General features: G+C 42.7%; 2 protein-coding genes, 2 long non-coding RNA genes and 1 pseudogene across 4 annotated transcripts; 2 read left to right on the top strand and 3 right to left on the bottom strand.

Moving 5' to 3' along the window:
- Nucleotides 1-2795: 2795 nt before the first annotated feature.
- On the bottom strand, nt 2796-7771 carry LOC119769673 (annotated as a pseudogene).
- LOC6053547 (WD repeat-containing protein 20) lies at nt 7320-29474 on the bottom strand. Its single transcript, XM_038249673.1, is given in 7 exon segments — nt 7320-8739; nt 10814-11774; nt 24192-24574; nt 24642-24709; nt 24712-25099; nt 25159-25345; nt 28938-29474. Coding segments are annotated over 7 exon segments (2427 nt in total). The 5' UTR covers nt 29318-29474; the 3' UTR covers nt 7320-8679.
- A 187-nt stretch (nt 29475-29661) lies between these two features.
- LOC119765559 lies at nt 29662-30301 on the top strand. The gene is made up of 2 exons (XR_005276815.1): nt 29662-29954; nt 30044-30301. It is a non-coding gene; the product is annotated as an uncharacterized LOC119765559 (long non-coding RNA).
- A 1579-nt stretch (nt 30302-31880) lies between these two features.
- On the top strand, nt 31881-32575 carry LOC6053546. Its single transcript, XR_005276818.1, has 2 exons — nt 31881-32318; nt 32391-32575. It is a non-coding gene; the product is annotated as an uncharacterized LOC6053546 (long non-coding RNA).
- Nucleotides 32576-41615: 9040 nt separating this feature from the next.
- Nucleotides 41616-43091, bottom strand: LOC119765558 (hrp65 protein-like). The gene is made up of 2 exons (XM_038249674.1): nt 42916-43091; nt 41616-42855 (listed from the first exon to the last, which is right to left on the bottom strand). Exon 2 carries the CDS (start codon nt 42631-42633, stop codon nt 42328-42330), a length of 306 nt encoding a protein of 101 aa, XP_038105602.1. The 5' UTR covers nt 42634-42855; nt 42916-43091; the 3' UTR covers nt 41616-42327.
- Nucleotides 43092-60948: the final 17857 nt, after the last annotated feature.

The following is a 60948-nucleotide window of genomic DNA, read 5'->3' as shown; positions in this document are numbered from 1 at the left end:
ACGCAGAAAAATATTTTGTAGAATCAGCCTGTACGAGGTTTGATTCAACAAAATATTTTGTTGAATATAATCAACAAAAATATTGCATTGAATCAACTCTCGAATTTTGTTGTTTCAAATCGGGAGATTTTTTTACTTCAAAGCAGTTTTTTTGTTGAATCTACCCTAACTTTTGTTGATCGAGATTTGACAGATAGTGCGTTCAAATCAGAATTTTGTTGAAACAACGTCGGTTTTTTGTTGACTTAAATCTGGATTTTTTGTTGAAACAACTGAGCATTTTTTTTTTCTTATTTTCTGGTGATTATTTCTATTGAATCAATAAATAAAATCAGCAATTCATTTTTCATGTTTTATTGAAGATCTCAAATAATTCCAATCGACTCTTGAACAATCTTGAACACTGTCCTTGCACCGCACCTGGTGTTGCTTACAACATCGCTCGTTGAACCGCCAAGTTTGCTAAGTTGGGCGGCCATGTTATCACGCCAGTACTGGCTTCCAGGTAGATCGAGGTTTTCCACAGACATCTGAAAGTGTGGAAAAAGCGTTAAAAAGGGACTTTTGAGGTGAAATGATAAGATGCTTACGAAGCTGGTTTCGTCGAAGGCTATTTTTTTGGGATTTCCATTCGATCTGCAGAGCTGGGTTGGTTCTCCGCCTTGCAACATGTTGAGTCCTGGTTCTTGGTGGCTTTAAAATCACCTCGAATCTCGCGCACTTCCGTCCCGAATTTCACGAATCATTGTTCACGCTCATTCCCGCGGCAAGAGAACAGGCCACGGATAGAATCACACGTATGGCCTGGCCGCACGGAACGAAAAAAAACGAACTTCGAAAATGGATCATCCGCTTGCCGAGAAAAAACTTAACATTTTGACAGATAGCGGGCACGTGCAAACAACAATAGTTTTTATTTAAACCAAAAAATTAAGTTAAGTTGAATCAACGCTGCTTTAGGTAGAATCAAAGCGACAATTTTGTTGTTATTTCTTACAGAGTTTGACAAAATACAGTTAGTTAATTCAACTCAAAGTTTTGAGTTGTTTCAATTGGTTTTCAGTGTTACTTTAACAAAAAATCGTCAAATTGAAACAACAAAACATTTTTTTGATTCAAATAGGCTTGATTTTTCTGCGTGATAGAGCCTTTCTTACAAAAGGAAGATAACGGCAGTTGAATTTTTTTCAAAGAAATAGCAAAATAGAGAATGGTTCATTCCGAGGGGGGCGTCACTTCCGCGCTAACCGAGCGATAGAGCTTCCTTTTCAAACCTTTGCAGCGTTCACTTTCACCATTCCGCTTTATTTTGCTTTAACTCGCGTTAACCGCGATAACTCGCTTTTTGGTTTACCTTTTGTTGCGTTCACGCATCAAACTGCTCGATTTTTTTGACAGCGAGAACTGTCAAAAGCAAATGACAGTTCTCGTTGTCAAATGATTCGAGCAGTTTGTTTTGCTTTATTTTTAAGAAAAGTCTGAGGGGGACATCATCCGTCGGAACCGTTCTGTACGTTCCTGTGCCTGCTTGGGTCCTGTTCCTGTGGTTTGAGACTTGTTTGAGACGGTTCCACCACTGGTTCTTGAGCCTTTCGTCAGTCTCCCGGTGGAGAAAAGCTTTCTCAGGTTGAGAAAATTGCATGAATTGAAGGCGCGAACCGACCCCCGAAGGCTACGCTTCCAAAGTGCCGATTTCCTGACCTGAAGCCATCGGAACGCTAAGCAACACTACACAGAGGTTAACGAGCAGGATGATTCCGCGTAAAGGAGGTTCCCGTGAATCCAGATACTATTGCGGCTGCGACTGAACAACTATGCGCCATTGTGGAGGCGATGAAGAAAGCCGCGGACATTCCGCCAACAAGGGCAACACGCCGTCGTGTAAGAAGAAACATCGATTGTGGTCGATGCAATATCGCAAGATTCAACTCAAGAGTGACTCAAGCAAAACCCATGTCTACAACTTTACGCCGGGCGACCATCCTAACCAGTACGACGCAAGCGCTAGCAGCAACTACCAGAACCGCTTCCCGGACAGCATGAAGTGCCCCTCCTATCCCGCGAAGGTGAATGCAACCTAAGTCTGTACCAGGTTGGAACATCTTCATAAAGCATGCAGACGAACGAGTTCATCCGGAATATAGCGACAGGATCGTCTCGCAGGTTGGGCTTTCCTCCGCGACAAAGTGGTCATTAATTGAGCAGCTCAAGGTTGTCGGCAAAAAGTTGAGGTTCTCAAACAAACAATTTAGGTCTCATTTAGGTATTTAACAAATTTTGATAAATTGTAGTGTGATGCGTTTGCTTTTAGAAATAATTCTTCCGTTAAAGAAATCCAAACTGTTTAAAAAATCTTTTTCATAATTTTATTAAATTTTTGTACATCTGAGGAGACAGCGGTCCAGATTGTGGTCGAGGCGGTTCAGGTGCAGCTAGATCGGGAGAGCTCGTCCCCGCAAGTCGATATTCTGCGGCAGCTAGATTTTTTTCCGTGGAAGCTTCATTACACAAGCTGTACATGTCACGGGGTGAACCACCTTCTTGCGCATCAGGTTGATGGTCTCTTCGATGGGTCAAACGTGGTCTCGGGACTCGGGAACGTCCAGTCTGGAGTGTCCAACCTTGTTGAACACAGCCAGTACCACATTCAGCACTTGATCTTTAAAAAGAGACTGCCCAGCTGGTTGAAAGCGTCTAGCATCGCATGGACGTTCTGCGAGCTGGAGGATGGTTCAAAGTTGTCCTTGGTCGGGATGCAGCTTGACGCAGCCGCGTTTGAAGACCAGACTGCGGATCTACTTGAACAAGGGGTAGCCGTGAGTGATGTACGGGTCGGCAATGCGCAGTAGGTTGTTGGTATCCTTGTACAGGTTGGGGTTGTTAATTTGGTTCAGATGAAACAGCAACAGCACTTGATAAAGAAACCTTCCGAGCGACCTAAGAATACGCATGACGAATACCACCTTTGGCTCGTTCGGAATGTAGATGTTTTCGACCTTTTGGCCTCGCTCGCCTTTTCCATCACTCTACGCTCCATGTGGGCATATTTCTTAGTGTACTTCGTGGCACTTTAACAGACTTCCCGCACGGGCTTTCTTTAGCTTAGGTTCCGGAACCACTAGCAGTTTTTTTTCCTTTCGGACCCCCTTGTCATCCGGCGCTTTAGCGGCCTGAGCAGTCTGCTGAAGCGGGCATCTCTCTGGTGTTCTGTGTTGAGCAGTGTTCAACAACAACAAGTAACGTCCAAGTTTGCTGCCAATAAATAGTAAAAATACAAATAAAAATTAACGCATTCGACGGGAATGGCCAACTTCACCCAAGTCCACCTTGATGGTCGATCCAAACACCTTGATCTTGTCCATTTCCATCGGCGTGCTTGTGATCAAGATCTTTGCGCTCTCGATGCGCTTCGGCTAGTGCTTTTTGTCCAGCAGGAAACCCTCGTCCAGGAACGAATCCATCAATCGATCGCCGGTCTTCTTTATGCACTGAATCGCGGTCAATTCTCCAAATCACTTCAACCTCAACTGCATCACGGCATCGACGACCAGCTTGGCAAATCCTCCCGGAACTTTTCCGCATCCTTCAAGTTGTCCTGAGCCACGGCAATCAGCACCGAACGTGCCGCCTGCGTGGCCGCTTTTCATCCGGCGATGATTGTCTGCGGGTGCAACTTTTGCTCGGGCAGCTTTTCCGCCTTGCGCAGCAACTCTGACGCCTACACCGTCACGGAAGTCGTACCATCGCCAACCTCATCGTCCTGGACGCGACTCATGTCCACGAGGATTTTCGCCACCGGATTTTCTACGCCGACCGCCTTAAAATCGTCACCTCGTAGTTGGTTACCTCATCCTGGCCGGCGATGCGGCCTTGCGCTACCAGAATCTTGTCCATTCTCTTCGGACCGAGTGTGCTCCTGACCAGGTCGCCGATGCGATGGCCTCCACAAATGAGGACAGCCGGCCGATTTTGCCTTTTCCTTCTCGGCAATCGTTTCGGCGATTCGCTGGGGGCAGGGCAAAAGCTGGTGATAAATAGCAGTTATTTTCTTTCTGTCAAAACTGCTTGAAAAAAACCAAAACAAATACAGAGTTGCCAAACATGTCCAAAAACTGCTCGACGGCAAGGTTGCTAGATAGATTTCCCTGGTTCAAAAGTCGAGCAGACGCTGGTCGCTTTAACCCGCTTTAACGCGCGTTAACTTGCGATAACTTGCTTTAGGGTGGCGTTATGTGAAATCTCGGCACGATGAGTAGCGTTGAAGCTTTTCGAGCTCGTTTTTGTGCGTTTTAGTGTGTTATCGCGGAGTGACGTCCCCCTCGGTTCATTCATTAATCAATTCAAAACTCAACATGATTTTTTCATAAAACTGAAAAGCGCTGGTTTTTGCCTCATTTGCCATGGCCGGGTGTAAGCTGTGCGAACAAATTATTTATTATTTGTGAATCCGAACAAATTATTTGTGAGGCAGAAAATTAGCTCACAATTTGCGATGTTCGTAATGTTTTCTGCCTATCGCTAAATTGTTCGTAATCTCTGAGTGTTTTTTGCACTTTTCAAAATATCAAGAATTAACGAGATAATTCGTTTTTGGATTACACAAAAAATACTTCTACCGCACAAAAACTATTTAAATTTAAAAAAAACTTTTTACGAAGAATTTCAGATAGCTTACAGACATTTTCCAAAAATATGTTTAAATTTGATGAATCGTTTTAAAATTGAAACTGAAATAATGCTCAAATACTAAGAAATCATCATAACAAGTCACTCAGCAGTGTTACTTTTTCAAAGGAATCGACCCTTTTCAAAGGAGTTCAAAGGTTGAATTTTTGAAAAATCTTTGTTGGTGAAAAACGTACCCCAAACATATATAGCTGCTACAAACACAGGTTTTGTTCTTGGAATGTGAGATTTTCAGCAAACGTATTTAAGATGTCTCCTACTCAAACCTTTAACAGAATTAAGTTTCACTAAAAAGACTGAGGAACATTTTGACCCAATTTCACCCCTACTAAAGTTAAGGTTTTGAATGATTTGGCAAAAAAAATAGCCACTCCAGCCGCAATAAATTAAATCATCGCAGCGAACAAAAAAGATTATTTCCAACACAGGCCAGACCCAGATATACCATAACACCCGAGATAACACCGGTCATTGTATGCTAGCGATGCATAAAACGAACAGCGACCCAAGCAGCGTAGCAGCATCTAGAAAAAGGAAAGAATCATCAAAACGGAACAAGTTGAAGAGCACTGCTAGTTGATTCCAAACAAACGCGGCTCGACTAACCTACAGCTTAGCCCTGATCTCCCTTAGGTTCTTTTTTTTAATTTGCGAAAATGTCTTTTGGGCGCCCTGGGGCTTCTTGAGAGGGCGCTTTATCTTTTCAAGAGATGCAGCACAAATCGGCAACTTGGCAAATTTTCAAAATGCAAAGTTTCTCTTGGGCCCTACTAAGGGCGCCAAATGGTTTAAGGAGGGCGACATTTTTGTTAAAGAACTTGTTAGTCGACGACTAACCTCGACTAACCTACAGCTCAGCCCTGCCCGCGATGTGCGTTGTCACTGGCGCATGGGAAGCTTGGACGCTCACCAGAATTTTTTTTCACTCAGAGATCGATCAGAGAATGAGCAAAACAAAAAAGAAATGCAAAAGAATGAGCATGGGGCTTCAGAACGGATAGCTGCTTGCGTCTAGTTTGCGTTCACTGAAGCTTAGCATAGATAATCATGATAGGCGATGTGTGATGAACGAGCAATCGATAAAGCAACTTGCACTAAAAGGGAGTAATCTAGTATCAAAACTCTATACGCGCCAGCATCACGCGCCAGCATTGCTCGCGTCTGCATGTGACGCTCAACTTGACAACTCTTGACAAATCGATCGTCCATGATTTTTTGCAGATTTTTCAAATGAATATTTCTCGAGAAATGATTTGGGAACGAAGCTTGATTTGGCGTCGGAGCCAAAAGCAAACCCTATACCTTTCTTTAGTAAGAAAGGCAAAAATGCAAATTTTCTAAAATCTGAACGGTAAATCCGAATGAGGTCAAATTTGTTTCAGAACCTCGAGTATGGTCTAGATTATGATATGGAGAAAAAATTAGATAAAATGCCAAAGGAATAGTTTTGGCATTTGGTGAAAATTAGCTTTACCTTTTTAGGGTTTTTCCCCTCACAGTGAATTAGTCCTCAAGCTGTAAATCAAGAACCACATTACCGACATGGATGAAAATTTGGGAGGATGTAGGGCTCGAAAAATGCAATTTTTTGGACAAATAAACGGTGTCAATACTTTTTTTTAAATTTTCAACCGAATTTTCATTTGAAAACCGCCTGATCAGGCGAAAACACACTCCGAGGCCCCTTAAAAAATGGATAAATTCAAATTTGGTATGGAACTGGTTCAGATTCAGCACATCCCCTTTCAAATGCGCCCAAGAGAGCTTAAATCCATAATGTGGGCTCTTAGAAACCCACTACAACAAAATTGAGCACTTTTTTACCACACAGTGTGCACACACGGACGTCACGCGTGCTCTTCAGTAAATTAAGCGCCAAAATTCGGATATTGGAGATAGACCAATTCTGTCATTGTCAAACGATCGGGCGTCGAAAATCGATCGTCCACGATTTTTTGCAGATTTTTCGAATGAATATTTCTCGAGAAATGATTTGGGAACGAAGCTTGATTTGGCGTCGGAGCCAAAAGCAAACCCTATACCTTTCTTTAGTAAGAAAGGCAAAAACTTAAAAAATAGATATCTCAGGAATTTCCCGATGAAACATTTCGCTCTTAGAAGCATTGGAAAGCTGAGAAAATTTTCTTCAAGACACATTTAACAATAGCGATGACTATTTTTTCTCCAGGTTGCTCAGAAAACACGCCGTGGTCTTCAGGTTCTGGAAAGATGATCGCTTCACCGAGAGGGGGAATGATGCTGTATTTTTGCTGTGCGTTGACGACCTGCTGATTATCGCTGACCGGCAAACGACGAAGTTAATTTTGCTAAATACAGAATTTTGGAGAAGCTGCAGAAATTTTGCATTTCTCTGTGTACGGGAATAGACCTAATGCCCAATGACCTCGGAATTGGGCCGCCAGGATCTCTGCCATTCTGAAATGGGTCATTGGAAGCAGCGCGAGGGCTGTCACCACCTAATACCCGGTAATCCCGGGACTGAGATAAGCTGTAACAGCATAATCGAAGTCTGATACAAACTATAATTTGCCAGATTTGAAGAGAGGAATGTGAGCAAGGTAACAACTACCAACGTTTTTTTTTCTTTTTATGTTGATAAAAAAAACCTTTTGTTTAGTTTACGAACATGAGTTTTATTTCATCAATTTCAATTTTTCTGATCTGTAAACTTTTTATTTTTTCTATTTATTACTAGATATTTACGCTCAATCCATTATCAAGTAGTTTTACTTTTTGTTTTTCCTTCATCGACTCGAAATGATTGACTCTTGAAACGAAGATTTAATGAAACATGTACATAATTCAATAATCCTAATAACACAGTTTTCAACTATTTTTTCCATTCTTCTTTTTTCTTTGTTGACGAAGATGTAGTGTTACATGCACTTTTTAAAGCGAACCAAGACCCAAAATACTAAAAGGAAATGTGTTTATCGCATTAACTTTCTTTCCGTTTTGAACAAGCTGGATTCAAAAGTCTTTGGTGTAATGGAAATATTATGTGTTCAATGATTTTTTTTTATTCTTGATGCTCCATCATACTTGCTAGATACAAAATATTCATCTTCGATAGTATTTCTCATGGCAAAATGCAGTGCTTCACAGATCCATGTGAGATGTGGTTTCCGTTGGCAAAATCGTGTAGTAATTTGTATTTTATTTTTTGTTCTCTTCTTGTTTTGGGTATTTTTCGACCAGAGCTCAGTCAGTAATAGCTTTCACAAAAATTGCAATAAGAAGAATAATAATATTAGCTTTATTCCCGTGCTTACAACATTGACAGCCGAACACGCAGAAAAATAAGGCATATTTGAATCAACAAAACGTTTTGTTGATTTGAAAATCATAATTTTTGTTGAATCAACGCTAAACGTCATAGCAGCTTTTTCAAAACAACAAAAGAATCGAGAAAATCAAGTTTTGTTTCAACGCAAAATCGGCGTTGATTATATTTAACAAAAATGTTGTTGATTCAAACCTCGTACAGGCTGATTCTATAAAACTTTTTTCTGCGTGAAGCAAAAATAACTCTTCGGTATAATCGCGTTTCTATTGACTGCACTCATCTCATTTTCTCTCTCGAAAGAGGGAAATTGAAGAGAGCGTGCAGATTCTCGATCTGAAACGCATCCCGATCACAAACAGAATGCAATAAGTTCGGGAATGATGCTAACTAACTAGAATAATCGCAATGTAATCATAGCATGTAACATTAATTATGCTTGTTACAGCAAACTGTTTTGAGGTGTCTACAACTTGTTCAATGTAGGGGTGTAGTTTTTGATTTGACTTTTTTTTTTGTTTGCAATAAATTATATTTCTCTTAAATAAGAAATTATCAATTATCAATCGTTTTTGTGTCATATGTTACACATACATATTAAATAATAAAACAATTAAAATAATCCTAATAAATGTAGAAGGCAATAAAATATACGTGTGTTTAAAATTGCAGCTACTGATGTTTCCTTTTTACACGACTGTACCCCCAGGAGGCGCAGTTGGACTTGGAGGTAAATGCTGTGGCAGATTCTGCAAAGAAAACATAAGAAAACACATTTTTAATTTTCAAAAACATTTGTTCTTTACTTAACATTTCTTTATGGTCGTACAAGATTTTCTGTCTATCTATATGGCACCGTAAACTGGGGTGAGATTTAAAGCCCGGGGTGACACTGATAGAAATTTGATTTGGCCACTTATTTTGATAGAACCAATAAAACAGCCACACTTTTGCACATATGTTCGATAATAAGGTAGCTCTTAGTGCTAATATACTCAAAATTCTCAAAAATGTTGAGCTATGAATTTGACGGGCATTTGAAAAACCTATCAAAGTCACCCTGGGCTAACAATGTCACCCCAGTTTACGGTATTGCTATGTTCAATGGTCGATGTCAAGCATACTATGAAAAAGTGCGAGTTTGTTTGTTTGCCGTAGTGTAATAGCTCCTTTATACTGGCAGTTTAAAGTGGTTAAGAAGCGAAAAAAAATCACCAGATCACACACGGGATTCAAACCCGAACATAGGCATCATTGGCTGATGCACGTAGAGATTTGTTTTTATTTTTTACGAGTCCCCGGTAAACGTCAAACCATACAAACTTCTGCTGGATTTTTTTCCGCAATAGATCCGGCGGCAAATTTGTACTAATTTGACGTTTGTTTAGGTGCCGAAGAGATTGGTTATGTCACGGTTTGCAAAAACAGTGGGGAAAAAGGACCGAACCCATGGACGTTGACTTCGCAGGCCATCCGATCAACGTCGCCAGCGTTGTGTCCGGAATGAAAAAGACGTTTTACAATAGGAAAACGAACTGCCCACCTCGACTGGTTTGATTCGTTACTAGACACAGTATCAATGAGCTGACTGGCCTACCAGGATGTAACAGTTTTTCATTGTTGTTTTCTAGAAGAAACTTTTAGTTATTGCGCATATTCCCGAAAAAAGACACGCGGCATATCAGCCTCGAAACGACGCGCCGCACTTTCGGCAATTGCGCGCTGTCAAATCCCATACTACGCATTTTGTTTTTGTTGATCATCTTCTTTCAATCGTCTGGCATTATTGACAGGTATGTTTTTATTGCACCAAAAGTGCAGAAAATTGCTGGCAACAATATCTACGGCACATTCTGAAATGCCGCGCGGCGTGTACCTTTGAAAGAAACGGACAATAATTGTTCTGGCAGTAGCCCAGTTAACTCAATCCGAATTCTGAAACGGAATCTTATTAGAATCGTATACAAATTCCGTTTCAAACGCAACAACCGGTTCCGTGTTCGAACCGGTTGTTGCGTTTGAAACGGAATTTGTATACGATTCTAATTAGATTCCGTTTCAGAATTCGGAATGATTTGACTGGGAGGTTTTAAAAAAAACCTTTCTGAGGGCTGAAACCTGGAACAGATACCCAGTCAAATCAATCCGAATTCTGAAACGGAATCTAATTAGAATCGTATACAAATTCCGTTTCAAACGCAACAACCGGTTCGAACACGGAACCGGTTGTTGCGTTTGAAACGGAATTTGTATACGATTCTAATTAGATTCCGTTTCAGAATTCGGATTGAGTTAACTGGGTAGTTTTTCGCTGAACTTCAGTAAACAATTTTATGGAGCTGTCAAGTTTTCATTTACTGAAAATTTCAGTAGTGCAGATTTCAGTAAATTTAACTGAATACAGTAATGAGAAATTGGTGTCTGGCTATCCGTCGAATACAACGTTGGACGCAGAACATTGCGCCTTTTTTGGCAGTTTGCCAGTTTGCCTGCTTTGTTTGTTTGCCTGGATTTGTTTGTACAAACGTCAGCCTGCATACATTTTGCCTTGTTTGCGAGTTTACCGCAAACAAGTTGGCGAGTTTGGCAAACTGTCAAACATGAATAAGAGCGAGTTTGTTTGCGGTAGTGTAATGGCGCCTTAATTGTTTAGTTGTCGTTTATCTTCAAATGTCGTTTCCAAGCAAATAGAGTCATGTTAAGGTCAAAATAAAAAATGTAACAATGAATTTGCAGCTGTGGGTTTCAGAAAGAAAAAAAAACAGTTGTCGTATTTTTCAATGTTGTGGAATATTTTTAAATAGCTCTTGTCGAAATACTTACAATGTATCCGGGTCTCGCCCAAGTATACACAAATCCATCCTGGCACGCGGTGAGAAAGCAATCTTCCCGAAAGATCAACGCTGTCAACCGTTCGTGGGCAATCTTCTTACACACCAGTGGTTCTAATACTGGACAATCGTCGAAACGGGGACACGCCGGCGTTCCGATCAGTTTCATTGGATCGTAGGACGAGACGATGCTATTCCCAGTGCCAGTGGGATCACCGCCTCGTTTGTTCTTGGTTAGCGAAGAGGTCATAATCGACGTAATAGTGTTTGAAATCCCACCTCCACCGCCGCCTGCACCACCACCACTGCTCGAGGACGAGTTCGAAATAGGCGGATCCACGTTGTTGTTGGCATGGCTGCTGTTGCTGGTCAGTGTGCTCGACGTTTGGAAATGATTGTTGTTTGAACTATTGTGGATGTTATTGCTGTTGTTCGATTTGCCAGTGAGCGATATGATATTTCTTTTGCTAGAGCTGCTTTTGCTTGACTTTTCACTCTTTTCATTTTTATCACTGTTATTGCTACCGTTATTTCCAAAGCTGAAGTTGGTTAACCGTTGTGTTATAGAGTTGAATGCCGAGTGATGGTGATGATGATTCGCTTCAGATTTTGAATTTTTATCGCTGTTGCCATCCTTTTTGTTGAATGATCCCGTGGTAGTGGATGCACTACCGGAGCTGGTCACACTGTTGGCCTTAGTAATGTGACTCTTAGAATGTTTTCCATCAACACTGTTCGTCGAGCCTTTACCGCTACTGTTGCTATTATTACTATCATCACAATTTATAGTAGTACTTAGACTATTACTAGTTATGTTTTTAATATTAAAAACAGCATTGTCCACGGTATCATTATCGTTCATAGAAGCTGTTTTAGCTATTGTTTTGGCAGCATCCTTTTGAGATGATGCCTGCTGTCCGCTATTACTATTATTTGCACTATTGGAAAATTCGCTGGAAAGAAAAAGAAATATATTAATTGAGGCAGTAGTGATACCTGATCTACAGACAACTCGAAGAGCTCTGTTTTAGTTGTTGTGGACCATTTCTAGAACTCTCAGAGCGTGTGTATCTGTTGCAGTGAGAAGATCGAAGCAAGCCATGAATTGAAGTTGTACTTCCAAACCATTACTAATCTAACTATCGTACAATAAACACCTACTTTAAAGCGTACTCTCGATAGGTTATGGGCCTATCACTTTGAAAAGTTTAAAAATGTCAAACGGTTCCGGAAGTCGCGCGGATGGCGCAGTAGCTGGAAGCTCCAACACGGGATCCGGCGTTCCGGGCCTCGAAAGGCTGGTGGGACGCGCGAATTGGAGAACGTGGAAGCTGGGAACGAAGACCTATCTTCAGCTGGAAAAGCTGTGGGGCGCAGTGAAGCCGAAGCGGAAGGCGGACGGAACGTTCGAGGCGGTTGAGGAGGAAACGGATCTTCGGGCGAGGCTCAAGATCATCACTCTGATCGATCCGTCGCTGTACGTCCACATCGAGAACGAAGAATCTGCGCGGACAGCCTGGGACAGTCTGGAGAACGCGTTCGAAGAAAAGGGATTGGTCCAACAGGTCGGCCTTCTCCACAAGCTTCTCCGTTTGACCCTGGAAGCGTGCAGCTCGATGGAGGATTACGTGAATCAGGTGATTTCTGCCACGAACCAGCTCAGGAACGCGGATTTCAACATCCCGGATCTGTGGGTCGGAATGCTCCTGCTCGCGGGACTTCCGAAGGATTTCAAGCCCATGATCATGGCGTTGCAGAGTTCCGGCGTGGCCATCACCGGAGATTTCATAAAACCAAACTTCTCCAGGAGGAGGAAGGTTTCTATGGCAACGAGCAAAACAGTCCGGCCTTCGCAACCACCAAACAACCTGGTCGCCACGGTAAGCAAAAGCAGCAGCAGCCTACTTCGTCCAAAGGTCCCAAGTGCAGGAAGTGTCAAAAGTTTGGCCACATCGCTAAGGACTGCAAGGACAACAAGGAGCAGAAGAAAGGTGGTAGCACGTTTTGCACCGTGCTTTCGACGTTTGATTTGGGCGACGCCGACGACTGGATCTTCGACTCGGCCGCGTACGCTCACATGACGGCCAACAGGAGCATGCTGGACAACTTGGACAACGGATGCGGTAAGGTCATGGCAGCGAACGGCGGACTGATGGACATCGTCGCCACCGGTACTGCCGAAATTTGGCCGAAGTGTTCCGGCGGCAAGGACAGCGTGACGGTCAGTGAAGTGCAGTTGATTCCGTCGATTGCGGCGAACCTTCTCTCCGTGAGCAAGATTGTGGAGAAGGGTTACACGGTGAACTTCACGAACCAAGGATGTGAGGTGTTCAACTCCGACGGCGACCTGGTGGCAACTGGGAGCCACGTCAACAACCAGTTCAAGCTGGAAAAGGTGCGCGGCTCGAAGGTTGCGATGGCGTGCGGTGCTGCTCAAGGCATGGACTTGTGGCACAAGCGCCTGGGTCACCTCGGTGCGGACAACATGCGCAAACTTGCGAACGGTGCAGCAGATGGAATCCAGATCAACGCAAAAGCCACGAAGGATTGTCGGATCTGTCCGATGGGCAAGCAGGCGCGGTTACCATTTGGGAAGAACGGATCACGAGCTTCGGAACTGCTTCAGTTGGTGCACTCGGATATCTGCGGGCCGATGGAGGTGAACTCCTACGGCGGCAACCGGTACTACATCACGTTCATCGACGACAAGTCTCGGCGCATGTTCGTGTATTTCCTGCAACGAAAATCGGAGGACGAAGTCCTGGCAGTGTTCAAGACCTTCCACGCGATGGCGGAGCGCCAGACCGGAATGAAGCTGAAGACGCTGCGCACCGACAATGGTAAGGAATACATCAACAAAGGCATCCAAGGTTACCTGCGGGCCGCAGGGATCCGGCACGAGACGACGAACGATTATACCCCCGAGCAGAATGGGATGGCGGAACGAGCCAACCGGACTATCGTGGAGAAGTCTCGGTGTCTTCTGTTCGAGGCGAAGCTGCCGAAAGGTTTCTGGACTGAAGCTGTGTCGACCGCAGTGTACCTGATCAATCGATCGCCAACCCGTGGTCACGAGATGACCCCCGAGGAAGCCTGGACTGGTAAGAAACCGAACCTTTCGCATCTCCGTGTCTTTGGCACAAAGGCCATGGTCCAGATCCCGAAACAAAAACGTCGCAAGTGGGACGCCAAATCCCACGAATGCATCCTTACCGGTTTTGACGAAGAAACCAAGGGATACCGGTTGTACGACCTGACGCAGAAGAAGACGCTGATAAGTCGCGAGGTGATTTTCCTGGACGAAGGAGTCGCCGAACGCGGCGAGGTAGCAGCGCAGCAGGTCAAGCCGATCCCGGTGGTAACACTGGACGTTTTGGACTTCGGAGAGACGAGGTTGCAGCCGGCTCCGGCGGAGCCTGTTCCGGTCGAAGCTGTACCAGACGCCCCGATCGACCCCAGATCGGACGATGAAGACGAGGAGGAGCAGTCTGAAATTGACTCGAGCGGTGAGAGTGATTCATCCACGGGAACGTTGACCGACCTTGTGCTCCCTCCGCAACAATCTTCACAACCAGCTCGGTCACAGCTGTTGAGGCGCAGCGGACGGGAGCACGCGTTACCAGGCAAGTACAAAGATTTCTCTGTCAAGTGCCCTGGTCTCCCCGGTTTCAACCCTCCACAGGCAGCTGCATCTGAGGACGAGTTTCCTGGTTCCTCAGACGACGACTACGAATCGGCCGACGAACACGGCTTCGCGGCGATGGCAGCCGGGTCTGGTGTCGACGACCCTGTTACGTTCCAAGAGGCGCTGAAACGAGACGACCGTGATTGCTGGAAACGGGCCATGCAAGAGGAGTTCCAGGCCCTGGTCGACAACAACACGTGGACGCTCGCTGAGCTGCCGAGAGGACGGAAGGCCATCAAGTGCAAGTGGGTTTTCAAAACCAAGCACGATGCCGAAGGACGAGTGCAGCGGCACAAGGCGCGGCTGGTCATAAAGGGCTACTCGCAGCGAAAGGGGGTAGACTTCGACGAAACTTACGCCCCGGTCGTTCGATACAGTTCGCTGCGGTACCTGTTCGCCCTGGCCGCGAAGCACGACCTGGCTGTGGATCAAATGGACGCCGTGACTGCCTTCCTCCAAGGAGACCTCGACGAGGAGATCTACATGGAGCAGCCACCATGTTTCACCGACGGCGAACAAAAGTCGCTGGTCTGCAAGCTGAACAAGGCGCTGTACGGGCTCAAGCAGTCGAGTAGAGTCTGGAATCAGAAGCTGGATGCAGCTCTGAAGAAGTTCGGACTGGCCCCGACGAAGTACGATCCGTGCGTCTACCTCAGCAAGAGCGATGGCAACATCCTGATCGTGGCCATCTACGTCGACGACCTGATGATCTTCAGCAACAACAAATCGCGGACGAACAAGCTGAAGAAGCAACTCAGCAGCCACTTCCGCATGAAGGACTTGGGAGCCGCGAAGCACTGCCTCGGAATCCGGATCGAGAGGACGGAAGATGGAATCGCCCTGGACCAGGAAGCGTACATCGAATCCGTTCTGAAGCAATTCAACATGAGCGAGTGCAAGCCGGTCAGCATCCCGATGAACGCGAGCGAGAAGCTGTCGAACGAGATGAGCCCGAAGACCGAGGTCGAGACCGCGCTGATGAAGGACGTCCCCTATCAAGAAGCGGTCGGCTGCCTCATGTATCTGGCGCAGAGCACGCGGCCGGATATCCTGTTCGCGGTCAACACCCTGAGCCGGTTCAACCGGAACCCTGGACCGAAGCACTGGAACGCGGCGAAGCACCTGATTGTCGATTGTCGGCTACTGCGATGCTGACTGGGGATCGGACCCGGACGAGCGCAAATCCACAAGCGGATACATTTTCCTGGCGCAAGGAGGAGCGATTTCGTGGTCCTGCAAGAAACAACCCACGGTGGCGCTCTCGACGTGCGAAGCCGAGTACATGGCGGTGTCTGCGGCTGTCCAGGAAGCGTCGTGGTGGCGCGGGATTTCAACGCTGTTTGGATCCAACCAACCGATCGAAATTCGTTGCGACAACCAAAGTTGTATCGCCATCGCCAAGAACGGTGGCTACAACCCCCGCACGAAGCACATCGACATCCGGCATCAATACATCCGTGATTCCCTAGAGCAAGGTGTGGTGAAGTTGGAGTATGTGGGCACGGACAACCAGATTGCCGATGGGCTCACGAAGCCGCTGCAAAGGACGAAGCTGGAAGTGAACAGGAGTTAAATGGGCATCTCTTCATCTTCAGGAGGAGTGTTGCAGTGAGAAGATCGAAGCAAGCCATGAATTGAAGTTGTACTTCCAAACCATTACTAATCTAACTATCGTACAATAAACACCTACTTTAAAGCGTACTCTCGATAGTATCAGTAGATTCAAAATTTAGTTTTAAACTCAAATTACCTTTGCGGTACACTTAACGCAGTAGGCCTGGCTGCATTCAGGTGAAATTAATGTTAGCCTGGCAAACCGTCATGGGAGAGAATCCTGGTGTGGCCGAGTCTGTGGACTCGCCCTTTGCGTCATTAGTCGTATCATCGTATTGACATTTTGATGTCCGGTGTAAATAAAGAGTCAGTCTGATTTAACCTGTACGTAATCGGTCGTCTTTATTTCGATGCGCCCTCATTGCGATTATCCACACTGGTGACCCCGACGACTAAGGTTAAAACTGAAGGCAAAATGCCAGAGTTCGAAACAAACACGGATGCGAACGAGGAAACCGCCGGAGCCGAGAATGCCGCCGTGGCCGCATCGGTAGCTGTGAGGTTACCCGATTTCTGGCGCAACGACCCCGCCATGTGGTTTGCACAGGCTGAGGCCCAATTCGCCCGGGCCGGTGTTGTTCGGGACCACACGAAGTATAACCACATAGTGGCCAAAGTGAACCAGCAAACAATTTGCCACATAGCGGACTTGGTCACTGACCCTCCTCTAACCAACAAGTATCCCACAATCAAAAGTCGGCTCATTTCCCGTTTCGTGATGTCCCTCAAGGCAAACTCGAACAACTTCACGGTTCGTGTGACCCCGGTGACATGCGTCCCACGCACCTGCTGGCCAAAATGCAGGAGCTGTCAATGGGATTGAACGTCAACCCCGAGTTGCTGAAGATGCTGTTTCTCCAGAGGATGCCGGCAAACGTCAAAGCGATACTTGCCATCAGCGACGGGAGTTTGACCAAGTTAGCGGAGGCCGAGCTCCTGTGGTCTAATGGTTACAGGTTTCGCTTTATGAGCGGAAGGTCGTGGTTTCAAACCCACATGGCTCGGCACATCCTTTCCCCTGTACTCTTCACATGTATAAGGACCAACTGTTCTCTGTATAATTGCCCTGCAGAGCTCCACGGCCCGATCGCAAAAAGTGCTTTGAAGGGACGAGTTTTTCAGAAACCAGAATTTAAGGGCTAGCTGGGTATAAGTAAACGTAAATGTGCACTTCGGTTCTAGCGATACATTTGGACAGTACAGAGTGGAAAAGGCAGAGCCAAAGAGGATTGAAAAAACATTCAAACCTCTTCGGCGGCGAAGTTACGGCAGTGGATCGCTCGACATACTCGCTCAACAATAGCGTGTGTGCGTGTCCCATCTGCCTAATAACAGAAGAAGCCTTTGTGATTCTATAAATAGAATTGCAAGTCCGCAATAGATCTAATTCCTGGTCGCAGTGGATAGTGGCATCGAACAAAAAAAAAAAAAAGTTAACGGAGATGGCGGACAAGATGCTAGAGTCGGCGTTGAACGTTGCCGCTGTTGCTGCAAATCCCGGTTCGAGTATGCAAGCCGTAGCTGCGCACTCGGAGGATATGTCAACAGACGATTTGCGCCAACAAGTTGCTTTCCTGACGGCGGAGGTTCGTAGGATGCGGACAAGATCAACTTCGAGGGGCCGATCTGTATCGAGGTCCGGGCGTTCTGCGGAGGAGGTCTGTTGGTACCACAAGAAGTATGGTACTCGGGCCACAAGGTGCCGAGAACCATGCCAGTTTTCGAAAAACTGAGTGATCGTCCACCTGTTTCGGCGGAGGTGGGCGGCCTATCGCAAAGTCACCGTCTTCTGATCCTCGATCGTTCGAGCAAAACAAAATATTTGATCGACACGGGATCGGACGTGTCCATCTTTCCGGCCGAATGTCAGACAAACGAAACCCAACATCTGACATCCAGCTTCACGACGCAAATGGAAGCAACATCAAGGTCTACGGCTCTCGCTTCGTTAACACTCGACCTTGGCCTACGAAGGAAGTTCTGCTGGAATTTCCATCGCCTCACCGACGGAAAAACAGGACTGCATTCATCGGCCGGATTGACATCTGCGGCTGTTTTCGGCGTGACTACGGTTGGGTTCGATCATCCGTTCCGAGACCTTCTGCAGGAATTCTGGATCATCACCGTGCCGAACTCGATGCAAACAGCTGCAAAGCACGACGTCAAGCATTTCATCGAGACAAAACGTCCCCCCGTTGCATTTAAGGTTCGTCGCTTGGCACCGGAGAAGGTCGACGCAGCCAAAGCGGAGTTCAAGTTTATGTGCGATCTTGGAATAGCGCGTCCTTCATCGAGCAGCTGGGCAAGTCCTCTACATTGTGTCCCCAAGAAGGACGGACAGTGGCGTTTTGTGGGTGACTATCGCGCGCTCAATAAGGTGACTGTCCCAGACAGATGTCCTGTTCCTCATATACACGACCTTTTGTATGCGTTCCAGGGAAAGTCCATTTTTACAACGTTGGACATGGTTTTCGCCTACCACCAAATCCCTGTGAACGAGGAGGATATAGAGAAAACGGCCGTAATCACACCGTTCGGCCTTTACGAGTTCCCCCGGATGCAGTTCGACCTATGCAACGCGGGACAGACCTTTCAGCGGTTCATGCATAAGGTACTCGGCGACCTGGATTTCGTCGTGGTTTACATGGACGATATCTGTATTGCATCTGCCACCGCGGCGGAGCACAAGCAGCACGTGCGGAAGGTTTTCGAGCGCCTACGAGATTTCGGATTCGAGGAACTCGCCGCCTGTTATCTGACCGATTCGCTTGGAGTTCTATGAACAAGGATGTGAGCTGTTCCACTAGCCGACATGACCGCCGAAACCGTCGCGCGAGCGATTTGCTCGGCTTGGATAGCATGATTTGGGGTGCCGGAGCAGATCACAACGGACCAAGGAGACAATTCGAGTCGCAGTTGTTCCGTGAACTGGCGATGCTAACGAGTTCCAAACACACACGGACGACGGCCTATCATCCCCAGGCCAACGGATTGGTGGAACGGTTCCACAGGACGCTAAAGGCTGCAATCATGGCAGTTGATCCTGCTCACTGTGTGGACCGGCTGCCCATCATTCTGCTGGGACTGCGTTCTGCACTTCGGGAGGACCTCGACTGTTCGGTCACCGACCTAGTCTACGGCCAGCCCTTGCGACTTCCCGGTGAATACTTCGAGCCAGCTACAACGGGAACTCTGCAGTCGGACTTAGTGAAGCAGTTGCAGCGCGCAGTTGGCCAAATGAAGCCGCAGAAAGTGATGCATCACGCAAAACCTTTAGTGTTTGTTCAATATGAGCTTTGTAAGTGTAGTCACGATTTTTCTAGAATTGACGCAGTTAAACGCCCCCATCCAGAGACCATACGATGGACCGTTTGAAGTTGTAGAACGACATGAGAAGTTTTAGATTTGTTGATTAACGGAAAGCGACAGCGCATTTCTTTGGATAGATTAAAACCAGCTTTTTGTGTGACGAAAACGTTGCCAATCATCCACTAGATGATCCTAGTACCAAAGTTATTCCATCAGGTCATAGGATCCGCTTTCTGGTGTAACTGGGGGGAGTACTGTGGCGGAGTCTGTGGACTCGCCCTTTACGTCATTAGTCGTGTCATTTTATTGACAGTTTGATGTCCGGTGTAAATAAAGAGTCAGTCTGATTTTAACCTGTACGTAATCGGTCGTCTTTATTTCGATGCGTCCTCATTGCGGTTATCCACACTGGCAATGCCCATCAAACATAATCAAACTAATGTCCAACTCCCTTCGATGCTCTTCAATGACCATCGAGAAAAGTAGTTTTTCGAGCAAAAGAGGAAATCGTTTGAAGGAACTGATGAAACCATTATTTTTCGAACAAATCAGCTGCAAATTACAAGTTTGATAGTCGAACTACACTTAAAAGTTGATTTTGCGATTTTTTTTGCTATTGAGGTTTTGCAGCGCGCCTGTGATTCAAATGTAGGTGGCTCCAAAATGAGGTTACTTGCCAAACATCGTATTCCTTTCTGCTGGATTGAAGAACAAATTCCCTTCTTCTCATGATTCCCTGCATCAATCTTTATGAAACTGGTTGCAAAAGACGAGAAAAAAAATTGCTTTAGAACAATGAGCATCAATTTTTGGGCGCGCAAAAAATTGTGACCTTTTTCTTTAAAAAACATGTTTTGGAACACGAAAAAAATAGTTTCCCCGTAAATATCAAAGAAATAAACAATTCGACGGTAACATTTCAAAAGGCATCATGTACATTTTGACACTTTCTGGGTTATTGCATATTCTGAAAGTACTCCTAATAAGCTACCTCTCCACCAAAAATGAGCAAAAGTTACTTCAGTAAAGTCTGTTTAATCATGATTTTAAATAAAGTAACATAAACAAAATCTCTGCCATCAGCAGTCCCTGTTTATATAGCCCTGTCAACCTGTCAAACAAAAGACTACATGAACCTCGTGACGAAAAAAAAGCAACATGAACAAAGCGCCATGTACATTCGGCGAAGAAAACGAATCATAACAAAGCGCCTCCCTCAATGACAGCAGGGTGATATAGACGTTGGTGATTTCAAAAGGAGTTATGTTTGTTTTTCTCAAATAAAATTACGGAAATAATGTTTTATTGAATTTGGATGATCAAGTATCAATAAAAGCAACGTTTTTCATCGTTTGTTATCATTAGAACATCTTTTTTTGCTTTTATATTAAAATGGGAATTGAAAATGGATGCTCAACATTCAAATGCGTTTTTCTCAAAACGCATGGTTTGTACATGATGTTTTTTGAAATGGTGGCGTCGAATTATACAAATGATAACAGATGTGTTAACGTATATTCAACAATTTTCACTGATTTTTGACAGACTTTCTTGCCAAATAGTCCAAATTACTATCTTTTTCTAAATTTCCAGTTTTCTCATAGAAAAATCAAACAAATATTGTAAAGTTATACACCAAATTGTTGGAAATAATTTTTCTCATCCGAATCCGGCATAAGTTTAATAAAAATGTTAATTTTGAAGGTAAAAACACATTTTTTCGAAAAATCATAGGTTTACGCTATTTTTTCATAGGTGGCGGCATGTGTCATTTAGCTTTGCTGCAAATTCTCTATAGACATGCGACACCTAGTGTTGAGTAGCAGAACAGAGCGAAGAATGTCGATTGCAATTGCCGTTCAAGAGCCAAACGACAGCGACACCTAGTGTTGAGTAGCAAAACAGAGCGAAGAATGTCGATTGAAATTTCCGCCCTTTGAGGTTATGTATGCGAATTCTGTTTTGTTAAATTCCAGCGTTGAGAACAACTTTTGAGCAAAAATTCGAGCTGATACTTTGTTAACTTTTGATGCTCTATCATTTTAAACAACATTATTTTTTCAAAATTATTTTTTTTCAATTTTTTTTATTGCGTTAATTTATAGAGGGCAAAGAGTTAACAATCGTACTACTTGAATTTTTTTCTCAAAAGTTGTTCTATGAGCTGTAAATTCAATTTTAAGTTTGCATTCCTATGTAACCGAACAGCGAAAATTTGAATCGTCATTCTTCGATGCTTTGCGCCACCTGTCGGAATTTTTGAGCTTTTGATCGCGAATTTCCGCCCTTTGTAGTCGAAACCCAGTCATTAAATTGGAAAAATAAAATTCTTTTTCAAATTTTTTTTCTTGATTTGTGTGCACCTACGTCGAAGACCAAGATTGTTTACTTTTTGCTCTTTGGTCTGACAGTCTTGGTCTGACAGATTTGGTCTGTCAGCTTTATCATGGATTTTGGTCTGGTCTAGGCGAGGGATAGGACACAGCACCTTCCTGATATTTCACCGATTTGCTTGAAGATTCATACCCGTGGTTAAAAGAACCTAACCATCGAAACCTAGGCGGTCATATCAAATATTATAAACATTTCAAATCTAGGGGGAGAGGGGGTAATATGCACCCCCTAAGGGAAAACTGTTTACTGTGGAAGAATGTTGGTCGATGTTCTGAAACAACTATTATTCTTCGTCATCCATGAGACAAAAGTCTTAACAAATCTCAAAATTGTTCGAAAATATCAAATTTCTAAAAAAAAATTATTCATTTCAAACAATCATGCAGGGCAATATGCACCGCAACATTAAGGCAAAATGCACTACAACAACGGGGCAAAATGCACCACAACATGGGGCAAAATGCACCGGGTAAAAGCAGTTTTCACTAGTCACCACTAGATGACACCGCTGTTTTTACAAAGGAGCTTCACAGCGATGCATTTTGCCCCGACCACGCTTCCCAAGTAGCACACTTTGTTCGCCAACAAATTTCCGAACTTGTTGTTGAATTCATTAACTATGTTTTCCCAACGTCCTTGACAACTCTTGAACGCTGGAAAAAGCGCACGTTTTTCTGTTGTTGAACATCTCTTAACCTGTTAGGAATGTGCGTGGTTTAATTAAGTTTTACCAACGCACGTCTTTCTTGCATAGAGAAAGGTTTGTTGAACATGTCATAAGAACTCTTGACTATAAGATTCTGAACCGGAGTGGATAGCGTCGTTAGAACCGTTTAACAACATTCTGCCTTTAAGATTCAGGAGGGAGTTAGGCAAACGTTTTTATAACCGTCCAAGAACATATCGTGGCAGACAAGAATGTTAAACAGGCTTTTCATAAAATATGTTCAAGGTGTTCCCTCAAAAAAAAAAAATCTTTTCTTAATTTAATCCTTTATTTGTGAGTAATGTCGCTTTACGATACTTTAACTACTAGTTTTTTTTTTAATTTATTAGTTTGGACAGAGATACGCAATTTATGAATGATAATAATTTGAATGATGGATAATAAAAAATATCAACCATAAAAATCATTCAATTTCCTAATTATGCCTTTGAGGATTTTTTTTTTCAATTATGTTTAAGTGCTAATTAACATCGCTTGCTACTGCTGCTAGTTCCCGGTGCTGCATTTCAGTTTTCCTTTTTGATGAAGAATGCTCAGGGCAAGTATCGAACCCAAGATCACTCCAAATGTCAAGTTCGGGTGCGCGTCTGCTTCTTTCCACGAGGGGTTATGTTGGACGAGCAGGCCTAAACGTCAATAAGAAGTCTGCGGTCATCTAGGTTTTACCAAGTTCACTAACAGTTTGCCAAAACTTTTTTTGAACATAAACTGTTTCTATTTTTAGAACTATCTGTGCTTGTTTCGTCAACATGTTCTTGCTCGGTTTTCAAAACACGAACGCGAACTACACATAAACAACTTGTTTACGTGAAATTCCATCCGAAGCCAGAGGTCAATTCTACAATGTTATCATCTTTAGCAAACTGAAATGAAACATCATGTCTGCAAATGTCATTTTGCTTTTCGAGCTCTACAAGCATGTTCTATTTGAGTCAGAATAAACTTCGAAATGAACTATTCGTAATCTGTTGTTAGATTTGGCATTTGTGTGACACAACCATGTTGAACAATGGTTTTTTTTTGATCAAAATGAGAACAATTGACCAAATTTTATGACACTTGTTCAATAATTAACGTATAAAAATGGTTGTGCAGCAATTGTTCAACAAAAAATAAAAAGCGATGTTTTACTTGCTACTTGGGTTTCTGCAGAAAATTTAATTAAAAATGATTTTTTTGATGTTTTTGGACTAATCTATCTACATAATAAAAAAAATAATAAAAATTATGGCAAACTTATATACCTCAACACTTACAATAACAATAAATGCTTTTTATATTGTCCAAAAATCATAATGAAAATTCAATGAAAATTAGATGAAAACACAACATTTTAAAGTTTTGGAAATAACTTAAGCTGTTTTTATACCACGATGCTCAAATTTTTCCAGCATGGTTTAGCAGTGTTAAGCTTCCAATTTCTATGATTTTTTGCCCGGAAAATTCTTCTAAATACCAAGAAAAGCAGGGGGTGCATTTTGCCCCAGGGTGCATATAACCCCCTCTCCCCCTAAGTCTGCTAATGTAAAATAAAGTTCACCCGCTGAGTTAAAAAGCAACTAGATGGGTTGGACGCCAGTAACTTCTCTAAATTACTTAAGAATTGATCAACCCTGATACCCTAATAGCCTTCGTGCTTACCTTTTTGTATTACACAATGCAGGGTCTGCTGAGCTGAGGTTCCGGCTCAGTCGTCCTATAGACTGCCGCAAAACGTCCTCCGTAATGTCCCACAGGCAAAGCTGAGTGTCCTGGCTAACCGAACCGAGCCGGTAGCTAGTTGCCAGTTTATCTGAAGTGGACACGCTGTTTCGGTATGTCGAAGGCGGGCGTCGTACAGCGGTAGCGGTTGCCTCACTATTGCTGTGAGTGGTGCGACTGTAGCAGTTCTTGTAGCCGTCGTTTATTGGGTTATCGTCGTCGGAAAAGTCCGCACTTTCCCAGTTCGAGTAGGAGGTCGTGTAAGGGTCAAACGAGACGACGGAAACCCACGATCGATGGCCCTGACCACGTGCAACCACGCGCTGTTGGTGAAAAAGGGAAAATCATGAGTAATGATCTGTCGACATAAATAAGTTTCACTTAACAGACCTGTTCCTGCAAAGAATAAACGGTTACTAGGTCGTCCTCTCCTCCCACGACGACATATTTTCCATCCGACTCCAACAAACGCACAGGAACCCACCAAAATACGATCGCGCTATTCCAATTAACTCCATGTTGCTGTAGTGGAAGACTCTGAGAAAGCCATCTTGCGAAACAATAGCCAGGTGTTGCCCGCACGGCGAGAAACAGAACTCGTTTATGCTTGCGTTTTCCTGCTGCCCAAAGCACCATTTGTACAATGGGTTGCGCGTCGATTTGGACTTGCAGGCCAGCACAATGTACCCATCGCCGCATTTGTAAGGCTGATAACTAGGCGTTGTCGGAGTACACTGCAGCTCCTCATTATACATGTACATGCATCCACTGGCGTGTGATGCTAAAAACTGATGCTCAGAGCCCGGAATCCACTTCAGACAGGTAACTTTCGTTTTATCAATCAATCTCTGGTAAAAAAATAAATTTAAATTTACACTCTACGTATACCCCAAACCATAATACTCACCTCTTCGTTGTAAAGTTTGCCTTGCTCGCGCCTTCCAGGGTAAACCAGCTGGATCTGTCCCGTGCTAAATCCTACTAGCAGAGGCGCTCCTTCGTACGTTGCATTGGTTGCGTTAAAATCGTGACAACTCGGATTTGTGCCTTTATACAGCTTCTTATCAATTGGTTTGCTTAGGTCAGATGCCTGTAAGAATGAATGGAATTAAAAAAATGATTTTTCAAGTAACTGGTTTTAGAGGACATTGCACTCGCTACTCTCGACCGTGAAAGTTCACTTTCCTTTGCGCTCCGTAAAATATAATTTTCTCGACGCGAGTGAACAAAATATCCGCGAATGTCTCTCCCGGGGGCACAAAAGACCGTTCCGGTTCGTCGCGTTTCTTCAGCCGGGCCAACTTCGTAGTGCGTCTCCTGGCCGAGTAAAGGAATCTACCGATTCCACCAGACGTACCTGGACAACAGCCGTCTTCAAGAACTACACTGCAAATGTCCCTGACCCGACGAAACTATATCCCTCACGTAGCCCAGTTGGTGGTGAACATATCACCCTCACAGAGTTTCTTTCGCTGGCAAGGGAAATGTTCACTCGTTTCCGAGCTTGCCAGAACAAGGAACAGCAATGCTTGGCCCTTGGGGAACTCATGATTAAATACTAAGTATTCATGGTGAACCTTCGACGTCAGAAGCAACATGACAAACTTTGTAACACGGACGAAATGATATTTTTAATCTACATTCATACGACCATTTCAAAAAATGCCCATGAGTTTGCATCATCAGCTGGCTTTGTTTATATTTTAAACTACGTGGCGCGAAGATTTTGACAAAAGCGATCTCTGTTGCGCAGGTTTTCGCCAAGAAGAAGTAAAATAAAACCTGCTTCACTTTTAGAAACCCCGTGTCATGTCCGTTCGTCCGTGTTTGTAACTTAGAAATAAGTTTTTCCTCTCCCTGTCCCCATCCTTAAGTTATATTAGTAGGTTTTTTGATAGTTTTTCCTGCTTCCGTTTCACCTTTTCCCCTTCTAACGATATCCATTGATTCTAATGTACTTAGCCATAGCTGCAAGAAATCCCATATCACTATAATTCGTAAAGTAAATATCACATTTGTAAACTGATAAGCACAACTAATAAATACAAATTGAATTGAGTTTTTCAGAGTTAAAGTTTACATGGGAATTACCTACAATAGGAAAATCTGACTTTTTGTTCAAACACTCCTAGGGACCATCCATAAACCACGTGGACACTGGGGGTATGGAGATCCACGATCCATACAAAAAGTTTTTTTTTGTATGAACAATTGTCCACGAAGGGGGGGGGGTGTGTCCACGTGGTTTATGGAAAATCAAAGGGAACTTCTGGTGTTGTCAGGCCTAAGGAATGGTACTCTCAAGCTGCCGTATCGACAAAACATCCGATGACTTCGGAATCAACGGTTTCCTGAAAAGCTTCAAATTTGTCTTAGCAGAAAATGAAAATGATTATTTTTAGCAATCCTGACATTATTTAGTCGAATTCAGAATCTTTGAATACGAAAGTTGTGTTTTGTTGCAAATATTTTAACCACGTGATAGCTGCCTGACACATGGCGTCGCGGTGTTCATCAAGCTTTCATAGCACGCTAAGGAAAATTTGATGCTTCTTCAGGGAAAAAACCGTTGATTTCGGATGGTTTGTTGCTGCGCCAGCAAGATTCTTGCGAATCCGGAAGCCAAAAATTTGTATGGGAGCGTTCTTTTATTACGTAACGCAAAAAAATGGATTTTTGAACCTCCTTCCCTTCTTTAAAAAAATCCATTTAAAATTTAAAACTTTTGTATGGAGCGTAACATGGCCTTTGACCCAATTTTACTAGAGACCCTAAATAGGGAGACTGGTCGAAGTGAATTTGACGTACCCAAACAGACACGAGTTTGACGTATCCAAACGAGCATTTGCCTTTACGCCCAGCAAAACTTATCAGTGTTGCCAAGCTCAAAACATACGTTGCCAGATCGATTAAGCCAGCTTAGACCAGTCTCCCTATTTAGGGTCTCTAAATTTTACCCCAGAAAATGATGAATTTTCATCAGTTTTTGAAGAATATTCATCAGGTTCACATTTTAACACATTTTTATGTAATACAAGCTTTTCCCGGCAAACTTCGTCCTGTCCTTTTTTGGTTTCTTGACGTTTTTAATTTGTTTGCCTATTCAGCCTCCTCTGATGAAAATTTGATTTTACGTAACTTTTCCCATACAATCTGCACATTTTCCGGAATCGGTTCCAGAGTGGCCAAAATTGTCACTTTTTGTCGTAAAACCTTCGTTGGACTTATACGAACCCAACGCAACAAAGAGCATCTCGGTCCGACGCTCCGTATTGAACTGATTCGCGTTCGAACAAAACCGTCGAATGTTTTTATGTATATAGATTACTCAAAAAAGAGGTAATATTCAACCTACCGAATTTTTAACATTCCAAAATTCAACTTTTTTTTTCTGTGTACGACACCAGTCCCGGTTAAAAAAACAAGTGATCTGCAAATATTAGACATTTGTTGGGGATCCACAATAAAAGTACACAGTAAAAAAATATTGTAAGACTGGTTGCAACGCGGCTCTTCTTTGTTCTAGCTGTTTCATTTTTCAAATAGAACTGAAACAGACCACCCGCAACGCGGAGTTGCAGTTTTATTTTTCGAGCAGTATTTTGAAACCGGAATAAAACTGCTCGACGAGTTTGTTTCAAACGTGAGACGATTTGGAACGGGAATAGAACTCAGTTTCAAAAAAAATCAGATATATAGAGATATCCACGTATTCTTACACACACACTATGATGCTGTGTTGATAATCATACGCACACAATTAAAAGCATTTTTTTGAAACAACATTTAGATCAGCGCGTTGCGAGCACCGTGTTCTAGTTTCATTTCCGCCAGTTCTAAAAATTTAAAACTGCTCGCAATTTGAAACAATTATAAAACTACGCGTTGCAACCAGTCTAAATTTGAAAGTTGTAATTTTGGAAGGTTGAATATTACCTCTTTTATGGTGTAATTTTTAGACTTTAGACTAATAAAGTGACATTACACCTGAAAAGTGGAAAAAATACTCATTTTCAGAGGTAAAATTAAACATTTTTTTCTGACATAAAAGATGTACCCCTTCCCAGATGTAATATTACCATGATTTTTTTTCTGTGTATACAAAACGTAGTTTTAGAGTAATTTTTTAATGCATTTATAAAAAAAAACTAACAATTTGCAATACAATAAGTTAACAGAAAAAATGGCCAGAAGTTAAGCAACATTGTTTTAGTGTGACTTCCACGATATTTGTCAACAATCAACTAGTCTTACATAACACAAAATAAATTGACTATCACGAAACAAGGCGTATAAACGAATGATTTAATTACTCCATGTTTCTTGAATCTACAAAAAGGGCACACAAATTGAATTTACAAATTATACCGCAATGATTTGTGGAATAAATCTAGACTCTTCCAAATTGTTACTCATGGATCTGTTTAACAGTCGTTGATTAAATGAAATCCAGATCAAACCATAGCTCATAAAGCAAACTTTAAACACAGCAGGAAAGAGAGCGCGAGCACAAACGCACACAGACCGTGGGAGCACACAAACGTGTGAAAATAGTAAAGAGCGAAAGAGACAAAAACGAATGAAGGGGTAAATGTTATCAATGTTGGATTTGCACCTTTTTTCCCCATTTGCTGCAAAATGTACCTACATAGATAAGATAAACATGGCGAACGAGTAAATATACCTTTAACTCCACGATATGCATAAACGTACAGCTCTTTGCCATAGTTGAAGCATATTCTGTCTCCTCCGACGGGCGGCGAACAACCTGGCGATCCGCCTCCGCTGCCACTGGTGGCGTTTTCCTGCCGTTCTATGCCATTGGAGGCCGCCGCCGCAGATCCGGAACTACCCGCAACTGTGGCCGCTTGCTGCTGGGCCACCTGCGATGATGGCAGGGTCACCAGAGAGACCCTCACTTGCGGGTTACTTTGATTATTTTGATAGCCAACTCGATTCGGACGCGAATATTCAGACAGGGTCATCAATCTGTATTCACCTTCCCGAGTGATAAATTGTGTTTTCAGATCATCTTTTCCACTTGAATCGACCAACTGGACCGACATTTCTTCAACTAGGTTTTAAACTAGTTACAAACTCAATCATGAGAGGATGTAATTACATAAATTGTATTTTAAAGTCAGCACACACTTCAAAAGCCTAATCCATTTTCACAGAAGAAAAATTGACAACCAGTCGAACGAAGGCTACATTTTTATCGTTCCCGTTAGTGGCTGAGGGTTTTCTTGTCACTTGTGACATCTGTAGCTCAGAGATTAAAACGATATTAGGCATTGATGTAGAAAACTCCTCCGGAATCAAGCCCACTTGGGTAGAGTAAGCGTTGTCTTCAACTAATATCAATAATAACGTTAAAAATGTCTAAAGCGCATCATAAAATTAGGTTAGCAAACACCATCCCAGATACGAGATTTTCTTACAGAATTGGTTCTGTAAGATTCCTGCTAGAATGATTCTAGCAGCCCTGTCTGAATTCTGTAAGAATTTTGCAAGAACTTTCTAACAGAAAATACTGCTCACTGATTGGCTGGCGGTTTACCGGTTCAAATCACACTTCAACAAGATTAATTTTCGCTCGTTTGTCTCAGTTTCGACCATTTTGAAAATCCGAGAGCCGAGGACAATCTGGAGATCCCGTCGGAAATCAAAACTTAGCAGGCAGATTAAAACACACTATCGCAGGTAAACCATCACTCCCACAATTTCGGCATACATTGAGAATAGATTTGTTAGGCATTATGAAACGTAACCTACTTTTCCGCTCGTTGCAGGCATGGCTTTCGGTGACATCCAGACCCCGGATCTGGAGTCCGGATTCTCTTCTCGGCATCATTGACCGTGACATCGATTCGTTTCGCGACATATTTCCAACCTGGGTTACTCGGACAGATTGGGAAAGAAAAGCATGCAGTGTTCTGCCGAAGGATCAACAGCCGCCTCCATGGTGTATTAAAAAGTGATATGACTTGCATTATAGAGCAGAAAATGACTTGTAATTAACAGAGAAATAAATTTTGTTCGAAATGAAATTTTATGTTGCCCAAGATTTTTCCTAAATTTAATCAACAATACAATTCCGACAAAATTCTAGCAGGATTCCAGCAGAAAATTTTGCCGTCTCATTCTAGCAAAATTCTTACAGAATTCTAGCAGGATGGCCTGTCAGAAAAGTTCTAGCAGCATTCTTGCAGGGTTCTAACAGAACCGGTTACCTTAACCGGATTCTGCTAGAACCGGTTATTGCATTTGAGCTTGAATTCTGTGAGAATTCTTACATAGTTCTGGCAAGGTGATGGCAGCGTTCTAGCAAGAATAATTTTTCTCTGCAAGAATTCTGTAAGAATCCTGCGAGAACGCCGTGACTGGGATGCAATGTTCAATATCAATCCGGAACAACCGAAAAGCGGACAAGTGCCCAGTCAAATTTATCCGAATTCTGAAACTGAATCTAATTAGAATCGTACACAAATTCCGTGTCAAACGCTACAAGCGGTTCGAACACGGAACCGGCTGTTGCGTTTGAAACGGAATTTGGATACGATTTTAATTAGATTCCGTTTCAGGATTCGGATTGAGTTAACTGGGTGTCCATAGCTTCAATCGTCAGACTGGACTCGGCATCAACCACAGTTAACTCAATCGGAATTCTGAAGCGGAATTCGTATCGATTGTTGCGTTTGAAAAGGACACGGAATCGGTTATTGCGTTTGAAACGGAATACGTAAACGATTCGAATTGAATTCCGTTTCAGAATTCTGATTGAGTTGACTGGGTCGAGGCGCCTTTATTTTTCACAGGTGGAACACATTTGTTGGTAGACTTTAGTTTAGCTTAGCTTGGTTGACCGTACTCTAGCCGAGCAAAAAGCTCGCAAAAGCTAGGTTGGCGCAGATAAGGAAAATAAATGTGTCAGGAATATGCCGAATGACGCATTACCATTCATTTTTCCTTTTGGTCGACTCCTCACGATCAACGGGGAAAGTGGGGGAGGGATTTGATGATTGGATACCCTATAGAGATTTGTTATTTATTATTTTTATTTTACTGTCCATCCGACATTTATCTGTCTTAATGGACAGGGTGGTAAAAGCTCGTTCGAGTTGGATCGCTAAATTCGCCACTCTCGACCCACCGTCTTTTAAACATGGTCAGTACATTTCACGAGATACAATATAAACTTAGATCTAAACAAAAATAGTACGGCGTAAGTTAGAAATAAAGGAATCTACAGACATCGAGTAATCAAATAAATCGTCAAAATCATTGAAAACGCCACACAGCGCCCGGATAGGTTCCTGCTGTCCATATTGAGTACGATGAAAGTCTAGGCGGAGTGCATTCCACGTTCTGAGCGGTCGCGGGATGACGTTGAAGTTGATCCTGGCGAGGATATTGGGAGCATCGATGGCACCTAGTAACAGTTTCCCCCGAGGGGCGTGAAACTGGCCTTAATGTATTTAATATTCGCATTTAATACATTAACGAATTAAATTCCACTTGTCAACCACACTTGACAGTGCTACACCTGCTTTCGAAACTTTGATCTGTTTTGCGTCTCTTTCACGCGCTGGCTTGTCAAATTTATGTTTATTTGGTTTTGCTCGAAAATGTATCGATGCCGTTGGGTTCCCAACGTTTAAAAAAAGTTTGCGTGAAAGTTTCCGAAACGAAAAAGCGAAATCCCGGTCCCGGTGGAGGACCCAAAAATGGCCTGTCGTCCACTTGTACAACCGGGATACGTCGACTTGGTTGATGTCGGAACGGCAAGATCGGCGAAATCATGGTTCACCGCATCTTTTCGAAGAATCGACAGCTGGAGAGATTACTGCGGAGAGTTGCAAAATGCTTTGGAACTTCGACAGAGCTGCTGGACTGAAAGAAACTTATACAATCTGAGCCAATTTCATAAAAAAGATGCTAAAATCGACCCCAAAGAAAACATGCAACTCCCAGTTGGAAGAATCGTTTCCGGAAACGAAACCGCTGGAAAATTTGTTTCCAAGGACGTTCCTTTCTCTCCGATGTCGGCAAAGAAAAGACTGATTGGTACACAGCAAAATGATGAATTCTTGTTGAATAATAATTAAAACAATCCACGCCTAAATCTATACACTCTAGGATGACGACCGCCAAGGCAAGGTTCCCGGTTTAAGATCTCTCACCGACGGAATAGCAACGAATCACAAGCGCAAAGTTAACGATTATCAAAGCCTACTAGAAGCTGAAGTTTTTGAAACCTTCATCACCGGAAGCCGTAGTAATTGTTCTATTATTTCAATAAAATAAACTGTTCGCTCTACAGCATTGCCTTGGCGTTCTCAATTGCGAGATTTCTACTGAAACTAGGTGTCCGAAGGCTTGATTGTTGAGGCAATTGCAAACCTCTTTTTACACCTAAGCTTCCATCCACCCCGGGATTCGAACTGACGATCTTTGGATAGCGGGTCCTACTGGCCTATCAGCGACTCCACCGAGACAGGACCCAAAGAGAAGACCTGGACTCAGCTAACGACCTAACCTCTAGGGCCAACCGGTGCCAACATTCATTTCCCCGTCCGACGGAAGGCGTGATCAGACAAATCTCGTCTCGAAAAATGCCACCGGGATCGAACCCAGGCCAACTTGGGTGAGAGGCATCCACACTCACCACTACACCACTGGTCCCGGCAATGATGTTAAATAATTTATGCCAAGAAGGAAATTCAACTTTTTATATTTTATTATGAGTTTATTATAATTGTATAGATTGAATAAAAAAGCAAGTTTAACATCAGTCTAAGTGATCTTTATTTTTACACGACTCACACAAATACGGCGGAGAAGTCGGACTGACGCTACTGAATCTTACATTATTTGTGTTGTCAAACGGCTGCCGCATGAACACATTGGACAGCCAAAACACTAAAGAGTATCTGGAGCAGAATGTTGTCATCTGAACCGACAAAAAGTCTCACTCCCAAAATCCATCTAACTCCCGCTGATCATCACGGCAAACTATAAAAATCTCCACCGAAGCGCTTCTCATCATAATCCCATCGAAGGATTTCTTTCGATTTTTTGGTGCACGCAAAAATCCTTGTCCAGGTTGTTCGAGTTTTGTGACGCATTTGGTGAAGTCCCTTCCACCGGAATATTTTCCATGTCGGACGCCGCTTCTGCGTGAAGCTCTGACACAGCGGATTGTTTCTCTCGGAACGTTGTATTTCAAATCCACTAGCGTTTTGATACAAAAATAAAACTCAAAATTACAATCAAACTTATATGATTTAAAAGTTGAGTTTAGAATCAAACCAGCTGGTTGGTGGGAGATTCTGCTAGAAGGGACAGAAGGATTGAGAACCACTCAGGATTCCACAACCTTGAGGTCTCGGTTGCATTTCCACAATGGCCAGCTGCAGCACACCATGGCTGTAGGTTAGATTATTCCATCTGCCGTGTTGACGCCAAAGATCTTCAAACCCTGTGAATTGTAACAAAATTATTTTTGAAACAAAACGCACACATCTCGTCAGTTTCCGTAGCCACTTTACATCTTAATATTCGAAAGCCAGGACCGGGGTCACGTCCAGAACAAACTCCATCAAAATTTTCTAATGCCCGTGCCAAATCAAATTATTCAACAAAAGTTGGCTCTCCTTTCCGGCTTTCTGCTGCTGCTAATGATGACGACAAAAATCCTCAACCAAGCAAAACAAAAATAAACAAGCTCGCGAGATGTCAAACTTTCAAGTCCGAGTTCAAACCAATGTGGTGCAAAGAGAGGTGAGCGTTGTTGCGACGGTAAACATTCGTTAATGTATTAAATTCCGACCGTTAATTAATTAAATTATTTAATTTCTTACTATTGTCGCGCCCCTCGGTTTCCCCACGAAAGCCGTCCGTAAGAACTGTCTTCTCTTGGAGAGTGTTTCCATTACAGATTGTCGAGGGAGACAGATTGGCCGATGCAAAATAAATCGGCACTGGCAACGTATGTTTTGCGCTTGCAACACTGCCAGTTTTGCTGGGCGTAAAGGGCGGTTGGTGTCCAGCACGTTTGGTGCCCAGAAACATTGGCCAATCTGTTTGCCTTGACAATCTGTAGTTTCCATCCCTAGAGCCTCGCAGCGTTGTTCGTAGGATGGCGCTACAACTTGATCGGGCCATGAGTGAAAGCGCAATGCGAATCTTGTGAACTTCCTCTGTACCGACTCAATTCTAAGGGCTTTTGTTAATTTGATTATTATCCACCGGTGTCTACCGCGGTAAATGAAATACTTCATTTTGACATTTCCAGATACATTTTCGTGTAGCATGTTTTGTCACGCGGTGGGTACGTTCAGTGCTGCCGTTGTTGCAGCACCTTGTGAACGCTTCCCACAAACGTCAGTTTGACAAATAGAACTCAGTGAACGCACCCCATAAATGTCAATGGTGAATGACAACTGGCAGTTTTATATCAAAACAAATGTGTTTCAATTTCTTCATTCTGCGCGTGCCAATTTTTCAAATTCTCGGGGCAAGACAGAAAATTTTCCAACAAAGTGGAATCGGGGAAATCGTCGAGTTGTTCCTGCTGTAAGAGAGTTTTCAGCACATTTCGAGCGATTAGAACAAGCACCATTGCGAGACACCGTGTGGATGTTCCGGAACAATTTGAGGTTTGTGGCCGTGGATTCTCATTCCAAAAAGGTTCTTTCCAACTATTTCCCATGTTTTGTGTTTTTCAGCAATTCAAGGAATGCGTGAGTGCTGGCGGAAATCACGGAGCAGGGGGAATCTGCGCTGCAGGAGGAAATTTGGCAAGTGGTGCTGGTGGATATTAATTGAGGAAAGTACGCCGACTGTCTCTACCACCGCGTCCTCACGGCGGTCCTCGACCTCGCCGAACCACCCGCACGAACCCCCGACGAACTCAGCCAGCTCGCCAACATCTGCAACGCGAAAAAGTACAACGCTAAACTGGCCGGCGATTCCAGCTCGCTGCTCTACTTCAAAAACTACCTCAAGAAGGCCAAGAGCATGGAAACGACTGCCGCCGTCTCGGACATTGGCCAGCAGCTGCTCGAACTGGTGCTGATCACCACCGGGCACGTCTGCAAAGCTACAAGGTAAGCGCCACCAACCTCCTTCAAACCAACCCCCCTTTACACTTCACTATTTCAGCAACTCGCCAAGGTGTCGGACTTTAAGCTGACCGAGGACACCAACCCGTTCCGCCACTGTATGCTGCTGCCCAAGGACCGCAAGATCGGGCCCGCCGAGCTGCGGCTGTTTTCCGAGGTACGCGTCACCGTGCAACTGGTGAAGGAGGCGGTCACGGTGACGAGCGTGCTGCCGCCACTAGTGCAGATGCAGAGCAAGGAATCGTCGGTAGAAGCGCGAGCGGCAGATTTCGGAAGTAAAAAAGGATCGACGAAGATGATTCCTTCCAGTTTCTAGGCTATTAAAGTCAGCACCAGTGCAAACAAGCCTGTTATTCCGGAACCACAATTTTGAACTATTTATATGTAAATGTACACGTTATAAGATTGTGAACAAAATTTGTTTAATATGCTTTTTTACCAAAACCCAGCAATAAGTTTTTATTTGACTAAAATTTTTCGGGGGCTTTCATACGACCAAAGCGGCAATTTTGCATGATTGATTCTTTCAATAGCTTATATTTTTATAAACGCAATTTTTCAAAATAGTAAAAAAGTAACAAAAATCAGAAAAAAATCTTTTTTGAAAATGAAATTAAATAAATTGTTTTTAATATAATGCATCGTTTTCAAGTTTCAACCTTTTTAACTTTCTACTGCCCACATCTTGACCCAAATAATTTTTGAAATGGTTTTGGTAGGAGGATATTTTGAGCAACTTTTATTTTACAAAATACTTACCTTCTCTTGTTATATGATTTCTTAAACTAAATTTATTCAGATTTATTTATTGTTACAGTGGACTCTCTCGTTGTCGATATTGAAGGGACCGTTGGGAGCGGGAGTTATCAAATTATTGAACGGAAAATCAAAGCATGCTTCTTGAAGGGACTTAAAAATTTATTGACAGCTGGAGAAATATTGATATCGAGAAGATCGACAGCCAGAGAGTCGACTGTATCCAGGTTTTTAAGCGAAGATGGCGTTCGAATGTTGAACGTCCGAAATGTCAAAATCGCGCAAGAGCACCAACATTAGAAAAAAATGCGGCTGTCATGCCATGGCACACTTTTTTCGTAAAGTAGGTACCACTGCGTGATTTTGACATTCCGGGCGTTCACCATTCGAACGCCATTTTCGCTTAAAAAGCTGGATATGCATTTCTGGAGCAAAATTTAAAAAGGGCGCATAAAAATTTCGATAGCAGCACTATTTTGCATATTCTGAGCCTAAAGGTAACTACAGTAGTTGTTCGGTAACTGGGCGTTGTTTAACTGGGCTGCTTTTTAACTGGGCGCTCGATAACTGGGCCGTAGCCCAGTTAAAAAGCAGACAAACGTCAAAAAACCAAAACAAACCGAAATGACCGAGGGGTTAATGGATGCAAAAGCATGTTCAATAAATAATAAAAACTTTTTTCAAACTTTTATTTCATTTCAAGTCACAATTTAAGACATATGAAAAGTAAACATCGTAAATAAATTTGATTAACTTTTATTTTTATATTTCATCAGGAAAATATTATGCATCGGTGTTCCCCTCGTTATTTTTCGTTCAGCCCAGTTAGCGAGCAGCATTCGGTGACTGGGCTACGTTCTCAGCCCAGTTACCGAACAAATACTGTATTTCACAAAATCCGCAGTGTTAAAAGCAGGGAGATGCTAACGGCAGCCATCTTGGGTGATTGAGATTGATAACGCGCGCAAACTGCGCACAGTGAAAACAAAAATATTTCTTTTTTTAATAATTCAATTTTTGTTATAAGAATTACTTTAGTAAAAGTCAAATTACACAGTAGTTAAGTTAAACGTTTCATGTGATAAAAGTACAACTTTAGATGAGGTCATCGGCCCGATGTGTGCTTAATAATCCCAACTTTAGTATTGCGCGTATCTAGATAATATCAATTTCAGTGATTTTACAAAACGCCTGGGTGGTATGACCGCATGACGTGCGGCCTGTTAAAAAAATACCATCATAGCAACCGTTAAATATTCTGTTCTATGAAAATATCTGTCACTAATCAACTGTTATTTTATTGAGTTGGCTTTTTCCTGCTTATAAAAAGAAATTTGCTGTTCACACCTCGGTTCACACGAAGGTTTGGTTAAAAATTGATAAGTTTTATTGTTACTAATATTTATTCATTTGTATAGCTAAAATGTTATACCCTGAAGACGATTTGATTACATATGACGCATTGAACTCAGCATCCGATTCATCGGAAGACGAGTCGAGCTACGAGGAACCAGAATTTCTACTGGATCGATGTGATGGGGCCGATTCTGCTTCGTACCTCGTGAACGAACTTTTCGCGCGTGATCAGTCGGGGAATAGAGAAGAGACGAACAACGCAAACGAACCACGTGCTTCCGGCTTTAAATCAAGATCGGTTTCCAAGAGAAATGTAATTGATCCGTTCCAGTTTGTAAAATGTTGACGATTGACCTTGTTGTACGACTTACAGAACGGGTTGTCTGCATTGAACGAGCCGTCAGGAAGCAAGAGGCAAAAGGAAAAGCCGTTTAAAGGCGAATATATTCGAAAATCAAACTTCATTTCAACAATTATTTCATGTACAAGTACAATAAAAACTAATGCTAAACCTTAAGAGCTTTATTTAAACCTTGGATCAAACTTGGATCAAAGAGACCCCCCGGAAAGTATCCACAATCTCTGCACACTCCAGGGTGTTGCATCATGCGGCCCGATGTAGCAAAAGCTCTCCGCACTCGAAAATGTTTACCCTAGTGAAGGTACCTTCCACGGAAAACGAAGCTCTTGGACGGCGAGTAAGCTCGCCTCGGAACACGATCCGCTCACCAATAGGAGCGTACCCCTTGGTCCTCAATATTCCTCGGTTGTCAACAGCAAACTCGCCAAGAAACTCAAATTATGAATGACCCACATCAGAACAGATAGTTCAGCTTGATAACGGCACACATCTTGAGTCTGCAACTGCACCGATCGATGCTTCAGAACTTTCCAGCTGTATCCTTCGGCATGCAATATGCGATTGATGGTTGTAATGCATTTTTGCTTGCCGAACATGAGCTGGAAACATTGTTTCGCCTCGTCCAGAAGGAGGTCGATCAAATATGACCTTCCGGACGGTGAAAATTTTATATAAACCTGCTCCCTTTCCTTTCTCCAGCAAAGCTCGTTTTCGTCGTACATTTCAATCTAGTTTGAAATCGTAGATGGGTGCTTGCCATAAATTTTGGTCAGTTGAGTTTTACTTTGTTTTAAGTAGAAAAAGTCGTAAATGCAATGGAGGGCCGTGTTGGGTGAAGCGTGCTTGTGAAGCACTTCCTGCCGAGCATGCGCCATGTCTTAAAAGACAATTTATTTGTGTTCAAATTTACTTTTAATATTAAAATAAAAAAATACCACCTTGAGAGCTTTAGAATCGATATTTTCCTCAGAATGACAGTTGTTGATGAAAATTATATTCATTTCAATGCTTGCTGTACCGTTTCAGTTTCAGTTCAGTTAGTTTATCTGTCATGCGGCTGTCATGCGACCATTTTTATGCGGTCATACCAACGCCAACAAATTCTAATTATTAACGCCCGCAGTAATAGTTTATTTTGCAAAAAAAATGATAAAAATCACCTCACAAACACACACTAACTCTTAAACGTACATTGCGGTAAAATTTTACATAGAAACAATAATTACTTTATTTCCATTTTATGTCTGCAGTTTTTGTACTTTTTTTTACAGTGCGCAGTTGCTTTGTTTTGGTTCCGTAACGAACAGCTGTTCTTTTGTGCTGGAGCCGAAGTTGACATTTCCCTTTTGTTCTGGTGCCGAAGTTGACAACTTGTGTTGGCTGCGGGCGAGCTGCCTGTAGTGAGATATAGATGTCGCCCCCCTGGTTAAAAGGTAGCTGGGTAGACCAGCTATTTTTCTGCAGAACGAGCCTTTTCAACATTTTAATTTTTGTATTTTTTTTTTTAACCGGCTAAAACTTTTTGGGTGCCTTCCATATGACCAAAGAAGCCAATTTTCATGATTAGTTCATTTTTTTCATAAAAATTTAGGAGCAGTCAAAACAAAAATGGTATGTGAAAAATAAAAAATCTGAATCTTGATCGATTAGGTGTCTTTGGTAATGTTATAGGTATTGATGAGGACTACACAGAATTGTATTTATTGATGTTTTTGGGGACATAAAAAGCCATATTTTCATAAAATTATAGAAAGAGCAAATAATCTTTGACTAAGTCATGTTTTATTATTATTTTAAAAATACTTTATTTCAAAATTAAAATTTGAAAATCAAAAAAAAAATTATTTGAAAATCCAACACATTTTTGATGAAGTGTGATCACTTTTGTGCAATTCTGTACCAAACAACAAAAACTCAATTTCCCAAAATACGTATTTTTTTGATTTTCGAGATTTTTTGATATGTTTTAGAGGACAAAAGCCCGCAACTTTTGAGCCATAGAGAAGTATGGTCAAAAAATCTGCCACTGAGTTATGATTTTTTTATACAAAAAAATGAATTCAAGACAAACATTTTAAAAGGGCTAAACAATATTACGCTTTTTAGAAATGTTAGTCTTGATTAAAAAAAAATAAAAATAATAATCGAAAAGATTGGAAAATTTCACGAATGTTTCATGTTTTAACATTGAAAATCGGACCCTTTATCAAAAAATCTGTAAAGTACTTTCGATTGCAAATTAAATTTCACATAAAAAAATAAGGTCAATATTTTTTTTGAATGATTTTTTTTTTCCAAAGATCAATATTTTTTCAAAAAAATCATAACTCGGTGCAGATTTTTTGACCATACTTCTCTATGGCTCAAAGTTGCGGGTTTTTGTCCCCTAAAACTTATCAAATAATCTCTAAAATTGGGAAATTGAGTTTTTGTGAAAAAAAAAGTTAATAAAAAAAAATCGGCTAATATTAAATATGTTAACCGTTGAATTCTTATGAAATGATTTGCTCACAAAAAGATAAACGTTTAACTAGCGTTTTACAGTTCTTCTGCTGAAAAAAGTTTTTGGGAATATTGATTTTTAATCAAGTTTAATTCATTTGCGTTTTAGTGATGTGTCCAGTCACTTAGCAAAACAAACAGTTTTGAAAATATTTTGACAAATAAAAGTATTTATTGAAATAACAGAAAAATCGACTAATGTTGCATAAATCGTGATTCGTGACGCTGCCAGGAGTAAAATAATCAATTTAATTCAAATCTCATAAATATTTATTGTTTTTAATAAGGCAGGAAAAGAGTTCTACCCTCCAATGGATTTTATATTTAACGCTTCCGTCACCAAGCCTGTAAATGATTTGGTAATACCGTATACCAGGGTGACATTGATAGGCTTACCATTTATTTTTGGAATATTTTCCAACTGTTAAGATTTTTCTTAAGATTATTATTTTTAAAACATGTACTAGGGTAGGCCGCACAAAGTCCATCAACTATTTTTGAATAAAAGTTTTTTTTTAAATAGTGCTTAAAAAAATAGTTGCGTTGAACATTCTTATTCTGAATTCCAGGGTGATTGATAGTCACAGTTTTCTTGTTGAAATCAGATTTAAGGTGTTCAAATTTTATTTTTACATCGAATTTACAATCACTAAGGTTACTTATATAGTTTCTAAGAAAAAAAAATCAAATTTATATTTAGTTTACTAAGTTTATAAGCTTTTGAACAAAATACACATAAATTTTAGGTAAAATTGTTGAAAAGCCAAATTAGTTTTCTTTATACAATTAACAATTAATTTACAAAGATGCCTATAAATTTGAAGATTTTTTAAAATTATATTTCAAAAACACATAATATTTTTAATTTACAAACTTATTTTAACTTCTCCTAGTTCAAAATTTTCCAAAGAATCCGAAAATGCATTCCGTTTTTCAATTTGAAATCATGTTCATTGAGAAAATCATAACACTTTGAGAATATTAAAATAATGCTAAATTATAGTTAACTTCAAGGTTAACTTACTATTTTATGAAAACTTCTTCTTGAAGTGCTTTGAACACTTCTCTGCCATAGTCAGTATTCCGTACGTATTTAATTTGTACTCTTCACTTAGCTGAAATATCTCAAATCTATCAGTCATCCCGTTTTACGGTATGTAGTTCCTGGTAACATTGCAAACATTGAAAAAACTTTTTCAAACTATCTAACATTTCAAAAAGCTTATTTAAGAACCTCAAAATAAATAACATTTGCGTGGTTTAAAAAAAACATTTTTGTAATTTTTTTTTTAATACAATAAGTTCACTCGTAGTTTTCGGTGTGGTTAATCCATTCTAAAGCCCAAAACCAAGGGTGGCCCATGCTGCATCCCTGGACCAGTCTGCCCCTTACCCCTAAAATCTTCTAACTCAAGAATTTGTTTAAAAAAACGAGTTCATCTTTCCAATGCTAGTTCAAGATCGAAAATTAGTTGGAAAAGGGATTTTTGGTGAAACTACAGATTAAAACTCGTCTAGAAGCGGAGTTGGTTTATGATGGCAAGTCGTCCAGCGAAAAGCGGCCAAGAGGCCTTTTCAACGCGAATGCCAAAACGACAATATGGTGCAACACCATCAATGCGGCTGTTCGCCTTTCTCGAACGAGGAGTGACTTCGATATGATGTTTTTCCGCTTGGAAAACTACACCACCTTCCGTTCGGTAATGGTTCCGCTGGCGTTGGCGGGTGGTCGTTGCTGCCTGGCGGGATGCGCTGTCGAAGTGTTTCTTCCGCGAGCAACTTAATCTGGAAGCGGGCCAGCGCCAGAACATAGAAAACGATCTGGAGCTGCTATCCTGTGTGGTTTACGTCCAATGTTACCACCGTCTACCATGCCACCTTCACCGCATGGACCTCCAGAACCTTGTTCCTGTCCCGGTCCCTGCTGGTCTGGCTGGTCGGGCAGACCTTCTTGAAGCTGCTGCTGCTGTTGCTGCTAGCCTTGCTGTTGGTCCTGCTGCTGCTCCATTTCGTGGTTATGAAACCGAGACTGCCTCTTTCGTCCTCCGTGGCCGTAGTCGCGAACCTCCCATCCGAAGCTGTTATTACGATTTCCACCGCCACCACCACCTCCCTGGTTCATCATATCGAAGAATTTGTTACGGTTATTGAAGCTGTTGTTGCCTTGAAAGCCCATTCGCTGGTCGAACATTTGCTGCTGAAGTCGCTCGCGGGAATCGATGACGAAGTGTTCCTTCATCTCCCACTCGGTCTTTTTGCAGTCCTTGTCCAGTTCCCGCATGCGGGTTGTTCACGCAGCTACTGGATCTCGTGATCGTAGCGGGCAAACTCCATCTGCGCCTCGAGCTTCTCCTCCGCCATGACCTCACACTTTAGTGCCTCGACTTGGCAAGTTATTTCATCGAACAGTCCACCAGGTTGATCTTGCGGATGCTCGGCTCCGGGAGTGCATGGGCGTACGAGCGATGTACGTTCAAACAGACCAATTTGGCATTCCGGAAGTCTAGAAACAATCCGTAAATCTTCAAATTTGAGCAAAACTGCAAAAAAAAACACAACCTACCTCTCTGCATGCGCAAATCGGATCCCAAACTGGTCAGCAGCTAGCTCACCCACTAGCCAAGTATGAGCCAGCAGATAGCGGCCACGGAGGTTTAGCCGCACAACAGCGGTCAGCGCCAGGCCACGGAACGGAAGCGACAACTCCAGGGACCAATCTGCTGCTCGGAATGACTTGCTTTGACAAATACCTCAAACACCGCAAAAAAACAACAAAACAAACAGCTGTCAAAATCTACCGCTTTGGTGAGCTGCTGCACCCAGCTTTTTGTGTGGTGAGCCTGATCAATGTTTTGGTGGAATTTCAGCAGAGAAATGTTTCATTTGAAATATTCTGAAATGTGTCATGCGACACCCGCGCGTCGCATGAAGTATTTCAAGAAAATCCACCGCGGTTAACCGCACTCAAATTAACAAAAGCCCTCTAGTCACCCATTCATCTGTGTGCGGGCTCCAAGCCACCACAGCAGTCTCGAGGTGAGAACGAACGAGTGCGTAGTAAAGAGCTCGTAGGCAGGCAGGATCCCGAAACTCGCAAGGGAATGATGGAAAGAGAGGAATCACAAATCCGTATAAATAATTTCAAGATTTTTCAGGTGTAAACCGAATACGCAATCAAAAATTAAAATGGAAGAATAAGGCTTTTAACTGCTTATTTAATTGTCGGTGTACAGGACGCCGCACTGTTTAATCATTTTCTGACGTACATTCAATTTTGCAGTCCAAACCCAGTCATTGAATTGGAAAAATAAAATTCTTTTTCAAATTTTATTTTCTTGATTTGTGTGCACCTACGTCGAAGACCAAGATTGTTTACTTTTTGCTCTTTGGTCTGACAGTCTTGGTCTGACAGATTTGAGGGCTTTTGTTAATTAGATTATTATCCACCGGTGTCTACCGCGGTAAATGAAATACTTCATTTTAACATTTCCAGATACATTTTCGTGTAGCATGTTTTGTCACTCGGGGAGTGCGTTCAGTGCTGCCGTTGTTGCAGCACTCTGTGAACGCATCCCAGAAATGTCATTTTGACAAAACACTCAGTGAACGTATCTCCGAAATGTCAGATTGACAAATGGATTTTGATGTTTTTTTGTTTTGTTTTTCCATCGGGAGTTTTTATTTGCTAAGTCGGGATTTTGTTTGCGCCGCCAAATTCGGTGAGTATTTTGAAATTCGTTTTTGATTTTTGGCGGAGTAGGTAATTTATGTGTCCAGAAATCAAACAGGTGTGGTGAACAAAAATACTAGAGCGATTTATTCGTACTTGTTTGGTGTGATTGCTAAACCAGACTGAATTTCTTCACTCCCACAGGCGCAGCAGTTGGAAAATCTTCCAGGTACCGGATGTCCTCGTCCTCCGGAAACTGGTTCCGCCGGGAGAGCGGCAGTAGCGGGTGGTAGAACCATCCTCGAACTCTGCTTCGGATGAACCGGATTGCTCCTGATCGTCGGATTCTTTAGAGTCGTCGTCCAAGAATTCCGGATTGCAGGCACTGGTGCTGCCACCGGATCGGCCAATCCAAAACCGTGGAAGAAGATCAATGGAGCAAGGGTTGCATCGCTTAACGAATTACTCATTTTCGTTGTCGAGTCGGTAGATGAAACTGCGCGCAATCGCTGCAATGCGGACCCCGGGTGTCCACGATGGAACTGCCGCAAAATCTGGTGCCGGAACTGGTTCGGGAACATCACGCAGCCGTCCACAAGACTGAGCGATTCCCGTTGGTGCAAGTAGGGAAAACCTCGGGATTGGTGACCGACCCCGCGCTGCTTGGCCATTCGTCGCGGATGTACTTTACCACGGCCTGGAGTATGGCATTCGTCGCAGTGGCTTTTTGGAGAGCTGCGAAAGAAACTAGCACTTTGTCGATCGTGTCTGCGATGATGCTTACCAGGTCATCTTCGAGCGTGCCACCACGTACCCCTCTTCCGGTTGGACAACATGTCGGCACAGTTGAAGTCGCTCGTGGGCATATGCTGGATGTCGAAGTCGTAGTTCAGCATCATGAGTGCCCAGCAATAGAGGCTATTCACTGTGTGCAGTGGAATTCTCTTCTTAGACTAACGCGAGCCTTTTCAGATTGTCTGTAGTTGCGCTCAGCGAGTGAGCCATCAGGGAACTTTTGTAGAATGACGGCCTCGATTGCGGTGCTCGACGCATCCGCTGCAACGATGATTGGCAGCTTCGGATCGTAGTGTGTTAGCAGTAGGATTGACTGAAGAACCTCCTTGAACTCCCCGAACGCCTGCTGGTACTCAGATGTCCAACGCCACGTGGTGCCCTTCTTGAGCAGCTGGCAGAAAATCAAGATAACAAAACAATTAGGTAACATTACAAAAAAAAAAAAAAAAAAACAAAAAAAAAAATATGCAGAGCAAAATATGAGAAGCAAAAGAATGTCAAGCACACAACCTAGCACACAACACAAAACAGATCGTTAAAGGTATGTGGAACAGATAAAAAAAATATTTCTAACAAGATTTCTAAAACAAATAGGAGAAATATACCCCGTGGGCTTTGGTGATGAAAGCTAGTCTTAAAGTCTTTACGTTTGGGGACGATAAGATTGGTTTTCCCAGGTCCTGTGGGTTGTCAGGACTTTGGCAGCCCTACGGCGCATGCCTCGGGTGGCGGATGGAGGATAAAGGGATGAGTTAACTGTAGTGACAGGCTGCAAGGGATCCGGATCCTCAGCAGTCTTCAAAACGGTAAGCTGTCCTATGGGCAACGCTTACAAAGATGTTCTCTTAAGAACAAAACGACCTCTTTGAAGAAAAGCGCTCATGCGCGACCAGATCACCACATGATGGAAAGTGCTTTTACTCTGTAGTACTAGCGCGAGTACTCACACGATAAGCTACACAGAAAAAAAAAATCCGGTAAATTTACATCATTTATGATGTACCAAAAGTGCACGTCATTAATGATGCTAATTTACATCAAATTCATTGTAAATTTACGTATCATCCGTTGTAATCGTGCGGAACAAACGGCGCTCAGAAACTTGTAAATTTCCGATGAAATCGATGTAATTTTACCCAACCCAAAATTTTTTGCTCCGTTGAATTTAGAATCCGATGTAAATTTCAAATGCTTTTTTGACCTGCAATGGCTTTAAACAGTTAACTTATGTTTCCTTTCAAATCAAATAAAATACTTTCATTTGAATAAAAACATTACTTAACTATTACGCACTGCAAAAGGCAAATAAAAAGAACGAAATTTCATCAAATTCCAAATTCAACGGAGTAAAATGAACTTATTTGTTTAAAATAAAAGCATGCATTTCCATCATAGAATGTATTAGCCTACACAGAAAAAAAAAATTCGGTAAATTTACATCATTTATGATGTACCAAAAGTGCACGTCATTAATGATGCTAATTTAAATGAGTTTCATTTTAAATTTACATGTCATCAAACGTAAATGAGCCGAACCAAATGGGACTTCAAAACATGTAAATTTCCGATGAAATCTACGTAAATTTAAGCGAGCTGTAATTTTTTTTTACCCCGTTGAATCTAGAATCTGATGTAATTTTCAAAAGCATCGCGATTTGTATTGGCACAAAGCATCTTTAAAACACATGCTTAAGGTTTTGTTTTGATTTGATTTTTGCTCAAAAAACAAAAGCGTGCATTCCAAGTGTTGAAAACAATACAAGTCAGAGCTTCAAGAATTCCATCAAAATCTAAATTCAACGAGGTTTGAAATAGCAATGAAACATTTTTTTTAGAAACGTATTTTTGCCCACTTAAACTAACACATTGAATTTGAGCATATGTTGCTGAGATGCTTTTTGTGGAAGAATTTACATGATAGCAAGGTGTGTTTTCAAAAAAGTCTTCTACTTACGGTTTATTTCAAAAGGTCATCAATTGACCATAAATCTGTTAGGATTGAGGCGATCCGTTCCGTACTCCTGGAACGCTTGCAGAAAACTGTTTGCGATGTGCGACTGCTTGAGGCGCTTGAAAGTTCCACGTCCGTAAAGTGTCTCGGTTCGAAATTGACCGCCAAGTTGAGCCCGGGGGTCCTTTCTTTCGTCGTCCCGGGGGTTTTTGTTCCGAGAATCAGTTTCGGGACGCAGTCGTCCTCAGCTTAGACACAGCTTTCCGGAGAAAAAAGCTTCTAGTAGAACTTCTTCGTCTGGGTGTTATCGCTGAAAAGGTGAAGTATTTTGTTAAATATACTATTTTGGTTTACAATTATTGCAAGTAACTACTCACCGACTATCACCAGCAAGGCATCATAATCGTCACTAGGAAGGCCGTCATTCCGACGCAGCTCTGGCATTGTATGCTGGCTTGCGCCTACGGTTGTTGCATCCTTAAACAAAACATAAACAAGCTCAACTAAAAGAAACAAGATAAACCAATGCTAACCTGCTGAAAGCACGCCACACCCAGCTTCACCTGGTCCATTCTTTCTCGCCGTTGCCGTTTAAGCTTCCCAAATCTGACGAGGCTCGCGAGCGTTATTTTCACCCAACTCTCGAGACCCTCCTTCGGCTGCTCTCCCGGACGTTTCTTCTGCTGTTCGAGAATCTTCTGGTAGTCCTCGAATTCTTACGTTAACTTGGCCTGATCGTGATTGGCCGGAACCTCATCGGTGCCCTGGCCCGGAATGTGCAGCGAAGTCGTCAGGAAGTGCAACACGTCGTAATCGTCTGCAAGCCCCCGGTCGCGGCGAGCAGACCAAAGTGACCGTTCTTCGGCAGCACCACATTCTCCGCCCGGAAGAACAAGAAGTCCTGAACGTTGTTGGTCATTCCGTCGTAGAAGGGCACCGTCAGGATGTTGCAGTCCTCGATCTTGTCTTACGTCGGGAACGGCTTGAAAGGAAGTCTCGCTAACATCCGCAGGAGGCGAAAAAACTGATTAAACTTTGCGCGAACTAAACCAAAACAAACACGGTACACGCTTAACGAACGAACTCAGCCAAGTGCGATTTTCAGTTACAGTGTGGTGAATTTTCGAAGGTTCAGCTGCGCTAACACTATCGAATGAATAGGGCCCTAAAGCACTATATTTAAAAAAGGGTTCTAAAATTAAGCTTGTACATCGATGTCGATGTCAATTATTATTATGTACCAGCTTAGTTTTAGGACCCTGTTTTAAATACCTTAAGTTTTTTGTTGAAAAAGTCTTAAAAAGAAAAAAAATATGTTTTGCTTATTTAGTGTTTTTAAATATTCAAATTCAAATAAAATAAAATCCAAATTTTGTTAATTGGACCTTTTTTTTAAAAAAAAACTCTTGATACGCTTTACAATTTGAGCTCCTAAATAAGGAGACTGGACAGATTCTGCTAAATCGATCTGGCAACGTATGTTTTGAGCTTGCTAACACTGTCATTTTGTGCTGGGCGTAAAGGAATATGCTCGTTTGGATACGTCACATCGACCAGTCTCCCTATTTAGGATCCCTATTAACAATCGAGAAATTAAAAAGAGTGATGTGAGCCGGTAACATGGAGTGAAACTTTCCCAGCTGTCATGCAAAACTTCACAGAAGCTTGACAGAAAGGTTAACTCCATCCCAATCAAACCGTTCTCCGCTTGACGGGTTCATTCCGCTTCGAATTCCGCTTAGAAAATTGTTTCGAATTTTTCTAAACGGAATCTCCGGTTGGACTCCGTTTCGATTCCATTTAACCATTTTTGCACAAGGGTGACATCTACTGGTGTGCGGTGGAACCTCGGTGACATTTCGCCGCGATTCGCCGAAACGGTTTTGGGATGGTTGTGTGAGTGCAAAGTGTCAAAACCACGCGACGACTCACGACGGTGAAGGATCCGGAAATCCGGGTTAATTTTGCGTAAAAATGGTAAGATTTGTATTTTTACGTTTACAAGAAGACTCAGTGACCGTTTCGGAGCAATGTTCACGTTCACGACAATCGTGTAATTGTTTTTTTGTTTCAGGTTCCCTTTTCAGTGGTCCTTCAACCAAAATCCTCTTCCCGACCCGTAGCAGATTCTTCAACGCAAGCTCCCCCCAAGGCTCCCCCACTGGAGGCAGAAGAAGCAGCCGTACCTCGACCCGTACAATATTGTTGGAGTGGTTGCTTCTTTTCTTTTCTTCAGCTGGAAAAAGAAAGGCGACGCGGACTTTTTGGGGTAGAATTGTTGCTGCTGCTTCTTAGAAGGTAAAAACTCGTCCGGATCTTTTTGTTTTGCTCTCTGGATTATTGGAACCTAAACTAACCTAACGACAACTTATTCTTTCAGACTTCGTTGACGAGCTGCCCCCAGTACGCCCCAGTACGACGACCACCATCGCAGTCGTTTGATGGCAACGTCACGATGACCAGGCCTTCGCTGGGGAACTGCTGCAGATCGAAAGTGCCAGTTAACAGAAGTCCGGCAGCTAGATAACTAGAACTCAGCGGATCCAAAGCCGGAAAATGACCAGATGCATGATGCAAACTGATGGTTGTGACCCGGTTCTACGAACAGATTCCGGGTGGAGACTCCGGAATGTTCCCGAGACGGTAGAAAAAATCGTTATCACTTTGGTCACTACTTTAATTGTAAAATCTTTTTATGAGATAAAATATAATTATGGGGTTTATGGGGTTTGGGCATTGTTTTTATTGTTTTTATTTTAAATAAAAAAAATTAAACCTTAAAAAAACTGAGGCAATTTTTTTCTGGTTGAATACATATTCAATCAAAGCTAAACAGAAAACCAGGAACAAAAAATAAGAAGAAGAAGCAGCTGTCAAAACTAACCCGTCCATTCCGTTTCGATTCCGTTTGAATTCCGCTTGAACCGATTTGCGGCGAAAACTCAAACGGAACCGGTTGTTGCGTTTGAAACGGAATGCGTTTTAGAATCTAAAACGAACACTGTTTAGAATTCGAATCGAACTTTTTTCGCTCAAGCGGAATTCTAAACGGAATTCAAACGGAACGCGCTGAGTGGGATGTTGCACTTTTAATTTCTCGATCGGGTGGCACTATCATGTACTGAGAGAGTTAATAAATAATACATCAGTAAATTTTAGGAGAATTCCAGAACGAAAAGCGGAGCCAATAGAAAGGGTGGATAATTTGAGTCTCAAAATTGAGTTTGCATTGCTGATTGTATGACACACAATGATTAATCTTATTTTTTTGAGTGTAATTAAACTTTGTTCGACCACAAAAGAATTACAAAAGATTTTTAAATTAGTTTCGAGTTTCGCTCTTTGTTTGCTCATTCATAGAAGACAATTGTTTTTCCGATGTATCGAGAAATTAAAAGTGAAATGAGTGCGTGCAGTATGGAGTTAAACTTTCCAAAGTGCCATGGTAATTTAACAGTAACTTCACAGAAAGTTTAACTCCATGTTGCACACACTCACACTTTTAATTTTTCGATAATGTCTAATCAATGTCTAATAAAATAAAAAAAAAAAATCTTTTTTGTATGAAGCGTGGACAATCGCCAACCCCCCTCCCTACCCCCTAAAGTGTCCACGTGTCTTATGGATGGTCCCAAACCTGATGTTCAAACTTTATCTAAAAATAAATTTTAAACGGTTGTGCTCATATCCAGAGTTTTTTTTTGAAAAGGTCCTATAAGCTATTGTCTTTCATATGTTTATAGGACCTAATCAAAAAAAAGTCGAGATATGTACAAGACTCTAGAATATCATCCTATTAAATTCGCTTTGTTATTTCACGTACGTACGTTATGAATGTCCCAAAACCCGTGGTGAAAACTAAAAGTGTCATGGTTACCATTGCTGAACATTCCAAGTGGTGAAAATCTGGCATGCCTGGCCTTGACCTGTCAAAGGCCTTGACTTGGCAGCTGTCAACGAGAAAATCATTGTTTGGACTGTCGCAAAAAGTCCGGTCTGTACCGAAAAGTGTATTAAATACTTTTTAATTTTTGTTTATCGCTTTTCCGGGCACCAGTAAATATTTATTTACGACGATGCATCCGAAACCGCGATGCTTCCGATCAAATTATATGGTCACGGGCAGAAATCTTCCAAACCGAGTGCTTCCCAACAGACGAACCAACCTCTGGATGCTGCCAATCAAAATGATTTCTTAAAACCACTGCCGAATTCCGATTGTTCTGCGTCGTCGTCGTCGTCGATTCATCATCCCTTACTAGATTGGTCATTTGGTCCAGGCCAACCCGCGGAGTTTCTACAACATAGGTATTTCATAAAAGTTAACTTGTTTTGAAATCAAAATGCAGTTTACCTGAACGCATTTGACCCTGTTGCAGCATCTCCAAAAGCAATGTTTGTTTTTAACACGAATTCTGGATCAGATCAATTTGTAAACAAACAATGCATGCAGTTGCAAACATCAACAAATTATACCAAGAACACAAGCAGGCCTAATTATTTCAAATTAATCGCCAGAGATTGAATAAAAACATCCACTTCGTTACTCGTCAAACAGTCGAATGGTTTGTTTTGTCAGCTGTCAGTCAGTAAGAGTTGAAATTTAAATTTACATCTTTTTTGATTTTACATTGAGAAAAATTTACATTTTTCGCCAAATTACATGCCTTTCATGTTTTCAAATTTGCAATTTTGAAGGAACAAAAAGTTCATTTACATCTTATACACGCCTTACGTGTGATTTCACTTTACATCTTGGCTATTTAAATGGGATACAATCATTTAAATTGAATTTCAGATTTACATCAAGCAAGTTTACGTTAAAAACATAGTTTCAATGCCGTGTAAGTTTACACTTTTTTTTCTGTGTGGGGTAAATCTGGGGGAAATTCTGCCAGATGGCTGGCGCAAGCCCCCAGACGAACCCTCCCGGTCGGAAATGGCGGACACAATTCTAGGGTTCGTCTGGGGGCTTGCGCCAGCCATCTGGCAGAATTTCCCCCAGATTTACCCCAGATTTCTGCCATGATTTCTGGCGAATATGACACAAACCGGTCGTGCACGGTTCAACCGATTGAACCGGTTGATTTTTGTGCCAGACAGCTGGCAGAACTTTCGCCCGAATTCCGCCAGATTCATCTGGCGTTACGCAAAACATGTCTAGGATAAGTGTGCCAAGTGTGTCTGAACTGCACGACAAACGTCCGCCAGCGCCAGACACTCAAATTTACCAGATTATTTTCCGAGTGGGCTAGAATTGTGTCCGCCATTTCCGACCGGGTTATAACCTGCCCAATCATGTCCTCTTTCCCCGCTCCCCATGGGGTGTAAGTGGCACTTCACAGGCTAACACATTCATTACCTTTCCTTGACACAACCGGACTTGGACTGACTTGATCCTAGCTGTCCCACCTCGCTTCGCAAAAAAAAAAAAAGAGGGGAAATATACCCTTTCTCAGCCTATTTCTATTATCGGCCTATCAGCAATTTGAATAACCGCCTTCATAAAGTGTTTTTGACTGTTCCAAAGTAATAAATTACTCAAATCAAAGTGAGCAAGCAACTCTCCATTGTTGATGTATCAAAAAATGTTAATTTAATAGCGGAAAACTGCAAAAGTAATGAGAATTGGTCGAACGGCTTAGACTGATTAAAATGGGTAAATTTCCCTTATATATAGCAATTTATTGCTTAAAAATAAAAATAAAAGAAGAGAATTTTACAAAAAGAATCGGACAGCAAAATGGTTAACTTTTATAATAAAAAAAATCAAATAAGGGCAGGACGAAGTTTGCCGGGAAAAGCTTGTTTAATATACATTATTTTTATTTTTAAAAATGTTCGCATCCTTTTATCCCTTTTATCGGTATGTCAGATGGACGTTAACTTCACTGTTTTTAACTGTTTCTACATAATTACCGTCATCTGAGGCGAATTTTCGACAGCTGTTAAGCCAGGTTCACACCTACTTGGACACCGAGTTGGCATGCTGCACCCAGTACTCGATGATGCCCAGACAGGTTCTGAAGTTGGCCAGCAGATTCTCCGAGCCTAGCGCCATCAGCTGGCTCGTGTGACTGTGGATGAGGGCCTTGAGCCAGCAAAACACTGTGAACAAAAACGAAGCTTTCATGTGCTCCCATCGATCTTTTCAAACGAAAAAAAAAAGAAAACTTACTGCACAGTTTTCTGCTGCATCAACGTGGGAATCTCCATCAGCAGCGCCGAAATGTATTGCTCGGGAATGCGGTCCGCTGAATCAGATCTGGCTCGTTCCTGCTGAACACGCTGCGCAGAATTTCCGCGTCCTCTCTGTGAAGTCCCTGCAGCAGCAAATGGGCCATATTCTTCTGCCTTATCGCGGAAGACTTCCAACCGTCCCCGCCATCCCCCGTTAGCGACAAGTTCTCCAGCCGGTCCTCCATCGGAATCTCTACCGTCTTGAGCGTCTTCTAGCCCGCATTGACCAAAAATTCCACCGACGCGCTGTCCATCGTCGGCGTTCGCGTCTTGAGCTGCTTCGTGCTCCTTGCACTGGAACGAGGCGACCGGTTCGCGCAAAACCACGACCGGCTTCTGACCCCTTCTCCTTGAGCTGTTCGAACTTGAGACCGTACGCGATCAGCATTTTCGGCAAGTTGGGCGAGAATTCCAAACTGGCAGTGAAGATGGAAAGGGAGCGTTCTTTTATTACGTAACGCAAAATTTTGGATTTTTGACCCCCTTCCCCCCCCTTTGTAACAAATCGTAACAGATGAGCCATCCCCCCTACCCCCCCTGTAACGCGTAACGCAAGGTCTTTTTGCAAATTTTTATGAGTGCTTATATGAAAATTTTGCGTTACGTAACAGAATTTTTCAGCACACCCCTCCCCCAATTTTCGTAACATTTCGTAACAGACACCGACACCCCCTAACTGCGTTACGTAATAAAAGAACGCCCCCAAAGGCGGCCGACCACCAAAAAACAACAAAACAAACAGCTGTCAAAAATTTACCACTTTGGTGAGTCGCTGCACCTAGCTTTTTGTGTGGTGAGCCTGGTCAATGTTTTGGTGGAATTTCAACAGAGAAATGTTTCATTTGAAATATTCTGAAATGTGTCATGCGACACCCGCAGACCGTTAACCGCATTCAAATTAACAAAAGCCCTTTGGTCTGTCAGTTTAATCATGGATTTTGGTCTGGTCTAGGCGAGGGATAGGACACAGCACCTTCCTGGAAACTCTAGAGAGCCTGGATCTTATTAGAGAACGGACATCTCAAACCAAAAGTACCAATCGAAGCACGAGAACTGTCAAACGGAGGTACCAAACGAGCATAAAACAAAGGATTTTGCTCGATTGGTACCTCCGTTTGACAGTTCTCGTGCTTCGATTGGTACTTTTGGTTTGAGATGTCCGTTCTCTAATAAGATCCAGGCTCTCTAGGAAACTCGTTTGCGATCCGAAAAATGAACCCGAGATTCAGTCTGCGATCAGCAGAGAAGCGATTCAGACGTGCGTCCCTCACACACCAAAAAAAAAGTGCTAAAAAGTGCAAAAAATGTCTCACGGCAAAAAAAAGAGGCGGTCCTCACCAGCAGGATCGGCAGATTTGAAGAAGCTAAAGAATGCCGAAGCGCTACCTGCAAAGCCAGGCAGTTTGAGCAAGGACGCTCAAAATTCGTCTGGAAACCAGTTCGCTACCCTGCCTGTGGACGTGAGCGAGAAGGAAGAATTTGAACGACGGAAAAAGTTGCCACCCATTTTTGTGAAAACATCGTCATCGGACTCGGTGCGAAAGTGGCTGACCGGATTTATCAAATCTGGTGCTTTACGAGCTTCCATTCGCTTGTGTGCTGATGGACTCAAAATTCTGCTACCTTCCAGAAAGGATTACAACTACAACTCGGGATTTCCTGAACAACACAAAGATCGAATACTACAGCCATGACGATCCAGGGAAACGCCCCATGAAACAGGTCCTCCGAGGCCTGTACGACATGGATGTTAGTGTGTTGAAAGAAGAGCTCAAAACTCTTAAGTTAAACGTGATCGAAGTCTTCAAGATGACGAGACACAACAAGGACCTCAAGTATCGTGATCAACTGTACCTTGTTCATTTCGAGAAAGGATCGACAACGCCGTCTGAACTGAAAGCAGTTCGGGCAATTTTCAACATCATCGTGACTTGGGAACGTTATCGTCCAGTGCACCGTGACGTGACACAATGTTCGAACTGCTTGCGGTTTGGACATGGTGGAAGGAACTGTTTCATCAAGAGTCGTTGTGCAACCTGCGGAGGTGAGCACAAAACTCAAGCTTGCGAAACAATCAACGAGAACATAGAACCCAAATGCTTCAATTGCGGTGGCGATCATTCGACCAAGAACCGAAGCTGCCCAAAACGTGCTGAGTTTGTGAAAATTCGGCAGCAAGCGACGACGAGGCACCAACCAAATCGTCGCAAAACACCACCAGCATACACGAACGTGGATTTTCCTGCTTTGGCGTCACCTGGAACAGGATCTGTTCGAGTGGTTCCAAATCTGCAGCCATTGCCGTTGAACCAGCGGCAAAGAGTTGCAGAGAATATAACACCTCCAGGCTTCAGTCAGCAACCGAGGGAAAACCAACCAACATCAACGGGTGAAGGCAATAGTGACCTGTTTTCACCACAAGAACTTCTGAACATTTGCATCGAGATGACAACAACACTGCGTGGTTGCAAAACTCGTGCAGAACAAGTAAGAACGCTTGGAGGATTTATCTTGAAATACAGTTCGTAGTTTACTCGCTCTATTGATTTTGAACAATTCAAAAAAATTTTTTATTTTAGTTTTAAGTTAGGATTAGTTGTTAAAGATGTTATAATTTTTTTCTTTTACCCAAATGTATTCGATACAATGCAAAAATGTAAAACAATTGAAAGTTAATAAATGAATGTGAACAGTTAATAATAAAACGAAAAATATAACAAAGATGAAGATCATTTTGCCATACCACTTAGAATGTTAATTAAATGTAATTATTATAAGAAAGTTCAAAACAAAACCCCCGAGATTGCGGTTTGCTTTGAAGATAACGGCGTTGTAGTGGGCGGAGAGGCTGAGCATTTCATCGAGGAGTATGCCAAGATCCTTAACGACGGTCGCCCTCTCCAGCGGTTGGTCTCCGATGGTGTTAGGCCAGCAGATGGGGTATTTTTTGCGTGTGAAAGAGATAATAGAACATTTAGAGAAACTTACTGACAACAAATTTGAATCACACCACTGAGTAAAAGACTCAATCAGCTGTTGGAGCACCCTGCAGTCGTCTACGTTGTGAATTGGCTGGTAAATCTTTAGGTCGTCGGCGTAGAGAATTCTGTTTCCGGGTGGGAGCACAAAGGTGACGTCGTTGTAGTAGACAGAAAAGAAGCTTGGTCCTATATTACTCCCTTGAGGAACGCCAGACGTCATACAGAACGGCACTGATTCGGAAGCACCGATTTTGACCGATAGTGTTCTGCCAGTCAGGTACGATGCAACCCAGTTGACGACTTTGCATGAAACGCCGAGGTGGTCGAGCTTGGCGAGTAAGATGCGGTGGTCGATCCTGTCGAACGCAGCCTTAAGGTCAGTGAAGGCGGAGGACAAGTGGATGTTGTTTAATCCACTTGTCCTCCGCCTTCCATGTTTCGTTTGCAGAATTAGATGAAGTCGACTAAGTTTGTACTTGTCGAGCGTCCCGAAAAGAACCTGTGCTGTGCTGTTGAGATGTAACCCTTCGTTGCGTTTATCAGGAGCGTGTTTACGATGATTTCCATCAGTTTGGAACCGGCACAAAGAGATGTTATTCCCCGGTAATTAGAAACGTCCCGCTTATCCCCTTTCTTGAAGATTGGGAACATGTACGACGATTTACAGCAATTTGGGAAGGTTTCGGATTGTATGGACAGGTTGAAAATTTGCTGCAGCGGTTTTGTGACGGCGACAGCACAGGATTTCAGCACAATTGATGGGATTCCGTCAGGTCCGGCAGACGATGAGAACTTCAGCTTTGCGATCGCCATTCGTACGTCCTTCTCCGTGTTTGGTACAGCGCTCAGGTGAAGTGCGTCTGCGGGGACAGCGCGGAGTGCGCTGCGCACTTGATCCGGAGTTGCAGGCGATGGACGAAATACGCTCAAAAAGTGCTGAGCGAACAAGTTGCACGTCTCTTCCGTCGAAGTAGAGTTAGCTTCGCCGAGGAACATTTTAGCTGGGAGCCCGGTTTCTTTGCGTTTCTCTTTCACAAAAGACCAGAAAGGTTTTGGATTACGTTTCAGATTCACTTGAGTACGGCGAACATGGATTCCATAACGGTGTCTTTTGTAGTGCGTGTAACGTTTGCTGTAGACGAAAGGCGCGATGGGTTACAGGATTCCGTCTAGCTGAATACTTCCTCAAAGCGGCGGCACGCCGTCGTTTCAGTTTTTTTCATGCGATCATTGGACCAGGGAGGTTTCCGAGGCGGTGCACGAGATGGAACGTGATCTCTGAAGAAGGTTTTCAGTGTAGAGTTGAAGAATGCCACAGCATCATCCACATTCTGCGTTTCATTAAGGGCATTCCAGTTTACTCCGAAAGTGCGCGACTGATTCTGCTTTTTGTTGGCTGTGACAGTTAGGGCAAATGAAACACCGTTTTTTTCAAAATTACTCGACGTTTCAACTCTCTGGTTTGAGTCTTCTTCAGGAGGATCTAGGGTTTATTGAAGACATAACTTAATCCCTCCCAAATGTGTCCAGCCACTTACTTCGTGTCAGACAGTGTCCCAAGTCCGAATTGCTTACACAAAGCTTGGTGCGATATGTCAATTTTCCTACTCGATTTTGCTAGCCGGTGTGGACGAAAGGATCTCCAAAACCCCACCCCGACCAATCTTTGTGTAAGCAATTCGGACTTGGGACACTGTCTGACACGAAGTAAGTGGCTGGACACATTTGGGAGGGATTAAACTAAGTTATGTCTTCAATAAACCCTAGATCCTCTCGAAGAAGACTCAAACCAGAGAGTCGAAACGTCGAGTAATTTTGAAAAAAAACGGTGTTTCATTTGCCCCGACTGTCACAGCCAACAAAAAGCAGAACCAGTATCTACAGTCGTTAAACTTGTCGTGCGCGATTGAGGGCGGGAAAATCCGCCTTATAGAAGTTGTATGATCGGGTATCAGGTTCGTCGATGAACGGCACTGGCACTCTCAGCGAAACAGTTACCTCCAGTGGGGGATGTGGCGGGTCGATTTTAAGCAGCGCTTCCGGGGCGCCTAAGAACTTAGACGACCTCCAAGATATCCGGATTTGGAAGGAGAAAAGGATTGATGGGATACTTCACCGACGAATGAAGTAGTAGGCTTTGGTTGGTAAATATCATGAAATTTAAAATGCAGTAATAAAATAATGAAAATAAAAAAAAATAAGATAGCTCTCACCAAATTTGACCCCACACCAACGACGTCACTTCCATCATGAGAGCTGTGTATGTGGAACTTGTCCTTCTTTCCCCGCTTCCTTGGCATCTCCTGGGCTGCCGGATGTGACCGCCAGCTGGTCCGCCGCAGTCACGACTGCCACCGTCGCCTCGAACTGGTTTCCAGTTTCTGCCTGGCCCTGATTTCCTCCGGAATGAGCTCCATCTCGGATTGCTTCCCCTTTGCTTGATACACTTCCACTTGTAGATTTTATTCCAAAGTTTTTCAAACAACTTTTTCTTATGCACTTTAGTTGAACTTTTTCAGAAAAGTTTTCCAAACAAAACGAAAAAAAAAAATCAATAACACGTGGCGGATCGAAAAAATAAACACAGCAATACATTTTTTCACAAAATTACTATGGCACAAATTATTCATCATTTCCGCATTCCTTACTTTCCAGAGAAAAGTTTTCCTTTTTTTAGTTCAGCACCACCCTCCTGGTGGAACTCACTTTTGAAATCTTCTGTACGAGGTGTTCTGCACCTCCTTTCAGCTGGTAACTCATTTTGGCGAGGCAAAAAAAACATCAAACGGGAAGAAAAATTGCAACACATTTTTTTGGTTCAAATCCGCACATGTCGTTTCTTTCCGAGGGACGCCAAATCACGCGCACGTTTGATCAAGACTCTCACGGCACTCTCCAATATAATTTATATGATGCTAACGCAATTAAGAACGAATCTTTCCATGAAATACACCCTTACCAAAAATCATGATTTTTTGAGTTCCAAATCCCAATTTTCATACGATTTTTTGAGTTCAGGTACTACAACCATAAAAATGGTTATATGGGTTGAACTGAAAAATTCGTATGAAAAGTGGGATTTGGAACTCAAAAAATCATGATTTTTGGTAAGGGTGTAATCGCGAATCATAGAACGAAGAAACCCGACTGACTAACAAGAAAGACGATCGCGATATTTGAACTTTACAATCTAACTAAGAAGAAAAAAAGCCACGTCAATAGAAAGGAATAGACAAACATACAGGTCACCACAAAACAGACTGCCTCAACTGTCATCGTGACAACCAGAGCCAGCCGCACCTTCAACACATTTGTTGGTAGAATTTAAAACATGAATTGTTTTATGTAATTTATCCGACTTTAGACTTCCTTTTTTTGCAAGTAGTAACAGAACAAAACTTTTCGGTACCCTCAGCAATTGTCAAATTAGTGCAAATTGCTGGTAGATCTCACCCAGTCAAATCAATCCGAATTCTGAAACGTACGCAAATCGTAGCCATGAAGAAATCCGTCCGATAACCGTCCCACGGGTTTGTTAATTAGCAAATGGTTTATGCGCCACCTCCGTAGAGGTCCGACTTGCCTGGTTTATGCCCGACTAGACCCAGCCGCAGGGCGGGTCGTTTTGTAAAAACCTGAAATGAATGGGGGAACGTTTAAGGGACTCAAAATAGGTAAGAGGTCTAGTAAGAGGTACTTCGCTTCGCGTGCGATGACTCCAAAAATATCCAAAACTGAACGGAGCAACTCGTTGTCCGTCCGAACAACCAGTCACCTGTTCGCTCTGGATCCTCACAGGATAATATCTACCCCCGCACCAATCGCTGCGACGGGAAAAGTACCCAGGCACTTGGAGTAAAAAACAACAGTAACAAAAACGTGGAGACGTCGAATGCGAAGCGAGAGACCTCTAGACCCGAGCAACTAATCTGGCGAGAGAGACATTTCCTTCACCCAAACAACTACACACAAAAAAATATTACCGTATTGACAAAAGTAACTTATTTTTGATTTAAAAAATTGCTAAAATTAGCTCTAGAGAAAGTTTTTTTCTTGTTTAAAAAATGAAAACTTTAATGGTAACGTTTTTGAAAATCTCCTTACTAACTGATTTAAAAGTCTTAACTTTTAATACGACTGTACAATTTCTTTCATTTTGACGTTCTCGTGTAACCGTGTACGCCTAAGTCGCAAATGTAAACAAACACTCTAGTAGGTCCGGTGGTCCTGGTGTGTCTAGGACGCAAAGCAAAGACGACCGCGGCAGCAGCCAGGACTCGGACGCGGAAACCTTTGTGAGCCAAGCAGCAGCGGAACGCCTTCGAAGGAGGGTGGTGCGGGAGCGGGACGAGGTCGAGTGCTCGAAAAGGACAAGGCCAGCTTCCTGCAGGAACTGCAGCTGTTCCACGGTCGGAATGCGTAAGAAGGAAGCTTGAGTGTTTGTAGGATGAGAGGTAGGAATGTGGATTCGCACCGGTTGTATTCAGTGGTGCTGGACAGGGCGAGGTCATCGAGGAGATGGCGCTGCCGAAGCGTTGCGTGAACAACGAGATTGCGTTGAAGAAGATTACCTTCCGGTTTTAAGACAAGTGCGACAAAGTGAATTTCCACGGTGAGTAGAAGGATCCAACGAAGAGGAGTACGACGAAAAGCGGCATAATTAGAGGTGGTCAGCGCGGGGGTTTGCAACTTCAGCCAAATGGACCTAGACAGCGCTCAAAATCGAATTCCGTTCCGAGGGCCGCATCAACCCGGTGTATCCCATTTGGCATAAAGCCATCTGGCATAATGCCGTTTGGCATAACGCCGTTTGGCATAATGCCATTTGGCATAATGGACGTTTGGCATAACGGTCATTTGGCATAATGGCCATTTGGCATAATGGTCATTTGGCATAATATTATGGATTTTTCAAAATTATTTCAATTCCATAGATTGGGATCAAACGGGACTATAGTT

This window comes from Culex quinquefasciatus, chromosome 1, assembly GCF_015732765.1.
Source record: "Culex quinquefasciatus strain JHB chromosome 1, VPISU_Cqui_1.0_pri_paternal, whole genome shotgun sequence".
Classification (NCBI taxonomy): Eukaryota; Metazoa; Arthropoda; class Insecta; order Diptera; family Culicidae; genus Culex; species Culex quinquefasciatus.
The sequence above is the reverse complement of the archived record's forward strand: the minus strand, read 5'-3'. Positions and strand labels throughout refer to the sequence as shown.

What these genes read in the sequence shown, in the direction of transcription:
- LOC119765558 (XM_038249674.1), bottom strand. Translation starts at nt 42,633, where the DNA reads ATGCGGGAACTGGACAAGGACTGCAAAAAGACCGAGTGGGAGATGAAG.